This window comes from Miscanthus floridulus, chromosome 4 (genome assembly GCF_019320115.1).
Source record: "Miscanthus floridulus cultivar M001 chromosome 4, ASM1932011v1, whole genome shotgun sequence".
Lineage (NCBI taxonomy): Eukaryota > Viridiplantae > Streptophyta > Magnoliopsida > Poales > Poaceae > Miscanthus > Miscanthus floridulus.
Genome location: NC_089583.1, coordinates 64,409,339 through 64,481,427, shown reverse-complemented (window position 1 = coordinate 64,481,427; position 72,089 = coordinate 64,409,339). Strand labels below are relative to the sequence as shown.

General features: G+C 43.2%; 1 protein-coding gene and 1 pseudogene across 3 annotated transcripts; one reads left to right on the top strand and one right to left on the bottom strand.

Annotated features, from left to right (window-relative positions):
• The first annotated feature begins 28,865 nt into the window (after positions 1-28,865).
• Positions 28,866-56,792, top strand: LOC136549745 (polycomb group protein EMF2B-like). Of its 3 annotated transcripts, XM_066541150.1 has the most exons (21): positions 28,869-29,208; positions 29,851-30,019; positions 30,142-30,197; positions 36,744-36,858; positions 36,954-37,110; positions 37,183-37,251; positions 37,533-37,669; positions 37,785-37,844; positions 38,393-38,517; positions 47,797-47,861; positions 49,403-49,455; positions 49,747-49,800; positions 49,879-49,938; positions 50,348-50,394; positions 50,471-50,607; positions 51,078-51,201; positions 51,311-51,359; positions 52,317-52,400; positions 52,527-52,606; positions 56,271-56,360; positions 56,454-56,792. In XM_066541150.1, exons 1-21 carry the CDS (start codon positions 29,174-29,176, stop codon positions 56,569-56,571), a joined length of 1,884 nt encoding a protein of 627 aa, XP_066397247.1. In that variant the 5' UTR covers positions 28,869-29,173; the 3' UTR covers positions 56,572-56,792. The 3 variants fall into 3 exon arrangements, 2 of the variants coding, with proteins under 2 accessions (XP_066397246.1, XP_066397247.1); XM_066541149.1 differs by having other exon boundaries at positions 28,868-29,208; positions 36,954-37,251; XR_010782033.1 differs by lacking the exons at positions 52,527-52,606; positions 56,271-56,360; positions 56,454-56,792 and having other exon boundaries at positions 28,866-29,208; positions 36,954-37,251; positions 51,078-51,211; positions 52,317-52,396.
• LOC136550651 (uncharacterized) lies at positions 44,380-46,479 on the bottom strand (annotated as a pseudogene).
• Positions 56,793-72,089: the final 15,297 nt, after the last annotated feature.

Sequence of the window (72,089 nt, the reverse complement as noted above, 5' to 3'; positions counted from 1 at the left end):
TACCTGGCGCGCCAGCTGTCGATGTTTTACCACCGGCAACCCGCCATGGGATACCCGGGGCGGTGATTTGTTCGGAGGGGTATCGGCGTTTGCAGGAACTCGATGGTAAACGCAGGGAGACAACGATTTATACTGGTTCGGCACGTCGGAAAGTCACGGCGCCCTACGTCCAGTTTGGTGTGGATAGTATATTGCGCCCTGCGCTATTTGTTGTGTTGCGAGGTATGTTGTGGTTGTGTGTGTTGATGTCCTCTGATCTAGGGACCCCTTCCCTCCTTTATATAGTCTAGGAGAGGCAGGAGTCCTAGTTGGTTATAAAGTAGAGATCCTAGTAGAATTACGTGCAACTAGTCCTAGTAGGATTACATGTAGGGAATCCTAGTTAGACTAGGTCTTCTTCTCCCTTGCGGGGTATCCTGTGGGTCCCGCATCGACAGTTATCCTTTCCTTAAGGATCTTGTCTATAGTCAAGGTAGAATGATTGATAGTATAAATAAGAAACTCCATGCTAATGACAAGATGTTGGAAAACATAAATGCTAAATTGGATGATTTTTCTTCCGCTATAAAGAATCAACTTAGCTTTAATAAGATCCTAGAAACCCAATTAGCATAATTAACAGCACCTATCCCATCTTTTGAGAAAGAAAGAATTCCTGATAAGCCTGAAGAATTCTTGGAGACTGCCAACCTCGTCACATCAAGGTATGATTTTGGTTTAGATGGTTGGGGTGTTCCTATTAAGAAAGATGATCCTAGAAGTTCTGTTATTACTTGCTCTATTGGTCCTCATACTTTTGAAAATGCAATTTGTGATCTTGGATCTAGTGTGAACATAATGTCTAAGGAAACTTATGAAAACTTGTTTTACACTGAATTAGCTCCAACTTCTGTCTATTTACAATTAGCTGACCAGTAAGTGTGCTATGTAGAAGGAATAGCTCTAAACCTTTTGGTCAGGGTTAGAGATGCTTACGTTCCCACTGATTTTGTAGTATTAAATATGGGAATTAGCAAGGATGCACCCCTCATCCTTGGCCGTCCTTTCCTCAATACCTCTAATGCTTGTATATATGTGGCATCTGGATGAATTCAATTCCACTTAGATGAAAGGAAAGAAACATTTGCTTTTGCTTCTGAAAAACCTATCTTTTATGAGAAACAGGAACGGAAGAAGCAACCAAAGAAGAGAAGAACTAGAAAGCCAAAGTCAATTGAGGAGAAGGAAGAGCCTAGCAAGAATAAGCCAAAGCCAAGAGGGACATGGCACAAGAAGAAGGAAGCATCATCTACATCATCGTCGCCTGATCCTATGAACATCCCTAAGGAGAGTAAGGAGGAAGAATTCCCGTACAAGGAAGAAGAACCACCATGCAAGGAAGAACAGCCGTGAGCCGATACTAGAAAGTACGCTTTGCATTTAGTATAGGTTACATTTGCATTTTTCCCTTTTCAACTTTGCATTACATGTTAGGTTATTAGTTGCACTGCATGGTTGCATTTACAATAAAGATACTTATGAAGTACTAGCATTTAGAATAAATTCATAATAATAAAAATATAATAAAATAAATTTCATAATAAATAGGTTTAGTAGTAAATTATCATAGTAGTAGTAATAAATAAAGAAAGATTCAAGAAGAGCCACCCGAGAAGAAGATTCCAACCTTCGCAAAAGGCAAGCTTGGGGGAGAACCTCTCCCGCTCAGGTATGAAGTTATTTACACCTTCGCTTTTAACTGCATTAATTCTTTGTATTGAAAAAAATGCATGATATATACAATAACAATAGTATCATAACAATGAGAATAGAATATGGATACAACTATGCTATTATAACCATTGTAGAGGAGAATCATTAAAGCTGCCTTAACACTCTTGCTCTAAAAATTGATGTTCAAATACCTTTTGGAAATGATGAATAATTGCTCTGTGATACTTTGCAAAAGCTTGTTATACAACCCTTTACTTCTCAAGTTTTGAACATGCAAAATTAGAGTTCATCCTATGTTGATTGCTTTTGTGGGTTGCGAATGCTAGAACCAAGTATAGGCTTTTGTGAGATATGTGTGGCAAAGATTAGAGTAAATCTTTTAACTTGTCTAAGGAATAGTTGAGACAACCTGGAGTTTTGTTCTTACAAAAAAGATAAAAAAACCTTGCTAGAAGTTCCTCAATGGTGAAAAAATTTCTACCAGAGCCAAATATATGCTTTCTAATATGATAAGCCTACACAAAAAGCTGCTTGTTTGTTTTGAGCTTTGTCAAGCCTTGTTGATCTGAGTAGAGAAGCTTGTCATACCTTTTGATCAAGACCACATACACTCCACATATATATATATGCTACTTCTACACTGGAAGTATGCAACCAGCATTCCATATTTATGCACCCCTTGCTCCATAAGAGACATATGTTGATACCCCTCTAGCTATCTATCATTATAAAGAGAGGCATGGGTTACTAAAAAAAGAGAGAAGAGCAAAAGGCTCTATAGTTCAAAGAAAGAGAGAAGGAGAGAACGAATAAGTTAGCCATGCTCTCTAAAACGAAGCTAGAGGAAGGGAAGTTCTCAAAAGGAGTAGCACTTCCACCAAATACCACACACTTGCACATCTTGATCATTTTGTATGACTTGTCGCTCCTTGTGATCCAAGTGTTTGACTTAGTGTAACAACCCAGGTTTTCCAATACCTAAAAATCTGAACTTAAAAATTTTCTAACAAAACCCATGCATGATGAGTGTGCATACTAGGAAACCACCCATGTAGTTGCACAAGTAGAACCAAGTTAGCGTGGTTGAGCATTTTGCATTTAATTCAACTTGTGAGTTGCTTCTTCATAATTTTATGTGATGTAACAAAATCAATCCAACATTTAAAAATAAATTATGTGTGTGAGTTGCCAACCCTTGGCTTGGACCCTAGGACCCTAGATGGCCTCTGGTGGACCCCACTAGGATGTATATATGTTGGCAACACATATATACATGCATAGGAGTAGTGTGGAAATAGAAATAAAAATAGAAAAGGAATTGGAAAAGGAAGAAAATAGAAAAGGGGAAAGAAGTCTAGCTGCAAAAGCCAGCCTAGACCCGCCGCCCACGATGCCCGCGTGGCATAGCTCTCGCGCGCTCGTGCCCACGCCCACGCACACCGTCGCCGGTCTGCTTCGCCCGCGTGGCCCTGCACCATGTCCGCGCCCGCGCTAGCACCCACACGAGGCTGAGCTGGCCCAGCCAGCACCCCACGTCGCGCCGTCCACGACGCGATGAGTCACGCCCACCTTCACCCGCTGTCACCGCTAGGTGGACCCCGCCTGTCATCCCCTACCCTGCTCTCCTCTTTGCTTTAGGCAAAGCAGAGTAGAGCACCATGCCCGCCGCTCGCCATGCCAGCCATCCGTGCCCCTACCCCTCGCCCGTACACGCGTGGATGCATACCACGTTGCCAATTCATGCCACATCGCCTATCCCAGCTCACACCGAGACAAGGTGACATTGTCGCCATGGTCCGCACCTCTACCATGCCCTACCACCACCGTACCTACGCCCTTGACCGGCCGCCGCTCCAAATTGGAGGTGCCAACCACCCCCGCACTCCCGTTGAACCCCAAAACCCTAGCCAGGAGGTCCCAATCACCCTACATGTGTCCCATCTGCCTTCCTTGCCATCCATCGCCCACCATGGGTGAGCTCGGGGTATAAAACCCCCTCTCTGGTGCGCTAGCCCCTCTCCCATTCACCCTGCCGCCACTAGCAGTTTCAACAGCCATGCCGAGCTAGAGAAGGGAGGAGGAGGAAGGGGGGGCAGCAGCGCCAGCCGGAGTGGATCGCCACCACGGAGATGCTGCTGGAGCTGGAGACGCCGCCAAATCAGCCACGTCGGCATAGCGGCTCGACATGGCACTGCACCGCCTCATCATGGCTTCGCCTCACCACCGCACCACCATCCTACCTGCCCTAAGCCCACAGTAAGCCCCCGTCGAACCCCTCTACATGCCCTCGCGTCGTACCATGGCCGCCAATGTCATCTTCCAACCTGGGAGACCCAAAGGCCTCGCCTTTGGCCATCACGCACACCCATAGTATGCACGCACGTACATAGGCTAAGAGCCAGCCTAGCCGAGCCATTAGAGCTTGGAAACACCACTGCCTTGCACAAGCACCGCAGGCATTCGCCATGGCCAGAGCATGACCATGGCGGACCTGTTCCACCCACACCCTGATGAGCTTTGCCTCACCAAGGGACACATCATGTGCTAGATGGGAGGAGAAGAGAAGCCCTAGAGCTGCTAGCTGCCTTGCGACACCGATGCGGCCGCGCACTCGTGCCGCTGCCATGATGTGGCCATCCTGACCGACTTCGGCCGCCTCGCGAGGCAAAACCAGGCCATCAAGCTTCGCATTGACCCCGCGCACCTCGCCGTGTAGATGGATGAGCGCAAAGACCGCGCCTTGCCCTAGTTTGCCATGGCCGCAAGCTCGTCGGAGCTCCACCGTGTGCCTTGCCACGGTGTGGACTCCACCATGGCTTATGGTCCCCACTGACCAGTTTCATTGCCTTCCCACAACCCCAATTGGAGCAAAGAAGCCGCCTTTGGGATCAATTGAGCGCATGGCTGCCTTGCTGCAGCCCGCCGCCGCCACAATGACACCGCCACCATGGTTGGCCTCGCCCGAGCCCTTTCGCCTCGCCTTGATGCCCTTGTCGTGTTTGTTGGAGCACCCGGAAGCTGTAGAAGCCCCACTCGGGCTGTGCCAACGCCTTCGGCACCCTTGCCGTCGAACCATGCCACTGCCGCCTGCCACGACACCGACATTGGGTGTCGGAGCCTCCAAGTCACCGTCCTTGGCCCACCATGAAAGTTCTCTATGACCTCACGATGCCGTGGACCCCCTTAGCTACCCCTTTGAGCAGCCACAGCGCAAGAACGGCTGAGCTCGCCACTGGTAAGAGAGCTACCGTGAGAGAGAGGGAGGCAGCCGCGCCCTTCGCGTGGACCTACCTACATCTAGCTCACCGTGGGCTAGAGAAAGGAGAGGGAGAGGTGGATGCGGTCCACCGTGGACCGTGCCTGTGGTCCATGGACCCGCACGGCGCCGTCCACCATGGACCAGCCTCCGTGGACTAAGCCTAGTAGCAGCTCGCTTACGCCACATGGCCACCTACGCACATGACACGTGTCTAGGCCTGGCCCGGCCTAGACTAGCCCATTGGGCCAAGGCAATCCCAGTCAACGATGATCATTGACTGGTCAATGCTGACCGTTGACCTAACCCTACCTGTCAGTCCCTGTTGACCATGGGTCCCACCTGTTAGTGACCGTATTTCCCACATCCAATCACGTGCTAACACGTGTCCTTCACTGTTCAAAATTCTTATTTTTCTTTTTAGAAAATAATTTAAACTTAGAAAATTCATATGACCTCAGAAAAATATGAAACCAGTGCCCAATTTTTTCTAAAAATGAGCTCTAAGTCGTAGGCTTGTGTTTGAATGCATTTGGATCTTTTGGGTTTCTATTGCTTCTTTGTGATCATCTATAGGAGTCGTTTATCGTGACTATGTCTCGTTTGATAGACCCAAAGGAACCACAGACTGAGGAGCATGACCCCAACTACACAGAGGAGCTTGGAGATGACCTGCCAGGTGCCACGTCCCACCCAACTTCGTAGAATCCTATTAGACATGCTATAATGTAGATGCTAGTGCTTTACTTTTATGCAAATGATATGTGATAGGTTGCATGGTAGAGTTGCTTGTGAGCCATTACCTTGTCGCAACCTATACCCCTACACACCCGCTATTAAGTTAGACACTCGCTTACTTGCTACTACTTCTACTACGCATTATATCTGTGATGTGATGCTTGGTGGAGGATTGTATGTGAGTGGTTAAGGCACTGGGTGCCGGTAATGTGGTAACAACTGATGAGATCTTGGTGTGCATTTTGGGTGTGTGGTGAGGGTTGAGTCGATCGGGCAGAATCTTACGACGAGTCTTGCTAGGGGGTGCGACCTGGGCATCCCCTATGAGTGGTACCTGTGGCAGGTGCATGTGAGATGAGATCCTAAGGTGGAGTGTCTTTGTGGGATGAAGCCCCAGGATAGAGGTGCCATTGAGGCATGGGGTGTTGGTTATCCCCTTAGAGAAGATATCATGTCTGGTCCCCCTAAGGATTGGTATGTCGAGAGAACTGGATCATAGGACCCTATGTACACACCATTCGCTCCTGAATGGACGGGGGATGGTTACCTGACTAGCTAGGATGGTGCCACTACTGCTAGGTTGGAAGTGGATAGTGTAGGGAGATATAGGCATATGGCCCACACCCTCCTAATACAGCGTAGTGACCTTTAGGGGCCTGGTACTACGTCTCACAGTCTCAACGTGCCGGTGGACTCCGAGGTGGCCCAAGCCTATGGTAGGGTGGCACCATACCAGTTGGGAGGCAGTCAGTATTAGCCTAGGCAGGGCACCGCCGATGATGGTGATCTTGTGGTTCTAGGTGTACACGCTCTGCAGAGTTGATCGATCTATACGTATAGCTGTGTCATCGGATATGGACATTCCTATGACCTACGCTTCCCTTGATTAGTGGGTGGAGTCCTTTCTTCTCTTCCCCTAGGTTCTTGTGTTGGTTTTTGGCTTTGGCCGATGAGGCAAGGTACGAGCGGGAGTCATCCTTGTCGCCTAGAGAGTGTGAGAGTGGTGAGATGTGTGTGATGGGATGGGAGAATGTTTCACTTAGCAATAAATCCAATTCAAGTTAGCCTTGCTTTTTACCCCCTACCTATGAACTTCACATAAGCTTTAGAGTACGAGAAAGGCTAAGATCTTTTGGCCTTGGGGAGGATTCAAACACCATTGAGAGATTGAGCGTACCATTTGAGGGACTAGGCAAGTTTTTCTTTCAAAAATCTTGAAAAACCTCTAGGAAATCTTGACTAAACCAAAGTAGGGAAGAAAGTTTTCAAGATTATTTCAAAACCAAACTTAGGTGTCTCAATTACTTATAAACATGTTTTCAACTTGAGGACCTTTCAATCAAAGTGACTCTAGATCAATCCAACATTTGTCACTTTTTTGGCAGATTTTGTAGTCTTCAAAGAAAAATACATATCTCCCAAAGTACAAATCTAAATACCACAAAATTTGGTGGAGGTGTGCATAACTAAGTTATCTAGCAGCTGTAAAATTTTGAGCTTCATTTGACTTCTATATTGCTACCAGATTTCAATTCTTCCACCACTGCTACATGTTGAAAGCTGCTGCACTATAACTGACAAGATCCACTCCAAAACCAAAGCATCTATTCTCCAATTCTCATGAAATTTGTACAGGATTTTATAACAAAAGTATAGAGCATGTACACCAATTTTTATGTCAATCCAATAAGTTTTGATCACTCAAATATGGCTAAGATCACAGCTAGCTCAAATTTTGCAATATAGGACAGATTTTAACAATTGAGCTATACTTCATCAAATATGAATCAAACTTGAAACTAACTTGTTTGAATACTTCCATAAGACATATATCCATTCAAACCACTTACTAAAGGTCATCTCATGAATTTATCCAACACAAATCAATCCAAACTTGATTACTAATCAATTATCCATTCAATCAACTTATAGCAAGCAACTTTGCATATTTGTCCAATTCAATCAACTCATATGCACCCAAATAAAATGATCAACAAAAGATATACCTTGGTTAGCTCATGATCATCTAACTTGCAAGCTTCAACTCAATTATTTACAAACCATCAAATATATCCAATGAATCACCAACAACTTGAATTATAGCACTTGTATAATGTAGCATATTTGGACTTTACTCAATTATCATGGCATTGGGTTTGGATGTGCACTAAACTTCATATCTTGACTCAACATATGATGATCAATATGAAATCAATTGAATCAAGTCTCCAATGCCGATGGTACCTACAATCAATCAATCCACTTTTTGATGGTACCCAAATAATTTTGGGTCCTCTTAAGTTAGGAGCAACATACTTAGGCATAGCCTTAGTATGAATAGCAAGATATTTTGTAATTGTAACCAATGAGGTACCATTGCCATCCTTCCTAAGCATAGAATCATCATCAATTGAAATAGGCTTAGGAGTGTTACCTAGGGAACATGAATATGCCATGTGTCCTCTTTTCCAGCATGAGTAGCACTTTCTCTTTGCTTGAGCCTTTTCTTTCTTGCTTATGCTATGCTTCTCATTGCTTTGCTTCTCCTTATTTACTTGAGCCTTCTTCTCAAGTTTGTTTGGACAACCTGAAGCTAGGTGGCCCAATGTGTCACAATTATAGCATCTCATGTGAGCAATTTTATCCATTTTCTCTTCTTTGTTCTTGCTCATTTGCTTTGCATCTTGATTCATTCTTGGACGTATTGCTCTTTCTCTTGCTTTTCCACCCCTTCTAGTTTTCTTCTTCTTTATCATCAAATCACCACCATCTTCATGGTTGATCTTGATTTGCTCTCGGGGTGTCTTCTCTTGCTCAACTTGTGGCTTTGGTTGAGGCTCTTCTAGTTGCTTCACTAATTGCTTGGTTGGGCACATTGAGGTAAGGTGACCCCAAGTGCAGCACTTGAAGCACTTCACATGCTTAAGCCTATCTTCTTCTATTATCTTCTTGAGCTTCTCAATGTTAGGGCAACCATTTGCAAGGTGTCTCACTTTCATGATACCGGTAGCACATGGCATGAGAGAGCTTTCTTTGTTGTAGCTTCTTCATCTTTCTTTCTCTCTTTATTTCAGTCCTTTGTCATATTCTTCTTGAAGCCAAGGCCATACTTATCACCATAGTTTCTTTGAGTCTTCAACATGCGCTTAAAGGTGACTTTTGAGTTGTAGCACCTCTCTAACTTGTTGCTCAATTTCTTCACTTCATTTTTGAGCTCATTGTTCTCCTTCAAAAGGTTAGTCTCACAAGACATAGAAGTAGAACAGGCATCTATTTGTGAAGAACTATGGCATTTCTAATAAATCATCACAAGAGGTGGATACATGCTTCTTCCCTACATGACAAGGGTTAGCAACAATATATGATTGATCAATTGACCTATGTGATGAGGTCTACACTAGTTTTAGTTTTTCCATTAGAAATCTCCTTAGTGAGAAAAGCATGGTCTTGTACCAAGTTATCATGAGCAATACTAAGTTCCTCATGAGCCAATTTTAGCTCCTCATGTGAACAAGTAGTAACATAAAGTAGATGCTTTTGTTGTTCACATGTGTTCTTTAGAAAAAAAGTTTTCATTTTTCAATTTCTTCGGTTTTAGCCATCTCTTTTTCTAAAACTTTGATCATGCAACCATATCTATCTAAAAGCTTCTCATAAGAATCAAGATTAATCACATTTGCATTAGATACCTTAGTGTCACCTTGTGACATGAAGCAATGTGATGTAGTTGGAGAGCTTGAAGAAACATCACTCTCATACCACGAGCATGATCCATCATTATCACCATCAAGTGTGCATGGAGTAGCATCATCATTGGAATTACTTATGGCATCATCATCAATCTTGTCAAGTGATCTTGTGATATGATCATTATCATCATCACTTGACCATGAGGTGGAGCAATCTTTCTCAATCACCACATTGTGATCATGCTCGACACACTCATGCGACTCCTTCTTGGGCTTATCATCATCATTCAGAGACCGTCCCATACTTCTCATTGAGATAATTCCAAATCTCATGGGCAGTCTTCATGTCAATGATCTCTCAAAAAGATGTTATCATGCAAGGATCTATACATGATGTTAGTAGCTTGGATATCGAGATCTAGGCATTTCTCTTATGCTTGAGTTAGATTATCTTTATCCAACACATAAGAAAAGTCTACATCTACCATCCACCACATTTGAGGGCAAATAAACTTAAAATTGCATATCATCCAATTTTTCCATCGTGTAAAGTGTGTGCCATCAAAAATATGTGGACAATCAACATCTAGCCCATAAGCCGCCATCCTCTTGGGTCGGTGAAGACCACAAATGAGAGACCTAGCTCTGATACTACTTGTAAGGTCGAGATGGTGGACTAGAGGGGGGTGAATAGTCCTTTCTAAAATTAATCATGTTGGCTTATCGAAATAAATGCAGAATTAAAACTATCGGTCTAGCCAAGACTACACCCCTCTATCTATGTTCTCTAGCATCTTGCAAAGATCCTAATTAAGCAATTAAGGTGCTGGGCTAGCTAGAGCTCACCTAATCAATTCTAGAAGCAAGGTCATACAAACCTAGGCCACTAGTACTTCAAGTAACAGTGGAGCTCCTACACATGCTAGTAAGCAAAAGCACAAAGCCACCTAAGCTCACTAGCAATGCTCAATAACAAGGCTACACAAGCTAAATTATGGAGCAGCAAGTTACTTAGTTACACAAACTAAGCAATGTGACTAACAAGGTTACACACACCAAATTAGCCACGCAAGGGAGCTACTTCTATGCTACACAAGCTAAATGGTAACTAGTAAGCTACACAAGCTAACTAATTACTAAGAGCAACTACACAAGCATAATGTATATGAAAGTATACAAGCTTATGTTGCGCAAAAAGCAAACCACCGAGAAGATGATGAAGACAATGTTGACACGATGATTTTCTCTCGAGGTTCACATGCTTACCAACATGCTATGTCCCCATTGAGATAAGCTCCAAGGTTGCCGCCTGGTCCTCTTGCTAGTGGTGACCCACAAGTCACACTCTCCCACTGTGGAGTGCTTACCATAAGCTCTAGCACTTGAACCGGCCAGACCACTTGTCGCCATTCACGTCTCACTCTACTAGAGTTGCTCTTCGTGGCTCCCGTGGGGCTGAGCACAATGCCCCTCACAAAGCTCTTCTTTCGGAGCACCGCACAAGCTTCTTACGGGCTTCGACGGAGACCACCACCAAGCCATCTAGGAGGTGACAACCTCCAAGAGTAACAAACACCACCGGCTTGCAACTCGATCATCTAGTGCCACTCGATGCGAACCTCACAATGTAATCGCACTAGAATCTCTCTCTACACATAATCGAATGATCACTATCAAGTATATGTGAGATGGAGGGCTCTCAAGCACTCACAAGCATGGACACAAAGTCCTCTGAGGTGCTCAGCCCTAGCTATGGCCGAGACACCCTTCTATTTATAGCCCCACGAGCTAAACTAGCCGTTACCCCTTCACTGGGCAAAACTCGGGGTGACCGAACGCGTCGGTCAAAACAACCGGACACAGGACCTCAGTGTTCGGTCAACACATGCTTACCATGTGTCACCTCCATTCATCCTCAGTCGCTTGATCTCAATGGTCAAGTGATGACCGGACGCAGCTGCACAAAGTGACCGAACGTAGGACCCCAGTGTCTGATCATTTCCAGCAAGGTTCCAGTCACGACCCGGACGTGTCCGGTCAGTCACGATCAGACACAGCATCAGCGTCCGGTCCTTCTCCAACTTTTCTACGTCGCCTATATCACCGTACATTAGCCTGACTAGATGCACCCTGCTAGCATCTGGTCACTTTCAACGTCAGCGTCCAATCGAAGACCGATGCCTGCTCGCTCTCTACCGCCACTGACCGGACACAGGATCTCAGCATCCGGTCACCACGTGACTAGCGTCCGGTCCACTCTGTGAGACCCTGTCTTTTCTATATAGGGCGCCGGTGGAGTTTCTAACCTTTCTCACCTTCGTTTTATCGCCGAGTTGATCCACATCAACTCCAACTTCATCTTCTTTGTAAATGCACCAACACCACCAAGTGTACACCACCATGTGTATGTGTGTTAGTATTTTCACAAATATTTTCCAAAGGATTAGCCACTCAACTTGCCACGCCACTCAATCCTAGCGACAATGCAAAGTTAGATCACTCGAGTGGCACTAGATGACCGATATGCAAACAAGTTTGTCCCTCTTGATAGTATGGCCATCTATCCTAAACCCGGTCATCAACTTCTCTACACACCTATGACCGGTGAAATAAAATGCCCTAGGTTATACCTTTGCCTTGCGCATTCTATTCCATCTCCTCTAATATCGATGCAACACATGCACCAACACGATCAACAATGATATGATCCACTTCATATCATCACGTGATCTTGTTGGTTCATCGATCTTGACCTCACTTGCTTTTCATCCGTTGCCTTCGTCCATCGGCGCCAAGTCTTGCTCAAGCTTCACCGCCATACGGTCCATCACTCCAAAGCCTCCAACTTGCCCTTTACGCTTGCAACTAGTCAATCAAGCCAAGTCATGTCTTGATCTTCTCCACCTTGATCACATGACTCAATGTCATGACTCATTTGCAATGAGCTCCTTCATCATCATATGTGTGAGCTTTGCAACATCTCCAAGCCATTTTTACCTTCATGGCATATGTTGCTCACACATATGTACCTATGGACTAATCACCTGTGTATCTCACATAAACACAATTAGTCCACCTAGATTGTCACTCAATTACTAAAACCACATAAGGACCTTTCAGCATCGAGGTCAGGAAGGAGAAGAATCAAGAAGGGGAATTGTGTAGAAGTAGAAGCCAAAGCTGGGTATATATTTGGTCTTGTGGATTCGAATGAGAAGCCGGAGAAGCTAAAGGAAAGAAAAGAGGAAGCCAGAGAAAGTCACGAGAAGTGGTAGAAGTTGTTTCCGAAGAGAATCCACTTCAAGCAATAAGGGCCACGGGATGGAGGATCAGACGATTGGGGTCATTCGGGTCGACATGGATGCTGTTCCTAGCGGCCAAAGTAAATTGCTTTGATAAGAGTAGATTAGTTTACTATTATTGTCACTCAATAACTATAACCAGACCGGATCTTTCGATCTCTCTCCCACGTAGAAAGAAATGATGACGTGGATTTCTTCTTTTTATATGAGCACCTCCAGTGTTCAGCAAAATGGAATTGTGGCACGCATAAATCAAGCCGTATACATGGGAGCAGTCAAATTTTAGGGGGTGTTTGGTTTCACCTATTAGTCTCTGTCACATCGAATGTTTGACACATGCATGGAGTATTAAAAGTAGATTAATTATAAAACTAATTGCATAGATTAGGGACTAATTTACGAGACAGATTTATTAAGTCTAATTAGACTTATGTTTAGCCTTTCTAATAAGTATCTAAATACCTGATGTGACATCTACTAAACTTTAGTCCTAGATCAAACACGTCTCAGATGTTAAAAGAAAAATTGGTTGTTGTAGACGGCGCGAATCAAAGATGAATTGAAAAATAATATTTGCTACAGATGTAGAGGGAAGCCCGTAGAAGAATGTCCCTATTCGCTTCTCTTATAATCCATATTTTTTAAGCTTGTTTTTTCAGTCGAAACAGTGTTTTTCTCTCACAACAAATCAGCCAGAAACAATATTTCGGCTTGTTTTTTTAGCGAAGCGAACAGGGCTAATAGGAAAAGCACATCGACAGCAGCGCAGTAGGAGAGAGAGCATTTGTTTTTCTTATATTTCTCTCTCCATGGGGCCATCAGACGATTTAGCACTACAGCCCTCAAACCATCAGCCATGTGGCAGACTTCGGTTCCATTGCACACTGCGTGTGCCCTAAGATAACGAAGCTACTCCATCCATTCTCCTTTATAAAGCATAGCTTAATATGACATGTTTTTCCAAATTACACTTTTAACCATCTATTTATTTCATTTTATTTTATATTATTTATATTTATAAACTTATGATATTTGGATAGTATATTTAATTACAAATCTAACTATATCAAATTTATGTTATAATAATTAAATCTATTACTTTAAATTCTTGATCAAAGATTTTGAAGGTTAAGTTTTAAAATGCGATAAAAAAGAATGGAGTTAGTAATATTATTGGAGGTATCTTTACATGCAGTCGTGTAAACCCAACTATAGAATGGACTCGTGTAAACCCAACTACACACACAAAAAGGTAAAACCCAAGAACCGAGCGTAGCTCGGGTGGCAAGGCCCGGTGGTTGGGACCTTGCCAGACCAGAGTTTGAGCCCCCAGTGGCTATGAATTTCTAGTCTCTCACTGGGGTTCGCCCCCAAAATAACTCTGTTGCCTCTCACATGTGGAGCCACAAAGGAAATGCGACGCGCCTGTCGTCTACGGATCCATGGATGGACCCGGTGATCTCACAAAGGACGCGATCTAGTGATCTGAGTATAGTTGTAGGTTTATTTGTGTACGCGTGGTGTGAGTGTGTGGTGTGCGTGTGTAAGGTTGGTGTGAGTCTGTACATGAGTAGATACTAAAGCTGTACCTAGATGAGAGGCATAAAAAAGGTAAAACCCGCTTTCATTACAACATGGAGGATGGAGCCCTCTGCTACAGAAGGAAAATTATTAAAAGTGAATGAAAATGAACAATGATTTTGGGGAACAAATGTCACTGTTTTCATTGATCTCATGGGATTATATACAGGTGAAGGGTTGTGTCGTACAGACGCAACCTTTGCCCAAAGGACATGTCCCTTTGGTGATGGTGTTAACTGCTAATCTACTACTAATCCTAATTGTCCGTAAGAACATCGTACGGTCGGATGAGATCACTAGTGGAGAGGAGTCTGTTGGTGTGCAGGTGCCTGCTCGCCTGGAGACACCGTTTCACAACACTCCCCCTTGATCGAATCTTTCTTTGAGATCAATGCAGTTGTATGCTTGGATTCCTCGAAAAACCCTATGGGAAAAATATGAGGAATATATATGTATAGATATGCTATAAAACTCCTTTAAACCTTATAGAAAAATAAGGAGAAAATATCATATATGAGTGTGATTTAAATAAATCATTATGTCATTGGTATCCCTATTAAAAACCCCAGTGGGGAAAAATATATGAGATACGACATATAGATTACTCCCTCAAAAAATCATTTCAGGAAAAATATGAGGAGCAATATATAAAGTGATGTGTCGCTAAAACTCCTGTAAAAACCCAGTAAGAAAATTAGGAGAAAATATGATGACATATTATTGGTATTGCCTCTTGGATAACTCACATGAAAAACCTTTTTCGAGAAAACCATGGATGAGTTGTGAGGGCAATATGTGTCTTTGATATTTCCCACAAAAACCCCGGTGGGGAAAATTAGAAATATGACACATGCTTATGTTAATATTACCTCATTAAAAACTTTAACAAGAAACCTTGTAAGTAAAACTTGTGAAATAAAAAAGTATAATATGATGCTGGTACATGTTAACATTTAGGAGATGTCTCCCCCTGATTCTGGGAAATCTCAAAGTCACCGCATACCAACTCCATGTACCAATTTTTGAAACATAGAAGTTGGTAAGGACTTAGTAAATAGGTCAACGAGACTATCACATGACTTGATTTGCAAGATGTTTATTTCCCCGTTTTCTTGTAATTCATGGGGATAAAATAGTTTAGGAACAATATGCTTAGTGATATTGCTCTTTATGTAACCTGATTGCATCTGTGTAACACAAGCGAAATTATCTTCATAGATAATTGTAGGTGATTCAATTGAACCAATACCACATGACTGTTGTATGTGGTTAATCATTCTGCGAAGCCATACACATTCTCGTAATGCCTCGTATAGAGCAATAATTTTAGAATGATTAGTAGAAGTCGCTGTCAGAGTCTGCTTAGAAGACTTCTATGAAATAGTTGTACCTCCATGTAGGAATATAAATCCTGTTTAGGATTTTCCGTTATAAAGATCAGATAAGTAACCTACATCAGTATAACCAATCATACTGGGATCATGATTTTTCTTAAGAATAAACCAAGATCCTTTGTGCCATTAAGGTATCTAAGGATACACTTCACTCCCGTCCAATGACGACGAGTTGGGTCCGCACTATGCCTAGCTAGTAAGTTCACTACAAATACGATATCAGGCCTGGTGCAATTTGCAAGATACATAAGTGCACCAATGACACTGATATATGAGATCTCTGGTCCCAACATCTTTTCTCTAATATCCCGTGGTCTAAATGGATCTTTCCCAATTTCTAAGGAACGAACAACCATCAGAGTTTTATTAGGGTATGATTTATCCATATTGAATTTCTCTAATATTTTCTGGATATAGACTGATTGATGCACTAAAATCCCTGAAGGACGGTGCTCAAGTTGTAAGCCTAGGCAATACTTGGTCTTACCAAAATCCTTCATTTCGAATTCCATCTTTAGATATTTGTGTGCTTCTTCTATATCCTTTGGGCTGCCAATGATATTTAAATCATCTACATACACGGATATAATACAAAATCCCGTTAGAGATTTCGTAATGAAAACACATGGGCAATCATCATTGTTAGTGTATCCTTTCTTTATAAGGAATTCACTTAGTCGGTTGTACCACATTCGTCCCGACTGCTTCAAGCCATATAATGGCTTTTATAGTTTTACACAACACATGTTGCGATTTGCGTTTGGATTTGGAATTTGGATTCCATCGGGAACCTTCATGTATATGTCCAAATCAAATGACCTGTACAGATATGCTGTCACCACATCCATCAACTGCATAGATAGATGATTTTGAACTGTCAATGATATTAAGTATCAGAAAGTAATTCCACTCATTGCTGGAGAATATGTTTCATTGTAATCAATGTCGGGTCTCTGCGTGAACCCTTGTGCTACTAGCCTCGCTTTATATCTCACCACCTTATTTTTCTCATTCCGTTTCCAGACGAAAACCCATTTAAAGCCACTACACCACAACACCAAGATTAGCGATGGACGGTCTGACGCTAAAAGCGGCTACAAGGACAGACAATCTGACGCTAAAAACTTATAGCGTCAGACTTTTACAGATGCTGTAAGTCCTGTCGCTAAAAATCTTTAGCATCAGATAGTACTTTTAGCGTCAGACAGTCTGCTGCCCTAAATATTTATAGCGACAGATAGTCCATTGCTACTTTTTAGCGACAGATAGTCCATTGCTACTTTTTAGCGATAGACTGTGCGATGGTACATATGGTTTTAGCGACAGATAGTCCAACGAGACAATTTTAAATGGTTAAAAAAAATAAAAATTAATCCATCAACAATTGTCCACAATAATACAAATGTCACTACACAACTAAGAACAAACATACACTAGTGAATGGCGCGCGCCTACACATATATATGTATATTACACATGCTGATGTTTCCAAAGAGCTTATGCATATTTATATTACACATGGTACTGATGGTACTACTTGTTTTACTTGTAGCTAAAGTAATACAGTTTAGAGTACTGATGCTGCGGATATTGTCCTTGGAGGTTTAGGGAGGAGAGGTGACCTGTTCTCAAGTGGCAAATTGTGTATATAACCTCTTTTCCTGGCAGCAGCACAGAAGTACTTCGAGTCCACAAACTCCGGCTGAATATCATACAAGAATCTTGATATGATAGTCCAGACACCTTTTAGAGCAAGAGCAACATTCTCGTAGTAGAAGTATGGTGGACCCATAGCTTGTGAAGGTAGATCTCTGTTCACTGGTCTTGGCCACTGATCTGGCAAGCTAAATCCAACCATTGGATTTGGGAGCGGCATGGGTTCATCAGCGCTACCATCTAATGGGCCTCTACTTCCCTGTGCTTGACCTCCATATCTCTCTCTTTTTTTTGTTCCCATCCATGAACCTTCCCTTGTTTATCCCTCCATAGGAATTATCCTGCAGTATTGCAAACACAATTCCATTATCAAACCATTAAATTAGAACTAAATCTTATTGCAGACTTGTATGGACAGTTCACCTAAGACGAACCTCATAGTCAGACAAATTGCCACAGTAACCATCTCCTGTGGTCTGTGAAGCATATATTGAATCCACCAGAACAGAAATAGATGCATCTAGCCCTGAGTAATTTTAAACCACAGACGACAGTGCATGATCAGTGAACAGGGGCATTTGGAGCATACTTTGACAAGTTCAAATAATAAAACTCTGAAGATAAGTTAAAATAAAACAGGGACAAGGACAAAATCTGAGTGGTACAAGTTGCATGAAAATGCAAAAACAGTTTTATTTGACAGCAAGAATCAACCATTCCAAGTTATTTGAACTAAGTCACTATTTGAATTAAGTCAACATTTAGTCAGTCTTAGTCTTCCCGATGGCAAATCCTGTGAAGAAAGCACAGAAAAGCACTAAGAATACAGTTGACAAGCTACATAAACTAGCATTGCAATTACCTTCTCCAAAGGACAAAAACAACAATTCTTGTAATGTGTTAAAAAAAGGGAAGTATCATAACTATGGACTGCATATGCAAAAGAACATACTGCTACCAACAAAGAAGCCAATTCAATGCAAAACCGAGACAAGCAACATTAGCATAAACTCAACATTAGAATAAACTGAAAACCATGTAAGGATAGCTCAAACAACATATAGGAAGAGAAAAGTCTCAGCAATGAAGGACAAAGTAACAAAACTCAAAGCGGCAGTTATAGCTTATCATGACAGTGGGGTTGTATAACTTCACCTCATGTTTGGCTAGCTAGTGAGACGTTACGAGGAGGAGGAGGAGGAGGAAAGGAAACAGCAGTAGGCCATCGTCTCACAATTGTGCAGGTGCAGGTGTGGCATCAAGTCTAACAAAAATGCAAGAAATCTATGGTCAGCCATGTGTTAGACCTGATGGCCAAAGTTTCTGATTGCCAAAGTTTGCAATCCATCAGGTTTCATTCAAGTGTAAGAAAAATTAACATACAGATTCATAGATCGGCATTCTGGATCTTAAATGCACAGAATATACTTGAATATAAGAAACCACTTTGTCAGATATATCAGTGAAAGGTCTAAGGAAAACATCGATTCATCAATTGAGGGCAATAAGTTGCAGGGCAGATAACAAGGTAGAAACAATAAGTTGCAGGGCAGATAAACAACAACAAAGCTTCTTAGACCCAAGCTTGTTTGGTTATCTTGCCTAACTACCTCGAAGTTTGTGTAGGCAAGGTTTGCCTTGCCATCTAAGAGAGTCAAACTGGTGACCAAACAGATAGTGATCATATTGCAAGCAACAACCATTACTCAGCATTATGTAATAGCATTAAGTAATAACCAAACAGAGAGTAAATTGTATCATAAATTGCCTTGATTTAGGTTTGGATCATAAATTGTATCGAACCTCTATTGAAAATGAGCAAAACATGAAATGGGAGGTACACAGAGAAGAAAAAAAGCAATTTACATGCAGATGTAATCCTACCATAACTAACAATCTCTAGGAGATGGGGTGGTACAATAGTTACCAGATCAAAAAATTGGTTTTGTTCTAGGATCATACAAAGAGTGTAGAATATGAAAACAGAGAGTGTTTTAGAATACACATATACAGAGTTTATACTCATATAAGGAGATGGGGTGGTACAATAGTTACCGGTTTGAATAGGTGTTGGCTTTCACCAGCATGGCTTTGGATGAGCTTCATCACAAAAATTCTACTGTCACAACTTGTGGACCATCTTCCTAATTTAGAAAAAAAGAATGAAATTAGGAAAGGGATGTTTATAGAAAACGGAGCATTAAAAGCACAACAGTACATAACCAGAAACCAAAAAGAAGCATGGAACGCATGGCTTCCTATTCAGTATTAGCTACTATAGTAACTAGCTAACTATTGGGTGGTATTGGATCCAAGCAGTCTTAGGTGGTTGTTTTAGCTAGTAGATCCAAACCACACCAAAAGCTAAAAAGTAGATAACTAAAAAATATTAGCTAGTGAACTATTCTATTAATCAGCTATCTATTGGATGCTATTAGTTCGTCTTAGCGAGAGACATGGTGGTTGTTATTTGATAGATGCAACCTTAATCCTCACACAAAAAGTGGTTAGAACATGACTGGTATTGTAAAAAATGCAACATTGATCCTCAAGCACAAGGATTAATCTGGGATAATGATCTCCTTCCTCAGTATACTAGTTGGTGTGGAATTGATTGGTTGAGTGAGTTGTCTCATCTTCAACCAGAACGACCAAGAAGAAAACTAAACTACAACATGGAAAATTGTTTTACATACTCATGACAAAATATTTTGATATATGCTATAAATTGTTCACAGGTAGCTGTAAAAATTATGGCAAAACAATCTTATCCGCACAAAAAGCACCAGATCACAAAAAGTGTATGCCCTCAAGTCCCAGCTACAAGATGTATCTCTTCATATTTCAGATAACTATACAACTTTAAGATTTTTTTGAGAGTAAGATAACTTTGTGCAAACTGTGATGATTTCGATGAATACAAACTTAGTTGACTCGATCTTTCCTAGCAAGCTTCATTTCGATGAATAACATAGGAATATTAAAATTGCTACGCTTTCTGAACTGAATCAGAAAAATATCTTAGAAAGAAAAAATAGTCAATTTGTAACCAGAGGTACAAAGTTAGCAAAAATTGTAGGAAGAGTACCAGACTATACCTCGATAGTAAAAACAGGGAGGAAATAACCAAAATCACTCTTGTCCAGAAACGTTCTTTTCTTCAAATGCTCCCACAAACCATGACCTGAAAAAAATGGAGGTAAGTCAATAATTATATTTGTTAGTTTCTAGTTTAAGAAATGCATTGTATTAGCACAGCTCACTTGTTTATTTTTTATTTTCTGACATGCCCAAGAAGACAAACTTTCAAGATCCATAGCTTCATGCAAAGTAGAAGCAAGCACTGTCAGTGCATGGATCAGCTTTTTGAAAAGAAACATGAAAATTGCAGTCCTTGTTTGAAGAACTAAGGGAAAAGCAGGCCAAGAAAGTAGGCTCTCTCCCTAAACCCCTGAACTAAGGGAAAAGAAACATGAAAATTGCAGTCATTGTGACAACTACACTACCCCCTATGGCACCAAACAAAAAATCCATGTCACAAGTACTCAAACCAGACCACGTCAATCTATCAAGAGCACACTTGGTCAACACAACACTCCATAAGCTCTACAGATTTTTAAAGAAAAAACAGAGCACTCCAAGAGCAAACAGATAATGCACACAATCTGTGAGAAAGCAGACTAAAAGAACAAATGCTAACTTTATCCTTTTCAACAACTCAACATTCCGGAATCCTACAAGCCTACTAATTAATCATTTGCTTAGCCTTTTCCTCCCCCATCTGCTGCCTTTACCTTTGGCCACCTAAAGCGAACGAAAACAACCGCCACTTGCTAAGATTCCTTAGCCATGTTGTTCTCAAGTTAACGACAAAATATTGAAGTTCAGTTTGACCTACCACTTACCAATCACTAGTATATTGCCCGTGCTAATGCTACGGTGGTGTTTAGAAAAAATAAATCAATTGTTGAAAGAAACACAAAACTCACAAACAAATGACATTGTGGTATCTATAGCGGAATAAGTATTTTGTTTTCAACTAATGTGATCTACTCACAATAATATGCCCAAATTATCTCTGTCCAAATTTGTTTAGATACTTCCTTGTTGAGTGTACCGACATCAATTTCATTGGCTGTTGTCCCCTCCCATTCTCAGTGGCCAACCACACAAAGCACTTGATTTCAGCTAACAACTTGAGCAGTCTAGAAATCTGACATAACTAAATTCAAGAGATGTCTACATATAGCTAAATATCACCCATAAGACCATATATAATCTGTAAAAAAGTGAATATAACCACAATATAAAAAGTCATACCTGACAGAGGAAAAACAAAGGCAAGCATAACAGAATCCTCATCAATATGATTTTTTGACTACTGACCATAGAAAACACAAATGTGCTGTTAATTATTAATTATTCTAGTTACCATACATTAGTAGCAACAAAGCTAGGAGCTATCATATTAACAAATCAAGACAAGTGAAATTTGCTAAATCTGTACTTGAATGGTTAATTGTTAATAACTAGCCATGCCATGCTACCATCAGTTCAACTGCTCACCTCAAACTGATGAGGTCCTGCACTCCCTACAGCCCCAGTTGAAGTTCATACAGATAGATGCGACAATGAGTTAGTTACCTGCTCCTTCATGCTCCCAAAATCAAGCAGCCAGAAGAATGGGAGAAATCCAGATCAGAACTCAGATCTGAGGTAAGAAAGAAACACTAGATGCACCTTGTCGCGGTCGTGTTCCTCCGTGGGACAAGCCTCGGCCAGAGGCCCGCTCCTCCATGAGCTGCCATTGACCAGAGGCGCAGTCCTGTCCGCGGCACCACATCCCGGAGGCCTCCCGTTGACCTCTGCCCTGGCGACACGAAGGCTAGACGTCCTATTGTTCAATCGAGGGCTGAGGACCTCCCGAGTTGCAAGCTTCGTTGTCGCCACCTTGGGCTTGGTCGAAGCAGCGGCGGTGGCCTCCGGCGGGTGCCTGCTCGCGAGTGCCTGCCGCCGGTTGCCGCGCTGTGCCGTGTTAGTCGCTGTGCCATGGCAGATTTTTGTGTTTGGTTGGGGGAAGAAGCAGGCGACGCGGGGAGGGACGATGGAATGGGACGGGAGAGGACAGAGCTAGGGCGTGGGATTTGGTGGTGCTCGAGGCGCTATCGGGGCGGAGGGTTGGGCGGTGCTATGAGGGTGGCGCGGGGAGCAGTGAGGGCGAGCGGCGTAGGGAGTGAAAAGATTGGGTGGTGGCCCGCCAGAGAGGGTAAAGAACAGGCAGTGGCGCTCTTGGATCTAGGATTTGGGGAAGAGTCTAGGGTTTATCACTGTGGACTAGTTATGGAGACAGGGCGCGTGAGCTGGGCGTGGGGCCTATTTTTTTAGCATCAGACAGATCAACGCTATATCTAGTTTTAGCGACAGATGGGCTAACGCTAAACATGAACATCTATAGAGACAGACAATAAATCGCTAAATGAGAATTTAGCGTCAGATAGTCTCTGAGTTATCTTTAGCGTCAGATCATCCATCGCTGAATATATTTTTTAGCGTCAGATGTCTGACAGTGAAGCGGTGTTGTGGTGTAGTGAGCCTACAGGAAAGACTTTGGAAGGTGTAGGTATTGCATATGTGAATACCCCTCTTCTAGTGAGCGAAGCTATCTCAGCTTGAATTGCTTCTTTCCATTGAGCCCAGTCCGAGCACTTTTTGCACTCTGCCATGGTCTTGGGATCTGGATCATTGAGAAATATTTCTACAATTGCTGCGGAGAAGTACATATCGACAACAGTAGTCTTACGATCGTATGATTCTCTAGAATCTATGTAATTGATGGAAATTTCTTTCACCCCATTATTTGACTCAACATTTCCCAAAACTATGGAGTCAGGGTGTTCCGATATCCTAGGATAAGAATTTGGATGCACCATTGATCTGGGTTATGGATTTGGTCCTGATGTTGGATTTTTATCCACTAATGGGTGTCTACCAACTTGAGGTTGGCTTGGATTTACTGATTTGGAGGATTTAACCCTCGATATCCTCAAACGCTTACTTGTAGCATTATCCTTAGGAGCGGCCGTACTTCTCCCCCTCTTCTTTAGAAGTGGGAGTTGAATGGTTTTTATTGGTACCTCCACTCTTTCGAGCACATTGTGAGCAGGATAAGAGGATTTAGTGACACCCTTATAATCAGTAAATGCTTCTGGCATGTTATTTGCAATATGTTGCAAGTTTATGATTTTCTGAACTTGTTGTTCAGTCTCTAGAGTATGTGTATCTGAGGAGGGAATGCCTTGGGCATTCCAGATGATTTTCTAGCATTCATTTTGGTACTTGAAGTCTCCCCCTAATGCCGAGAAATGGTCCTCATTAAATATGCAGTCAATGTATCAGGCCATGAATAAGTCCCATGTAAGAGGCTCGAGGTATTTGATAATTGATGGAGATTAATATCCTACATAGATACCAAGTTTCCTATGTGGGACCATAGAAGTACGCTTAGGCAGTGAGATCGGTACATATACAGCGCAACCGAATTTTCACAAATGAGAAATATTTGGCATATTCCTACATACTAATTGTAATGGAGAGACTACGTGATATGCAGTTGGTCGCAATTGAATTAAGTCAGCAGCGTGTAAGACTACATGACCCCAACATGAAGTTGGTATGTTGCAATTTTATAATAACGGTCTTGCAATGAGTTTAATTCTCTTAATAAGAGATTCTGCTAAACCATTTTATGTATGAACATATGGGACAGAGTACTGAACTTGAATTCTCAAAGCCATACAATAATCGTTGAAAGCCTTTGAGAAAAATTCAGCAGCATTGTCCATTCGAATTGATTGGATTTGATGTTCAGGATTATGTGCTCTAAGTCTAATAACTTGAGCAATTATTTTTGCAAATGCATGGTTACGTGTGGACAAAAGACACACATGAGACCATCTAGTAGATGCATCTATTAGAACCATGAAGTACCTGAACGGTCCAGACGGTGGTTGTATGGGGCAACAAATATCTTCTTGAATGTGTTCAAGAAATTTTAGTGGCTCATTTTGGATCTTAACGGGCAATGATCGTACGATCAATTTCCCTGTAGCGCATGAAGTGCACATAAAATCTGATGATTTTGGGAATTTATCAGTATTTAACTCATGACCTTTAGAATTCCTGATAATTTTTCACATCATCCCTATACCAGGATGGCTAAGGCGTTCATGCCAAATTTTGAATGCGTTAACATTATGAAAATTTACCTTGTACGCAACATGCGGTACGGGTTTGATATATGTGTAGTACAATCTAGATGGAAAAGAGGAAATTTTCTCAACAATTCGTTTGCCATATCCACTATTTTTAGTAACGAGGAGTATTTTCTCATTATTGTCATCACGGGTTTCAATATGAAAACCATTTTGACAGATATCTTTATAACTTAATAAGGTATGCTTTTAAATCGGGATACAATAATGCATCATCAATTGTAATTTGGGTACCCATGGGGAGTACAATAGTGGCACGACCAGAGCCTACTATTATAGCATCACGCCCGACGATTGTCAAAACATTTTCTTGTCTTTTTGTAAGAGTTTGGAAATATTTTGTTTCTCTAAGTATAGAATTAGTGGTATCACTGTCCACTAGGCATAATTCCTCCATCAGATTGATCCTCGTAGAAACTATATATAAATAAAGAATTTGATATGAAACTCTTTGATGATATATAGAATACATACTTTATTTATTGAATGCTAAATGTGTACAATACATCAAAAGTGTACAATATATTTATTGGGTATTCAAACTAAATAGTGATGACATTATTAGATATTTACAACATATAGGACATAAATTATTTTAACTATTATAATCACTAGGACATAAAGACATGAGAATCTAAGGGATTGGGAGCCTATTCAAAGTCTCTAAATATATAATTGGATGCATATTCCATGATCATATTCCCCGTTTCAGCCAGATCCTCGCCTCCTCGTATGTTATTGTTGCTTGGTTCCATTTGAACTTGTTGTGAACAACCAGCCTCATTTCTGGTGGTGTCAGGTCAAATGTTGAAGTGGGCTTCATACTTCTGTCCTGTTGCAGCACGTCCGTGACCCACAGACTTTAAGTAGAGATCAACAAGATGACTTGGGGTACAACATTTCTTTGTAATATGGTTATAACAACCACACTTTTAACACACATGTTTGTCATTCCTGTGTTTGGAAATGTTCTTACTCTTGTTGGAAACACGAGTTTGGGATTTTGTATTACGTCTGCGTTGTTTTTATCTTTCTTAGAATTTCCCTGAGAATGGGTCTTAGAAAGTCCACCATCAAATTTGGGTTTATTCTGAGTGTAGGCATGTACTTTAGGCAATGGAGCAGACCCTATGGGGCGCTGCTGATTATTCCAAACTATAAGTTCAGAATGTTTTTCGGCCTCAAGTAAAGTTTGTATAAGCTTAGAATAAACCTGGAAATGCCTTTCACGGTATTGTTGTTGAAGAATCCTTTCAGAGGGAAGCATAGTAGACAGAGTCTTTTCTATTTTATCCGCATCTGTAGGTTCTTTCTCATAGAATTGCAACTTTGAGCAAATCCTATGAACAGCATGGTTGTAATCACTCACAGTTTTGAAATCCTGTAAGCGAAGTTGCGTCCACTCATAGTTGGCCACAGGTAGGACAAGTGTCTTTTGTTGTTCATAGCGTTGCTTAAGAGAATTCCATATATTTCGTGGGTTCCCTTCCAATAAGTATTCAATCTTAAGGTCAGGATGAATATGGCTCCTAATGAGATATAGGGTCATGTATACATGTTGATCTTCAAGTGGTGCAACACCCTCTTTAGGTGGTAACACAGCTCGATAAAGTCTACGGGACGCAAGACTAACCTTTACGTCCATGGCCCATGTGTGATAATTGTGGCCGTCTAGAGCAAGCAAATTAAACTCTTTGACGGATATTGATCCTACACGAGGCAAACCATCAAAACATTTTAAGTTATTAAAATGTTATGGTGTGTTGTAATTATGGGATGCAAAATAGAGACAAGATAAATCTTGTATTATTGATGTTGTAAAGATCTCATGTGCATAATGAAATAATGGAGGTAGTCACCATAAAAGTGAAGACCTCAAATTGGGCATAGTCTGTATTAACAGTAGATGCCAAGTAATTATGCAAGTTATATAAACACGTCTTAAGGTAGTCATCAAGAATGATGTAGACCTTAGTCAATTCACAAATGAATTGGGTACACACGTTGAGGATAATCACTAAGTTGTGGACTTAGCATAGATCCCACAGTAGCAACTATGGTGCTACCTTGTGTATGGTCAATAGGAATACGAATTAATGGTAGTCATCTTTGTGAAAAGATGTAGACCAAATATTCTCATTTATGATGTTGGGTACGCACGTTGAGGATAGTCACTAAGTGTTTATTTAGTGTAGACCCCGTAGTAGCAACAATGGTGCTACCTTGTGTATGGCCAACAAACAAATAGAGAACATGCGCGTTATACAATTGATGAGAAAATATACATAAAATGTCGCTTCCATTATTTAAGTGCGTAGTGCTTTAAAGTCAAAAAGCATAAAAGGGGCTTAAATAAAATGATCGATTGCAAAAATGATTAATGAATAAATAATTTGCAAAATCATGGTCGTAATAACAAGGATATTATTTTATTGGATTTGCCATACATACAGGGGCAAATACTTTGAATAATATCATAAATGGATATTTTACAATGATAAAATATCACAAGTACAACTATAGTTAAAGTCAACGACTAAACACAAGAGTACTTAATTTTACAGCACATAATTATAAGAGACTAACATAGCCATTGACGAATTAATGCTGAAAAATAAATAAAATAGAAGGAGTCAGTTGGGCCAAAAGAAACAGGAACAAGCCATTTTCGTTTGGGCCCAGCCTGGCCCAGTTGGGTGCACAGTAGACAGCAGGGAGGGAGGGCAGGGCGCAGGCCATAGGGCCGGCCCATTTACGAGCGCGGGCCTTTAGAAGGCAAGGAGCAAGCGACAGTTAGGGTTGCACGCCGCCGCCTGCAGGCCACCACCACCTCCAAGTGTCACTGCGCCGCCGCTGGCGCCTTGAATCAGGTCGAGGAAGACTCCCCCTCGTCAGGGAAGTAGAAGCCGCTGTCGCCGCTAGCCATGTTGAGCACCTCCGCCGATGGGAGGCCGAGCACAGCCGGGTTCCAAGTCCCCCGACAGATCCCCGGGCGCTTGTCCACGGCGGCCACCCTACGGCCGCGGAGGTGGTGAATCATGTGGGGCATGGTGGCGCTGCCCTCAGCAGAAGTTGGAGGAGCCGCCGGGAAAGCCTTCTCCTTCATGTGGGCCGCAGCCTCCGCGCGTGTCACGGGCGGAGGAGGAGCCGTTGGCGGGGTCGTCGTCGGAGGCGGAGTCAAGGGTCCGGCCCTATCGAGGAAGAAGTACGGCGAGACGCCAGACCTCGCCGCGTTGTTGAAGATGTCGCCGATGCCGAGGCCGGTCACCACATCCTCCTCTTCCTCAATCTTCACGGCGTTAAGCGTGGGAGCAGCCCGTGTGTTCAGAAACCACGGATCGAGCGGGGGGATGCCATTGCCTATCGCCACTGGAGTCGGAGAGGCTGGTGTGGGCGTCGGCAACGACTATGAGTACTCAAGCGTGTGCGGGATCGAGGTGAACTCCTTGCAGAAGTCGCACCAGAAACGAGGCGGTGACGGTGCCGGCGACATCGGCTCCATGGGGACGTACGCGGGTATAGCGATGGGCTCGACAACCACTTCATCAACGGGCGGCGTCGGGGCTTCCACGACTGGTGGTGCGCGGGGCTTCAACCGCTGGAGGCGCAGCGCTGCTGGGGCCGGCACCGTCCAAGCCAAGGCGAGGAGATGGTGGCTGGCTCTGCAGACGAAGATCACGCGGAGGAGAAGCATGGCGGCCACGAACTAGGGTCCATCAACGACGAGGAACTGCATTGGAACGGAAAATCACGAACAGCGGAGTCAAAAGGCGGCCGAAAGGACCATGGCCATGACCATGGGCAATGTTGCGGTGAACACGAGGCCCAAGGCACTCGAAGGCGCTGTGGCGTTGTCCATGGTGGCCGTGGTGACGGATCGGGCCACGACGAACTCTACCGACACGACGAAGGGCGAAGAACAGTTGACGAACAACATGTGACGGTAACTCGATCTTCGTCATGCTTACCTGTGATGGTTCAGAGGCATTTGTTGCCTCTGCGTTCTCTCTGTCCAGTAGAGCGAAAGTGCTGATAACATGTTAAAAGTGAATGAAAATGAACAATGATTTCGGGGAAAAACTATCACTGTTTTCATTGATCTCCTGGAATTATATACAAGTAAAGAGTTGTGTCATACGGATGCCACCTTTGCTCAAAGAACATGTCCCGCTAATCTACTGTTAATCCTAGCTGTCCGTAGGAACATTGTACGGTCGAATGAGATCACTAGCGGAGAGGAGTGTGTTGGTGTGCTGGTGCCTGCTCGGAGACACCGTTTCACAACAAAAATAAGGGCACAGTCGGCACTCCCATTTTCCCCCCTCTCACCAATTCCTCCCCGGGGTCCGGGCCGAGCCGCCGTTCCAATCCGGTGGCGTGGCCACCGCTTACGCCGCCTCTCTTGCTTCCGCTCCCGTTCGCGCCCCCGCTCCCACGCTTCGCCGCCTGCTAGCGCTCCAGTTTGATGCTGGTGACCTGATCCCACCGTTGGGTAGGTTCCTGCGCGCGGAAAGAAGAAAGAACTCGTGGTGGGTCCGGGTCCGCAAGACCCTAGGTGTTCGCAGCAGCGAGGATGCCCGGCCTGCCTCTGCCTCAACCGTTAAATCAGTAAGTGGATAAATGGCTCAGGGGAGAGATTACGCGTGGGTCCGCCGCCCGCCGGAAAGAAACTCTGTTTGGGCAGGCAGCGAGAGGTTGTGGCTCAGTGCCTTAGTGAAGTGCATAGCGATGCGTCTTAGTTCGTGTATAACGACCGGTCAGGTAGTGAGAAAGAAACTCTTGTTTGTAGATGGCTAATGTAGGTATAACGACCCGTCACTTTGTTGGTTCTGGATCTTGCCACGCCCGTTTTCTTGACATAGCCACGCTTGTTTTGCACACCGCTCCCTCCATTCCATATAAGACGTTTTGGCTCTTCTAATACATTGCTTTATCTATGTCTAGAGACATAGTGTATATGTATATCTAAGCGCATAGCAAAAACTACGTATCTAGAATAGCCAAAACGTCTTATAATTTGGAATGGAGGGTGTGCTTGAATTACCACCTACAAACTTAAAGAAAATATTTACATAAAGAGGTATACATTGAGCAATTCTCGCCATGCTCGGGTTGCGTTCTGTGTTTTGAAATAGAAATAGGTAGTCCAGCTGCTTTGTGGATGCACAATTATGGACATGTTGTGGTTCTTGTTCTTCAAGTGAGACGGAATGCATTCTGTTGTTATGTGCAAGTTGTGCTTGTATGCAGGAATATTGGACGTGAATATGCTTATCCTGGGTCTACAGGCCAGGCCTTCCGTCAGCAGCTAAGAACTGCATTGTCTCCGGATGAGAAACTTGCTGCTGAAAGAGATTTGGCTCTGTATTGCAAGCCAGTCGAGCTCTACAATATTATTCAACGGCGAGCCGTGAAAAACGTAAATACAATTATGCTCCCTTCTTTCAACACTGTTCACATGACCATGCTTACTCTGCAGTAATTGTAACCATTATGTGCAATTGATTTGAGATACCAATGATGGTTCCCTGAATTTTGCAGCCTCTTTTTATTCAAAGATGCCTTCTTTACAATATACACGCGAGGAGGAAAAAGAGGTTTGAACCTTGAATGGACAGTCGTGCATTTAAATGTTTTCATCCTAAGCATATATTGTTCCATCTTGAGCTTAGCACCTTATTGACAACTAAAGTAAATCTCTATTTTATGTCATATCACGGTTGGTGGGCCCAGCCATGCATGCACAGCAAACAAATTTATGTATTGGGATGATTAGTTTCATTTGCTATTTCCTTGTTGCTATGAGTAAGATTTCCCCTGATGTTTTAGACCAAGGCCATAGCACCCCCTGCATTTATATGCTTAGGTTGCTCTATTTTATAGTCTGTCTCGTAGCCCCCTGAGTCACTCTGCTTAAAGCCATGCAGTTTGGGTTTTTTCCGCATTCTATTTATCAATACAAACTAAGGTTCATGAAATTCATGTATTTTTCTTTAAATTTCATTTGGTACCTGACATAGATTTATGGATTGGGAAAGTTGCAAATTTGCCACTCACTTGACATCCTATTTGGGATTTTCCATTATAAAAACATGAATTACAAAACTGCCACTAAGGCCCATCAAAATCAGTTCAGTTTGCCACTATATCGCGGTCATCCTTTGTGTGTGTGAAAAATAATATAGTGAAATTGTTAAAAACACAGGCATTGGAAATAACAGAAGTGGCCTCATGTTCTCCCTCTGTCGTTGCTTAATGTATCTCCTCCCTCTCAGTCTCTTCAACACCATCGCCCAGATTGAAGCTACTTCTCTGGTGAACCCTGGGAGAGTCCAATGAGCACTAACCAGTCACTCTGCTCTTTTGTGGTCGTGCGTTCTGGCTTTATGCTGCTACCACTTGCCTGCTTCTTCTACTCAATTGGTTACTGCTCGACGCCTCAGCCAGCCGCTGCAGCTACTGGTCTCACTGCTTCATTGTTCACTCGCTGCTGCACCTTATCCCTCATGGTGCACTCATTTTGCAGCGGTAGGCGCATATGCATTGCTGCCAGTGAGCGAACGTGAGGTGACGCATAGGAGACAGCAAGCCAGGGGCCTTGCAGCAGCAAAAAGAGGGGCATTTTGGTCTTATGAACAGTGTTAGTTTGATATGTGAACCAGATGGCAGGTCATATGCAATACAAAGCATTCTCTTTTTTTTCCCAGAACAGGGTGACCCAAATTTCATTACTGCTAAGCAATGAAATTACAAGAAACGGTACAATGATTAACGCGTTCAAAAGTCTCACCAACCCACATTAGCACCCGAAACCAAAATGATGCTGTAAATGGCCTGACGGAATACAGGGCCCAGAACTGAGCAGCACACCCAAACTACCGCGAACACGAAAGCAAAACAATGCCATTACAATCCAACATCCTGGAAAGATGAGACAACTAACAACTGAACATAATCTAAACTGCCACCATCTAGTCTAAAACAGCAGTGCACAGACATGCACTCCAGCATCTTCCAGTTCCCAAGGTGTTCAGATGGCGATGAGGTTAAGCCACCAAACCCTTTGGCCTGTTAGAGCTTGCTCCATGTGTGACCCCTACATATGCTCAATTGGAGGAACTTTAGGGCAATTTGCTTCAAAGCTTCAGGTCCCTCCTCCAAAGCTTATGGGTTTTCCTGCTTCCGGAGACCTGCCCAGTATGATAGGAACGAACATAATGAACATATAATCTCAGTAGGAGATTTGGTTATTTTCTTCTCAAAGCACACATTGTTTCCAGCTCTCAACAGGGCCCAACATACAGAAGCATTGAGCAACATGGAATTCTTTTCCAGTTGGTAAGCACAGAATCACCCAGGACCAGAATTGTTCAAAAGAGCTTGGCCTACAGTTTAACCAAAAGCGTGTGCAATAGGCTACAGATGAATTTAGCTAGAGGGCATTCAAAGAACAAGTGATTAACACTTTCTTTTTCACAATGAAAAGCACAGGATTCATTTCTTTGCTATTTTCATTTAAGAATCTTTTCTCAGTGTACCATTCTGCAAAAGTTAGCAACAAAAGATTTTTAGGGGGTATTTTAGCTTTTGGAATCCATTTTTTATTTGAGCCTATAGTCAGCCTTTGGTGTCCCAGCATAGCAGGTCCCGAGCCCTGGTAAAGGAGGAGGGTTGTGTTAGGCGTGGCGAGCCAATGTAAAAACCTAGCCACTTAAATGGAGATGAAACCCGAAAGAAAATCGTTGGGGCGTAACCCTCTTAGCGACGCGCCATATCGGAACCCGGGTATGGTGTTAAATGGGCAAGGGCCGGGTCGTCACCCCCGTGACGCGCCGTGTCGTGATCTGGGCATGGTGTCAAGTAACCAAGGATCGGGTCGTCGCTTCCTTAGTGGCGCGCTACATCGGCGCCCGGGTGTAGTGAAAAATGAGCAAGGGTCTTTGCATCAGAGTCGACGGGTGCGAAGGGTAAGGAAGCTAGTCGAACCAACTAGGATCCATTTAGGTAGTTGGAATGTAGGGTCACTTACAGGTAAGTTAAGAGAATTAGTTGATACCGCGACTAGGAGGCGTGTAAATATATTATGCGTTCAAGAGACTAAATGGAAGGGTCAGAAGGCGAAGGAGGTGGACAATACAGGTTTCAAGCTTTGGTACACAGGGACAGTTGCGAATAGAAATGGAGTAGGAGTTTTGATTGATAAGAGCCTCAAGAATGGTGTGGTGGGAGTGAGAAGGCAAGGAGATAGGATTATCTTAGTCAAGCTTGTCGTTGGTGATATGGTCTTGAACGTAATTAGTGCGTATGCCCCCCAAGTAGGCCTCGACGAGAGTGCTAAGAGACAGTTCTGGGAAGACTTAGATGGCCTGGTTAGAGCTATACCTAGTAGTGAGAAGCTTTTTATAGGAGGAGATCTTAATGGGCATGTAGGTACTACAAGCGTAGGTTTCGAGGCAGTTCATGGAGGTTTTGGGTATGGTAGTAGGAATCAGGAGGGGGAGGAAGTTCTGGACTTCGCGGTAGCTTTTGACTTGATGATAGCCAACACTTTCTTTAGAAAGAGAGAATCTCATCTAGTGACCTTCAGTAGCGGACAACACTGTAGCCAAATTGACTTTGTCCTCGCAAGAAGAAAGGACAAACGAGCATGCTTGGATTGCAAGGTGATACCAGGGGAGTGTGTTGTTTCTCAACATAAGCTTTTGGTGGCAGATTTTTGTTTTCAGGTGCGTGCCCGTAGGGATAAACAAGCTAAGATTGAAAGAACAAAGTGGTGGAAACTGAAAGGGGAGACGTCAGAGGTATTTAGGGAAAGGGTTATCAAAGAGGGCTCTTGGAAGGAAGAAGACGACATAAACAATATGTGGGACAAGATGGCAACCAACATTCGGAAGGTAGCCTCAGAGGTGTGTGGAGTAACCAAAGGAAGGGGACGCGAGGCTAAAGATACTTGGTGGTGGAACGAGGAAGTCCAAAGGGCTATTAAGGAGAAGAAAGAATGCTATAGACGCTTGTACCATGACAGGAGTGTGGACAACATAGAGAAGTACAAGGTGGCAAAGAAGACTGCAAAGCGAGCTGTAAGTGTGGCAAAGGGTAGAGCGTACGAGGATCTTTACCAACATTTGAGTACGAAGGAAGGAGAGAAGGACATTTATAGGATGGCTAGGGTTCGTGAGAGAAAGACACAGGACTTCAACCAAGTTAAGTGCATTAAGGATGAAAGGGAGCATCTCTTGGTAAAGGAGGATGAGATCCGACATCGATGGCAAGAGTATTTTGACAAATTGTTCAATGGTGAGAATATGGACACAACCTTTCAGTTGGATGACTTTTTTGATGACACCAATAGGCGCTTTGTGCGGAGAATCCAAGAATCTGAGGTCAGAGAGGCGTTGAAAAGGATGAAAGGAGGTAAGGCGATGGGACCGGATGGTATCCCAATCGAGGTGTGGAGATGCCTCAGGGACATAGCTGTAGTATGGTTAACCAAGCTGTTCAACCATATTTTTCGATCGAACAAGATGCCTGATGAGTGGAGGAGAAGTATATTGGTACCGATCTACAAGAATAAAGGAGATATTCAAAGTTGTACAAATTACCGGGGAATTAAGTTGATGAGCCATACTATGAAGCTATGGGAGAGAATTATCGAGCATCGCTTAAGAGCAATAACGCGGGTCTCTATGAACCAATTTGGTTTCATGCCCGGAAGGTCAACCATGGAAGCCATTTTCTTAATAAGACAAGTTATGGAGCGGTATAGGGAGAAGAAGAAGGACCTACATATGGTTTTTATTGACTTGGAGAAGGCTTATGATAAAATACCAAGGAATGTTATGTGGTGGGCTTTGGACAAACATAAAGTCCCAACGAAGTACGTCGGGCTCATTAAGGACATGTACAGCAATGTTGTGACTAGAGTTCGAACAAGCGATGGAGACATGGATGACTTCCCGATTAAGATAGGACTACATCAAGGGTCAGCTTTGAGCCCTTATTTGTTTGCTTTAGTGATGGATGAGGTCACAAGGGACATACAAGGGGACATCCCTTGGTGTATGCTTTTCGCGGACGATGTAGTGCTAGTTGATGAAAGCCGGACAGGAGTGAATCAGAAACTGGAGTTATGGCGGGAGACCTTGGAGTCCAAAGGTTTTAGACTTAGTAGAACTAAAACTGAGTATATGAGATGTGACTTCGGCACTACTACTCGGGAGGAGGAAGATGTTAGTTTGGAAGGTCAAGTAGTGCCTAGGAAGGATACCTTTCGATATTTAGGATCAATGCTACAGAGGGACGGGGATATTGATGAAGATGTTAGCCATAGAATCAAAGCAGGGTGGATGAAGTGGCGGCAAGCGTCTGGTGTCCTATGTGACAAAAGGGTACCACAGAAGCTAAAAGGCAAGTTTTATAGGACGACGATTAGACCTGCTATGTTGTATGGTGCAGAATGTTGGCCTACGAAAAGACGACATATTCAACAGCTAAGTGTCGCGGAAATGCGTATGTTGCGTTGGATTTGCGGTCATACAAGAAGGGATCGAGTTCGGAACGATGATATACGTGAGAGATTAGGGGTAGCACCAATTGAAGAAAAGCTTGTCCAACACCGGTTGAGATGGTTTGGACATGTGCAACGGAGACCTCCAGATGCACCGTTGCGTAGTGGAATCCTAAGTCAGGATAGTAACGTGAAGAGAGGCAGAGGAAGACCGAAGTTGACTTGGGTAGAGGCAATAAAAGGAGACTTGAAAGGATGGAATATACCCAAAGACTTAGCCTTAGATAGGAGTGCTTGAAAGACAGCTATTCACGTGCCTGAACCTTGATTGCTTCTGTTGGGTTTCAACTCTAGCCTACCCCAACTTGTTTGGGACTTAAAGGCTTTGTTGTGTTGTTGTGTTGTTGTAGTCAGAGCTGCACAAATAACTGTACATTGATTTGACAGAGAATTTGCCAGATTTTTCTCAAAGCCATTTTGCTTTGTCAGGCGCATCGCAAGAGAACAGAATGTCTATCAACCTTCTTAACTGAGTTTGTAGGTTCTCATCCAACCACCTTCTAAAAGCTTGATCGTTACTGATCTCATAAGAATCAGGAAATTTTGTCTCTGAAGGATATAGCCCCACACCAGATATCATTCCAGAAATAAGTGGTCTTCCCGTTTCCAAATAATATTTCTTCAAGTTTCCACCTTGCCAAAAGAAGTGTTTTCTAGTTTTATCGACACTCTTAGTGAAGTTTAGGGAGAAGTACATGGACAAGCAGTAAGTTGGCATACTGCTAAGACTGGACTGAATTAAGATAGTTCTTCCGCCTTACAGAACCACACCGACATCCTTCTATTCTCTTAATCATCTTCTCATCAAGTGGTAGCCAGTCCATAGTGTGCAGTTTTGCACAATACAAGGCATTCTAGGTGCAATTCTGTGATTAGGTTTTTTGGATGGCAAACATGTTGCAAATCACCCTATAGATTACTGACTGAAGCTTTGCTTATAACCTGCATATGGCGTACGTAGTGGTATATACTACTCTCTTATCCTAAGGATGGATTTAATCTTCTGGAACCATATGGTTGGAGTAGCAGCCATTCTTGTTATGTGGGAAATCTTTACCTTTTGTTGCTCCGGATGCTCCAGTAGCTAAGGCAAGCAATTTTCCCTGATTTATGCAGTTTTGCTATTCAAGAATAGAACTGTTTTTTTCTCAAACTACGCAAGGGAGCTGCGTGTCATTTCATTAAGGTAGAAGAAAACACGAGTCTGGTAAGAATAAACTGTTCACAATGTCAATTTGGTTTTCAAGCACATATGCTGGTGCAGCAATCCAAACACAATCCTTTTGGTTGTTTTGGTTTGGGGACAAGGTGGAACGGGACGGTTCCATCCCAGTTTTCTAGGATGGAACGATTCCATCTCAACTTTTAGTTATGGTATAGCACTATATGTCTGCAATTCTTTGTAAAGTATAAAAGAAATCGGAATAGCGGATCTGCCAAACAAGAGAAAAACATCTAAATTTATGTCAGGTGGAATTTTTATGATAAAATCGTTTGCACTGTTGAATCACAACCCTGTTTGTTCTAAATATTTTCCTTTGTCTGACTGACTGACTGACTGTATGTATCAATGCAGGATTCAGATAACGATATCACTTTCTAGAAGTACAAATACTGAGTTGCAAGCACATTATATCTTTCCTCTATATGTTCTGTTAGCTAGACCTACTAGTAACCTTTCACTTGAAGGGGTAAGTCTAGCCTTCTTCAGTTTGTGAAGCCAGTGGCAAGTTTTCATGCTTGTCTACCAAATGATCTCATTCTTATCTATTATCCTATTTTGCAGCATTCTCCAATTTATCGATTCAGTCGGGCTCGCTTGCTTACTTCTTTTAGTGAACTTGGAAATGAGGACAACAGTGAAGCCACATTCGTCATTCCTGATGTGAAGAGTTTGTCAACCTCCCGTCCTTGCAACCTTGATATTATCTTTATTAGCTGTGGTACAGTGCACATCCCATATGAGTTCTTTTTTTTTTTCATTTCTCCATCATTAAATTATTTTAATCCAAAAGGGCAAGTCGGACAAAGTAATGGTGAAGATAACTGCTCTGGGAACCATGTGGAAAGTTCTTCTCTCCAGAGTAAGTTTATGTTGACATTTTGAGCAGACATTATGTGATTTCTTTTCCAACAGGATTAACATGTTAACAGGCTCATTTGTTGTGAGTAGTTGTATTTATCTTTATTCATGGCAAGAGGATCTCTAATGCCATCGTGGCTACTTTATGAACATATAGTTTAGAACATGTGTATTTAATCAATTTCTTAAGAATATTTGCTGATGCTTAAGCTGAAAAACTAAGCTGAGATTTGTGTTCCTATTGATTGGATTAATGGCCATCCATGTCGTGCATTTTAACAGTGCTTGAAGGGAAATGCTCCTGGGGTAAAATACCGACTAATTTACTTGCTTCGTCTTTGGAGAGTTGTGTCAATTTAAGTTTGGGACATATTGTGGAGTTGGCATCTAAAGTTACAATGAGACCAAGCTTCTTAGAGGTATGTCAAATTGATTCCCCCCTTGTAGTATTTAAGATTCACATTCCTAAAGGCATCGATTATAATGTCAACTTGCTTGGGATTAAAAGGCTTTGTTGTTGTTTTATGCATGCAGCCAAAATTTCTGGAGCAAGACAGTTGCTTGACATTTTGCTCTCATAAGGTTGATGCTGCGGTAAGGTCTCCTCTATTTGTTACATTCGTGTTTAATATGATTTTGTCCAGGGGTCTCCATGTTTCCCTTATTACTAATGCTACTAATATGTTCTTTGAGTCCAAGATTAGTGTGGCTAACAGGTAAATGCATCGCTTGCAACTGCCAGTCCATTGGATGAATACATTCAAAACATGCTTTACTTCTGCCAGACACTTCAATGCATCACAAGTTCAGAAATTCACCTTTGGGCATACACTGCCACTGAATGCGCTATATCCACTTTTCCATGGAATTGCTGGAAAATGGCTTTAGCGTTCAATTTAAAAAAATGCCCCAAGCTTTTGGCAAAATTATTTCAATTTTATGAGGGGTAATAAACTTGTGAAGGGGGGAATTTATAAGCTTTTAGTTGTTGCTATTCTGCATGTGATCAGATCTATTGTGTCCCACTTTAGAAACCTGTGTTGGGCACTTGAGCTGCTTCTTTCTTTTTGTGGTGCTGGTGGTTGGTTGGAGGTGTAAGGGGGGTTGGCACAGTCAAAGTTATTAAGCTTTATTTGTTGCAGGGTTCATATCAGCTACAACTATGCATGTCCGCACAAGAGGCTGGTGCAAGAGACATGTCTTTGTCTCCGTATAGTAGTTACTCATATAATGATGTCCCACCTTCGTCATTATCAGATATCATAAGGTAACCAATAGCTCATTTTCATAGTTTAACAGATTCTATTTTTTTCTTTATTCTTGTTGTGTGTTTCATCATTATAAAAGTTTCTGACCACAGCTCATTTAATCACCGAATCAGTTTTTCTTTCCCATGACGGGTGAGCCCGGATTTTATTGTTTGAAAAGCAACGAAATTACAGTTGCATCCCATTTGTTCTAACGTTCACACCCCTTTGCGCGCTTAGTGCAGATTTGGCGTTGGGTGGGGGGGGGGGGGGGGGGGGGGGGAGGGGGGTTGGCGCCCTCGCTAGCTAAAATACCATGTTGCAATGTTTCAAAAGTCATCACAAATATCATGTATGTGGTACACATAAAGTTAACTATAGCCACAGCAATTCAGTTTTAAAATCATCCTATATGTCAAGAAACAAAATAGACAAGCAGTTAACCTGGCACTGTTCATCATGTGCTGACAGTGACACTTTATTTTGTAATCTCAAGTTCTCAACATCAAAGATGAATTTCGAACTGAATTGTTGCAGCTACACTTAACTTTAGGTGTACTACATACATGTTTTTGTGATGATTTTATTGAAACATTGCAAATGATATTTTAGCTATAGAGGGTGCCAGCCCCCTTGGGCACCATATGATTTTCCTCTTGCGTAATGCCAAATACTAATGAAATACGGATGACTGCTGCAATCGACCTAAAGCACATAAGGCCCAGCCGACACAGCCCACTGCACCACTATGCACACCCACTGACCCACAGGATACTCAGTTATAAAAGTTTTAGATACAATTCACAAAGAGCTATGCAAAATGACAAGATCTGCCGCACTATGCAGAGTCGCCAGGATAGCTATATCTTCCATGCTTGTGACAACTGCCCTCGACCACTTCAGGCCGCCAAACCTTCTTGGTTTGCCAGCATGATCCATGCCTGCTCCTTGAGTTGGCGTCCTGATGGTAGGGCTTGGCCTCCTGTGTTGGAACTGCAATGCCATTTCCTTCAGTGCTTCAGCACCCTGCTCTAGATGCTGCTGATTCTCCAGATTCTGTGAAACCTGCCCTATATGTAAGGAAGGCACATGGTGAACACAAAATCTCAGTAGGAGATTTTATCCTCTTTTTCTCAAAATAAACATTTTTTTCTGGCTCGCATATAGCCTAACAGACAGCTGCGAAGACAACAATGGCAAGCACAAATTGATCCAAGACCAGAATTGCTCAAATGAGTTTGATTATACATAACAAGGAGGGTTATTCCTTTCATATGATCTAGTGTAGTTTCTAGAACTCTGGCATGCTTTATTGTTTACCCATCTTTATATGGTTTTATGACTACTACATCAAGGGTCAGCTTTGAGCTCTTATTTGTTTGCTTTAGTGATGGATGAGGTCACAAGGGACATACAAGGGGACATCCCTTGGTGTATGCTTTTTGCGGACGATGTAGTGCTAGTTGATGAAAGCCGGACAGGAGTGAATCAGAAACTGGAGTTATGGCGGGAGACTAGACTTTGGAGTCCAAAGGTTTTAGACTTAGTAGAACTAAAACTGAGTATATGAGATGTGACTTCGGCACTACTACTCGGGAGGAGGAAGATGTTAGTTTGGAAGGTCAAGTAGTGCCTAGGAAGGATACCTTTCGATATTTAGGATCAATGCTACAGAGGGACGGGGATATTGATGAAGATGTTAGCCATAGAATCAAAGCAGGGTGGATGAAGTGGCGGCAAGCGTCTGGTGTCCTATGTGACAAAAGGGTACCACAGAAGCTAAAAGGCAAGTTTTATAGGACGACGATTAGACCTGCTATGTTGTATGGTGCAGAATGTTGGCCTACGAAAAGACGACATATTCAACAGCTAAGTGTCGCGGAAATGTGTATGTTGCGTTGGATTTGCGGTCATACAAGAAGGGATCGAGTTCGGAACGATGATATACGTGAGAGATTAGGGGTAGCGCCAATTGAAGAAAAGCTTGTCCAACACCGGTTGAGATGGTTTGGACATGTGCAACGGAGACCTTCAGATGCACCGGTGCGTAGTGGAATCCTAAGTCAGGATAGTAACGTGAAGAGAGGCAGAGGAAGACCGAAGTTGACTTGGGTAGAGGCAATAAAAGGAGACTTGAAAGGATGGAGTATACCCAAAGACTTAGCCTTAGATAGGAGTGCTTGGAAGACAGCTATTCACGTGCCTGAACCTTGATTGCTTCTGTTAGGTTTCAACTCTAGCCTACCCCAACTTGTTTGGGACTTAAAGGCTTTGTTGTTGTTGTTGTTGTTGTTGTTGTATATGGTTTTATGACTCATCTTAGGGCATGTTTGTTTGAGCTGCAACTTTTGGGCTGCTGGCTTTTAGCTTCTGGCTGTTGGCTTTTGTAATAAATTTTAGCTTTTCAGCACACCAAAAGGCAGAAAAGCTTCTCAGAACATGCTTTTCAGCTTTTAGTTCATTTCCTCAAGCCAGCTTTCCAGCTTCTGGCTTCTAGCTGGTAGAAGCTAGCAAAAAGCTGAAACAAACAGCCAAACAGGCCCCCAGTAATGTTTGTGTGCTTCGTCCGTTAAATGTGACTACTGCTAAAGCAAGGCATTTGCTATCCAATGAATATTCACTATCACTAGTGAACTAAATAGTGATTAACTTCCTCTTCTAGTATCATTGAATTGAAAGTTGTGAATTTTGAGTTGAGAGTTATAAATTTGTTCATATTTCAATATTTTTTCTCGAACAATGCAGGAGATTTGCGTGCCATTTAATTAATATAGAAAAAATACAAGGTGAGCTAGATTTAGAAAGAAACCCAGGTCGCTGAAAAAACAACACCACACACACCCACCCTAACCGAAAAGGAGAGGGTGGGGTGGTTCACTGGTTCTATACATGACCAGGATCTGAACAAAAAACTACTCTAGACATTAGGCAATCTGGACCCCAATGATCTTGCAAGCAATTCACTAAGCTTTGATGCTCCAGCCATGCACCACAAACTGCACTCATCTCCTATGGTCTGTGTCAGGGTCCGTTCCCGGGGGGCCGGTTGATGTGGCTGGCTGGGGGCGGCCGGCGGCCGGTGGCCGGCTGGGGCAGGCGGCGGCTAGGGCGGCGGAGTGCGTGAGGGAGAGAGGAGAAGGGCGGCAGCGGCTGGCGAGAGGGAGAGGCGGAGATTAGAGAGCAAAGCTCTATTCCTTGATTAATTGAAATAGTTACATTACCCCTATATTTATTGTCCCTAGCGGACTTGTATTCCAAGAAACTATAAGAAGAGTCCTTATAGATTTGGACTCCTCTTTCTAAAGCAAAACTCTCCTATTTCCTAAACAATCTCAATCTTTTTCCTAAACAATTCTCTACTTATTTTCCTTATTTTTATTCTAGACTTTCCTTTATTCTGAAATCTCCCGGATATCGGGATATTGCGGAGGCGGTGGTGGCCAACCCCCCTGGCCGCGCGCGGTGTGCCCCTGGCGGCGGCCAGGGCTGGGTTTTGGGCCCCCTCTGGCCCACTAAGCTCGACGTGGGGGGGTCTGGATCAGACGTGTGGCAGTCTGAAGGAGTGTATGGATACTAGGCAAAGCTCCTTCAAGCACACAAGTATTCCAGTGCTTCCAAACTTCCCAGGACACGAGAATGATGAGAGAATTTAATCATTTCCACATCTCCTTTGGAACTCCCCTAACAGCTTTCTCCACCAGTTTGAGAAGAGGACATCTGTTGTAGTGGGAACCCACAGCAGATAAAGTGATGATGTGAAGCTTGGTTTGAAAATAACCATTTTGGTATGGATTAAGTGATTCATCTTGTTAAAGGTGATGATGTGAAGCTTCATAATAGCTTTCATGCAGTAGCAATCACTAGATAGGTTTGTAGGTACGTTGCAATGATTTTGTAACCTCACGTAGTGATGCTTCATTAGAAGATAATTTGAAACTAGATAGGTTTGTAGGTACGTTGCTTCATTAGAAGATCTTTCGGGAACCTGCCTGTCGGTGCGGCAACGGATGGAGTTCCTCCTCTGACCTCGCCCAGCTCGCCTGTGCAATCACCCCCCCCCCCCCCCCCCCCCCCCCCTCCTCTGCTATCCCGGAGTTCCATCTTCTGGTAACCCCACCTCCACGACAAAGCACATCTGCAAGACCTCTCCAAGTGTACTCGCGTCGACGTTTCCGTCGGCGCCTGCACAAGTGCTCGAAGCTAGTGGGCGCTTCTTCTCCCCTATTGGCGGGATTGCAGATGACGCCCCCGCCGATGGATGGCCCGGATGCTGAGGAGAATCGGCCCTCGTACCCTCCTTTGGCGCAGGAAGTCCCCCCCTCGGCTGCCGGCGTGGTAGTCCCGTCAGTGACTCCGTCGGCGGCTGGGGGGCCCTCTGCTCTTCCTCTGGCCACGGGCATGGACGGCGTCATGGGCTCGCCGGTGACCCCGGCGGCAGTTGGGGCTGCCCCCATGCTTTCTGCCCAGGCAGACTTCATCAACAAGCTGGCCCGGCGTGCTGTCGGTCTGCTTCCTGTCCCCCGAACTAATAAGAGGAAGGGCAGGTCACGCCCGCCTGGGGAAGCTTTGCGGCAGAGCCGGCGGCTTGCTGGGAAAAAGGTGGAATTTGGCCCTGAAGACTTGGAGAGAAGAATGAAGAAGAAGGCAATGCAAGCTGTGGATATTCTTACCGAGCAGGAAGGCATTGATCAGCAGGCTCTGGACGACTACGCAAGGCTGTTCGGTCAGGCCCTTTCTGATTCACATATTCGTGCCTTAACTGCTTTATTCAACTGGTCTCTTCCTGCTGATTTTGGCCCTGGTAATGAGGGGATTGAGCTTCTAGCTGATTAGTGAGAGGTCTCTAGAGATTTGTGGTCGTATTTTTGTTTGTCATTAATGGATCCAACTAAAATTCTTATCTGGAACGTGAGGAGCCTTAATTCTTCAGCCAGGCAAGACTCGGTTCGTACCATTGTCGATTCAGCTCGTCCAGACATTGTCTGCATTCAGGAGACTAAAATGGTGGAAGTAACGAGGACGCTTCTGTCGGCATTTGGCTCTGATTTCTCTGAGTTCATTGAGGTCCCTTCGGCTGGTGCTAGTGGAGGTATTTTGGTAACTTGGCGACGACATATTGGAGTTTCTGGAGGTCAACGTGTCGATAATCACAGCGTGACCATACAATTCTCTTCAGCTGAGGGGCAACCTTGGTGGCTTACTTGCGTTTATGGACCACAAGGAAATGAGGAGAAGATACAATTTCTGCAGGAACTTCGTAATATCAGAGCTGACTGCCCAGGGCCATGGGTTGTAGCTGGGGATTTCAATCTGATATATAAGGATGAGGACAAAAACAATGCCAATTATAACAGGGCCTCGATGGGTCGTTTCAGACGCTTTATAAATGATCTTGCTCTTAAGGAAACCCCGCATGGTCACAAATTTATGTGGTCAAACCAACAGCTCTCTCCTACTCTAGTCAGGCTGGATAGGGTCCTTTGTTCAGTAGATTGGGAGGAAAAATTCCCTAATTGTTTATTGCAGAGTATGGCTTCCAATGACTCAGATCACTGCCCTCTCTTGCTTGAGGGGTTCCAGGAGGCAACATGGTTGGTCGCCGAAGATTTCATTTTGAAGCCTTTTGGCCGAAGCTTGAGGGGTTCCAGGAGGCAGTTTCAGTAGCATGGAATTCTGTTCCAGCTGGGCCATGCCCATTCATTTCTCTGGACCGCAAATTTAAGGAAGTCTCTAAAGGGTTGCAAAGCTGGAATGACAAGAAAATCGGGCATATAAATTCCCAACTTATCCTTTTTTTTTCGAAAACGCAGGAGAGCTGCACATCATTATATTAAGAAAGAAAGGGACTAGAGCCCTACAAGGCTACAACACACACCACACACAACCCCACACAAATAACATTCGCGCCTGACAAGGACAAAAGGCGACCAAACACTATCACTAAGCTAACTACCAAAGAGAGGGGTTGTCAAGGAGGACAGACCCTTGGCTTCTGCTACACTCCACAACCGGCGCTCTTCTCTAGCAAGGGAGAGAGCTCGTCCAAGGTTGGGGGTAATTCCATAAAAAACGCAACGATTCCGGTGATTCCAAAGAGTCCAAGCACCAAGCACAATAAGAGAGTTGAGACCTTTTTTGCATTAATCCACTTGTTGCTCGAATAGCCTTTTCCCACCATATATCAAAGGAAGAATCAGAAGGCTGTGGTGACAAGGAGTGTAGGCCGACCTGTCTCAAAAGGAGATACCAAAATTGTCTAGCAAAGACACAGGAGACTAGGAGGTGGTTGATAGTCTCATCCTCCTGATCACAGAGAGGGCACTGCACAGGATGAGGCAGCCCACGACACGCAAGGCGATCTGCTGTCCAGCACCGATTGTGGGCCACCAACCAAAGAAAAAAACGACATTTGGGCGGTGCCCAGGTTCTCCAAATCCTCTCGTATGGACCAAACTCAGTAGATCCCTGGAAGAAACCCTCATAGGCAGACTTGGCTGAGTATTTCCCACTAGCAGAGAAACGCCATATGTGGACATCTTCAACATCAGGCTCTAACTCAAAATTGTACAGCAATTCCCAGAGATGGAGGAAGTCGACAATAACACCTACAGTGCGGGCTCCCTTAATATCCAAAACCCAGCTGCGACCAGTAAGAGCTTCCTGTACCGTACGTTGCTTCACCCTTCTCTTCGGGATGGCTTCGAGTAGTCTCGGTGCAAGGTCAGTGATACCCTTTATGATTGGGTTCTGGATAGTAAATAAATGCAGAGTTGAAGAAGCTCTTACTAATCGTGCTTGGGTTCTGGATATCCGAGGTATCATGACAGTGGAAGTAACGGTGGAGTTCCTCAATCTCTGGGATCTCCTTTATGATTTTCAGTTACAGCTGGAGGTTGAAGACGCTCACATTTGGCGTCTTTCTTCTAGTGGTCAGTATTCGACCAAGTCAGCATATGAGGGTTTTTTCATAGGATCCACTCTTTTTGGCCCATATGAGAGAATGTGGAAATCTTGGGCTCCACCCAAGTGTCATTTCTTCATGTGGCTGGTCGCACATGACAGGTGTTGGACGGTTGATCGGCTTGCAAGGCGGGGGCTGCCACATCCGGCAAAGTGCCCCCTCTGTGATTTTTTTTGAAACAAAAGGCAGGAGCTTTGCCGCTCAATTAAGCTGAAAGAATATTATGTACAAGAAGGTGAGCCGGACGAGATGCCAGAAAGGCACCCGAAGGGCTAACCACCCCACGCGACGCAGCTGAGCACAAACACGACACACTGCCATGGGTCATCATTGCCGAGCATGGAAGCCAAGCTGCCAGCAGCTCTGACTTCCCATGGCAGGCCACCCACTAGTCATCCCCTGACAGGTCTGAAGCTAATGGCCGCCACCGGTCATCGTTGCCAAGCTCAAACACCGAAGAACAGCTCCGACTTCCAAACGCAAACCATCGCCCCGCATCGAAACCGCGACAATAATCCAAATGCGACGTCTTCAGGAAGGGAGTGACGCCAATGGCGTCATCGTCGCACGTCCAAAGTGCACTGAGTTTTCACCCTTGGAAGACATGCTAGTGGGGAAATATGACACCCCCAACAGGGAAGCGGTGCCCAACGGCGTCGCCGTCGCCAAGGCTTTCGCCCAAGAACCCTCTAGCACACTCGCCGGGTTGCGAAGCCGGACCTGTGCCAGCCTTCACCGCCATCGCCGTTGTCCCGGCGACCCACGGAAGCCCCTTAAGAGGGGCATCGACGCGCCTACTGCACATAGCAGCCGCACAGCTGCGTCGGCCACCACCCCCGCACGCCGAGGCCGCATTTGACCAACGTCGTCGGCTCTGGCACCTGCCGATGTCGCTGCCGTCATCACCACCAGTGTGTCCCACCATGTCGGGCTCCGCCCCATGTCCTGGGGCCGCCGAATCCGGACGCCAGGCCCCAAATCCGGCACCCCCTGCCGACGCCGACGCCTCTGTCTTGACCATAGCTACAGACACCGTTCGCCTTGGCCGCTAGACCGGCCGCCGCGGGCAGGCTGGCCGGCAGAGGCCGCTGCCCCGGGCACAGCCAGCCCCTGAGCCGCAGCAGCCAAGGCCATGAGGGGAGGGACGGTAGAGAAGAAAGCACCGCCCCCCAGCGCATGCATGGGCCCCGACCACTGCAACCGCTGTCGGCCGCCAAGACAGATCCGGCAGCCTGGGGTCCGGATCTGGCCCCCCGGGCACCGGATCTGGCCGACTGGGCCCCGGACCGGCGGCCTCAGCCAGCGCCGCCGCCGCCATCAAGAGAGGAGAAGGGGAACGCGCGGAGAAGAAGACCTCGCCGCCGTCCCCTGCGCCTGCACGGACACCAACCGGCGCTGCAGCAGCCGCGGCAGCCAGCTCGTCAACCTCCACTCCGGTCGCGCGGGGCCGGACCGCCGGCCTGCTGCAGGTGCGCCGCCAATACGAGGAGGGAGAGCCTCGCCGCCACCATCACAGCCGGCCGGGTGGCCATGCCGGTAGCCAGCTCCGGCGGCGGCGCGGCAGGCGAGTAGGAGAGGGGTGAGAGGGAGGTGGCGCGGCAGGGGCCGCCCGAGTCGCCCCGCGTGGGGGAGCGACGCGGGCGTCAGTGGGGGGGTCTGTTCTCTCTTGCGTTTCTGAGTGGGTCTGTTTGCCCCCTCTGTGATGAAGAGGAGGAAACCGTAAACCATCTTCTGGTTTCTTGTGTCTTTGCTCGGCAATTTTGGTTCTATTTGCTCCAGCACTTTGGGATCCAACAATTCTGTCCACAGCCTTCAGATTTGTCTTTTGATGTGTGGTGGGAAAATTCAAGCAATGCTACTGTTGGGTTAACAAGGAAGGGGTTCAACTCTCTTGTGATCTTAGGAGCTTGGACCTTGTGGAACCACTGAAATAGGTGTGTTTTTGACGGAGCTACTCCTAGCTTGGGTGGTGTTTTGGGTTTTGCTCTAGAAGAGAGTCGGCTTTGGGCTGTGGCGGGGCTTGGGGGCTATCTTTCTTGGCTTCCCAGCCTGCCTCTCTCCCTATAGCCCTGTAGTCTGGAGGACGTCTAGTCTTGGTCGCCTCTTTGTTTCCACATGCGCGTTTTTACTTTTATTTTGGAGTGGTGTGGTGTGTGTTGTAATTGGGGTCCCCCCCCCCCCCCCCCCTTTTCTTCTTAATATAATGAAGCGCAGTTCTCCTGCGTTTTCGATTATAATTTGATTAGTATTTTGTTCATCCCTTACCCTTTTGCTTCAGGAAATTCTTTGCTATTTCTATGCGATTGAAGTTAACATCAATATATTTTGTTTTGCACAGGTTAAGATCTGGGAATGTACTTTTTAATTACAAGTACTACAACAATATGATGCAAGAGACTGAAGGTTGTCTCTCCTGTTTCTAGGTTCTGCACATTTTCTTTATTGCATTTTCTTGTGTAAATGTTTTTAAGTGAAGCAGTAAACATCAATAAGATGGTAAAGCACTTTTCTGTGTTATCATTTGTTTGTTAGAACAAAAGCTATCAACTTCTGGTTGATGATGATTGTTTTGTTGTTTTGTCGAATCACTTATATTGTGGCTACATGCTAAGAACTACAGAGAGATATTTTACTTTGGTATTGGTATGTATTAATGCAGAAGACAACAAACTAGTTTAAATTCTTGAGAGTATAACACAGATCTCTAATTAACTAACAACAACAACAACAACAGCAAAGCCTTTAAGTCCCAAACAAGTTGGGGGAGGCTAGAGTTGAAACCCAGCAGAAGCAATCAAGGTTTAGGCACATGAATAGCTATTTTTCAAGCACTCCTATCTAAGGCTAAGTCTTTGGGTATATTCCATCCTTTCAAGTCTCCCTTTATTGCCTCTACTCAAGTCAATTTCGGTCGTCCTCTGTCTCTCTTCACGTTACTATCCTGGCTTAGGATTCCACTACGCACCGGTGTCTCTGGAGGTCTCTGTTGGATATGTCCAAACCATCTCAACCGGTGTTGGACAAGATTTTCTTCAATTGGTGCTACCCATAATCTATCACGTATATCATCGTTCCGAACTCGATCCCTTCTTGTATGACCGCAAATCCAACGCAACATACGCATTTCCGTGACATTTATCTGTTGAACATGTCGTCTTTTCGTAGGCTAACATTCTGCACCATACAACATAGCAGGTCTAATCGGCGTCCTATAAAACTTGCCTTTTAGCTTCTGTGGTACCCTTTTGTCATCTTTTCGTAGGCATACGCATTTCCGCGACACTTATCTGTTGAACATGTCGTCTTTTCGTAGGCTAACATTCTACACTATACAACATAGCAGGTCTAATCGCCGTCCTATAAAACTTGTCTTTTAGCTTCTGTGGCACCATACAACATAGCAGGTCTAATTAACTAACTTATTATGTTTTTTTCAAAATTAAGTCATTTATTATCACTTCTATAAACTTAAAAATCAAATGGTTTTATTATCTTCTTAGAAACAATCATTGCACAAGTAATGCAGGCATGTCAGATTAAAAAAATGCAAAAGTATGACTTTGATCACAAAAATAGAATATGTAGCTTTAAGTGGAATTGAATTGGGAGCGGGGAAGTCATTCATTTATAAGAAGAAATATTATGAATGGCAGACATCAACTGTTTCTTTAGTTCTTTGTGCCAGATAGGAAAATCAAGCATTTGCTAGAATGGGTGATAGTAAATATGAGTGGTTCCTTTGATGATAATGTCTAACGTGTGACTTAGCCCTTCATGGCTAAACATATGCATTTTTCAACTTTTTGTTAAATGCTGATCATGGCCAAGATTCAGAAGTAGATACTTTACAGTCGCCTATTGCTGAGATAATTTCCTATTGCTTCTCATTCGTTACTCTTATTTTTAGCTGTTCCTTATTTGATTCATTTATGTATTCTTACCAGTCACTGAAGATTTCTCTTGCCCATTTTGCTATGTACGATGTGGAAGCTTCAAGGTTTGAAAGCAAAGTTTCTTTTATACAATATTTGCACATATGTCATTGCTTGCTGCAATGTGCTGGTCATAAGGATTATGCACATTCTTGCTTGCTATGTTTATGACAAAAGCACACAATCTTTTTTTTTCTTGAACACACAGGAGAAAGCACACATCCTTTTATTACTTCACACTGCACAATTGGTTTATCCCATATCGTAGTGAGCCCGTTAGATTTTTTATTCTTTTTTCTTTCTTAATTCACTTGACTCTTAAGTCACATCTAATATAATTGTTTTGGTCATACTAGGGTCTGGGATGCCATTTAAACTCATCGCATGACCTATTCCACTATGAGTTTTGGGTTGGTAAACCGAAATCTCCATTACAAAGTCGTCTTCAATCCTCATAGTTTGATAAGTATTATAATTTTATGTTACAGATATCTGAAGAGTACCAGGTTGTTAATGTTAGTCTGAGGGCCGATGCTTGGAGAACCGAGGTAAATTTACGACAGTTATAAAGTTTAAGCTGTTTTTCAGATTCAATTTCTGTGTGGTATATGGAGTTGTAGTTGATGAATTTAGTACTTCACATGTGTTTAACTTAATATGCCCCTCAGTGTTCTTCTAAAGGTTTGTTTAAATGGGGCTCCAACTTAGTTAGGCAAATGAAGGGCATTGCATGTTTCCTTATTCGAGCATGACTCCCTGCTTTGTGATTTCCTTTCTTTGTTGAGTACAGAAGCCAAGGATGAAAGAGCATTGGCTATTCTATATCTCCCATAACATTGTGTACCTCAATTGTTTTTCTGTGGATAATGTTTTACATGCTTAGCAATGCATGGTGACTATTGCTTTAAATGGAAGCACTCTTAACTGTATTTAATAACTAATGATCCTAATTGGCAGCTTATTGCTGAGGGCGTTGATCCGAGGCATCAAACGTTTTCTTACCGGTATGCTCATTCTGCATTGCTTTCTGAACATCACCACTCTTTGTTTTGGTTACCTAACCTAATTCTGTTACATCAGCTCAAGGTTTAAAAAGCGTAGACGATCAAAGACCACAACTGAGAAAATCAGGCATGTACATTCACATATTATGGAATCAGGGTCACCTGAAGATGCCCAGGGAGGATCTGAGGACAACTGTGTGCAAGGGGAGAATGGTACATTGTCATCACACGGTCACTTTAATTGGTACATGTATTCTTATCATTATAAAAAAAGGGACCACATAAAAACACTTCTTTCTGTTACAAGTTTTTTTTTTGTTTAAAAAAATAACTCTGTTCTTTCTCCTGTATATTGGTTGAATATGTCCACTCTCATGGAAAGGATGCAAATTATTAACCATTTGTGTTGTCTCCTTTCTTAATTCAGTTTGATAGTTCTTTGTTGTACAATATCACATTGTGCTTAGAGCCTTTTTGAATATTTGTTGCACCTCGTTCAGCCTTCTTGGTGCTGTAAAAGTTGAACGTCTACTGTATGAACTGGCTGTTTCTGATTTGCAGTTATCATCGATTTGCATGCTGAGAAAATCTGCATTGTTGGCCTGCTGTAACATTTGTCTGGGACTCTGGGCCCTATTCCCTTTGTTGCCTACTTTTCCTGACCCAGATGGTAATTTTTTCAGGGACTTCTGTAGCAAATGCTTCGATTGATCCTGCTCAATCTTTACATGGCAGCAATCTTTCACCACCAACAGTACTACAGTTTGGGAAGACGAGGAAGCTATCTGAGCGAGCTGACCCTAGAAAGTAGTCCTTTGTACATTCTTGATACCATGTTACTCGTCATGATATTGTTCCTTATGATACTACAATTGGAATGTGGTTAATTTATTGTTTGCTTTGTGTTATCTTGCAGTCGGCAACTCCTGCAAAAACGGCAGTTCTTCCATTCTCACAGAGCACAGGTGAATGAAAATTATTACTCTTTTCATCTATCTTTGTTTGCGCACTTGTGGCAGAACCAGGGCACGTTTATGTGCTCAGTTAGGTTAATTGATTAAACTATTTTTCTACGAAACAAAAATGATAATGCATTTTTATGTTTGTGGTAGTTTCATTAGTCCTTAACACCCATCATGTAAAAAAAAAACTCGAGCTGCGGGGGGTAACGCAACCCCCGGGCATCATCAAGAAGAAGACCTCACACAGGTCGAGAAAACCCCCGAACCCCTACCCCACCCATACACAGCGGCACTGTAGCCCATGTGAGAACAACCACGACCAAGGCTGGACCTTAGACCTGTGCTTTGGTGTGGGACAGATGAGAAGATTTTTTTAACCCTAGCCTGAAAATTCACTCCCACGGGGAGTCGAACCAGGATCTGAGGAGTGCTACTCAAGTCATCCTAACCAACCCAGCTAGAGGCTCTTTCACTTAACACCCATCATGTAATTCCTATGCATAGTATATAACATACTGAGTCTGTCATGAAAAATATTAGCTAAGGACTAATTAAATTTGGAATTTGGTCTTCCATGAAACTTCAAACTGCATGGAAATAAAGTGACAGTGATCTAGCTGGGAGGCATGCAGAAATATTTGGACAGTGTGATCCTCCGTTCCAGTCCTCTGTTTCTCACATGTTATTTGTTTTGATGGTGCTCTAATGTCTCATTTTTCCGAAATGCATTGTTAATTAAATCATGCAAAGTTATAGTTAAGTGATCTGTTTGTCATGTGATGTTATTTTATTATGATGGCTAATAACATGGGAAACAAGCTACACAAATTTATTTAGTAGTAGATTTTCCAAAATGAAAGCTGCCAAACACTTTTTCGTTAGATTCTTCTCACTGTTGTACACATATGGTATGCCTTCATTGGAAGTCTTGCCTGATTGTATCATTATAATTTATTGTAGCCAATGGCACTAGAACAAGTGTTCTCAGACCGTGATAGTGAAGATGAAGTTGATGATGATATTGCTGACTTTGAGGATAGAAGAGTAAGATATGACATTGTTATCGCTGAAACATTGAATCTATGCATGTTTTTACATCCACTTGAGCTCGAGTCATTTCTGCCTATCTGTTCAATTATTGTGAATTTTAACTTTGCCGACTACATGCAGATGCTTGATGATTTTGTTGATGTTACAAAAGATGAAAAACTTATTATGCATATGTGGAATTCATTTGTTCGAAAACAAAGGTTAGTCCTATCGACAAATTCCCATTATTTTGACTATCATAATAGGCAGGTGTGATTGATTCTGCTGTTACTATTTATAGTTAGTTCGTGCAGATAAGCATCTTGGTGAACAAACTACAATTTTCTCACTTATGTTCAGTTTTAGCCATTTCCGTATGGAGCAGCAGTTACTGAAAGCAATGGAATTGCATGGTAAAAACTAGATTGATTATGGAGACATGGAGTACGTGTACATATATTGGCAAGGATGATCTAGGGTTGGTTTATAGAAGTATCACCACCGTTGGATATCCTTGCCTATCAAGATTAGAAACCAATCTATAGAAAACCATAATGGGCTCAAGGCCCAGGCGCAGCCACTAGACACGACCAATAAGGCCTGACCGACTATGTGTCTAAACCCCCCGGGAGTCGATACTGCAGACAGGCTGGATCAGAACTCTTTGAAGACCGTCGATGGCAACCCTTTGGTGAAGATGTCAGCAAACTAGGATCGGGACATGTAGAACACAGACAACACCAATAGAACGTGTTCCTGAACAAAGTGAAGATCAATCTCAATATGTTTGGTGCGTTGATGTTGAACTGGGTTGGAGGACATGTAGATGTAGACGACGCTAATGTTGTCACAATACACCAGGGTGGCACGGTGAGGCGGGGAGTGGAGCTCACACAAAAGCTGGCGTTTGGAGGACCGGGAGATGAGACTATCCTTGATAAAAACTGCACAGCCTGAGGTGGACTTGCGAGTGTCAGGACAACCAGCCCAGTCGATGTCGGAGTAAACTACCAGATCAATCTATGCTGAAGGCCGCAAGAGAAGCCTGTGATGGAGAGTATCGTAGATGTACCTCAGAATGCGCTTGAAAGTTGCAAGATGAGGGTCCCTTGGATCGTGCATACGCATGCAGACTTGTTGAACAGCGTAGGAGATGCCCGGTTTGGTGAAGGTGAGATACTGTAGAGCACATGCCAAACTCCGTAAGTCTGTAGTGTCACTGACTGGAGCACTGTCTGTAGCCGACATCTTGGCACAGGTGTCAACGGGCATAGAACACAGCTTGTAATCAACCATGATGGTCAAGTATCCAAGCATGTACTGACGCTACGAGAGAAACAAACGGTTAGCACGGCGATGAACCTGCATCCCGAGAAAGCGATGGAGTTCACCCATGTCCTTCATAGGGAACTCTTGCTGCAAGGCAGTGATGGTGTGGTGCAACAAAGCAGCTGATGATGCAGTGAGGACAATGTCGTCAACATAGAGCAGCAGGTATATGATGTCATCTCCTCGGCGAAACATGAAGAGCGACGTGCCTGACTTGGCCTCCACAAACCCAGGGGAGATAAGGTAGGCGACAAACCATCTATAACACGCACAGGGAGCCGGTTTCAGATCATATAGCGAGCGGTTGAGGTTGTCTGGATGCACTGCATCCTCGAACCTAGAAGGCTGAACACAGTAGACCGTCCGGCCGTGCTGGAAGCATTCTTGACGTGTAGCTGGTGGATGGGCCAATTGTGAGAGTGCTAGAGAGAGCACCATCCGCACGGATGGCCGGCTTCACGACGAGGCTGAAGGTCTTGGTGAAGTCCACACATGGGCATTGAGTGAACTCGCGAAGTGCCCAGCGAGTTTTTTAGTGCTCGAGGGAGCCGTCAACACGGAACTTGTTGAAGATCCACTTGTCGGAGACCATGTTAGCATGCGAAGGATGCGGCACGAGATCCCAAGTGTCGTTTTGCAGGAGGGCAGCGTGTTTGTCCTTCATGGTGGCGCGCTAATTGGGATCGGCAAGCGCAACACGATAGGTCTTCGACGTCCAGGAGAGGGGCGTTGTATGGTACAAGGTTGGCACCAGGAAACCATGCTTCGCCCTAGTGGCCATGGGGTGTTGGTTCTTCGCTGGCGGAATGGCCATCGCGCCCTTGGGCAGGGTCGCCGATGGTGCAGACATAGGGGAGGCCAGTGATGGTGCAGCCACTGTAGGCACAACCAGGCGCCGAGAGTACACCTTGTGTAAGGTACGGACCGGTGAGGGGAGAGCCGGTGCCGGGGTAGCTGCCGTGGCCGTGGGTGCTGGTGAAGGACAACTAGCCGCATTTGGCTGGAGTGGCGAGGAGGGGCCGCACATGGCAATGCAATCGGGTCTATAGAGACAACTGCCGCATGGCAGTGCCGACGTCAAAGGGACAGATGTGTCCCCTATAGGTGTTGGCATGGGAGCTGCCAATGGACGTGACGGTGGGAACGAACTTGCAAGCAACAAATAGTGTGATAGGCATATGGGCACCGACATAGGGTTAGAGAATCCTCCAAAAACTTGAATTTCATGGGGGAAGGTTTGTTGGGCTGCTCGGCAAAAGGAAAAGAGGTCTCGTCAAAGATCACATGGCATGATATGATCTTATTGGAGACGGTGTCAAGACAGTGGTATCCCTTGTGATGAGCGGAATAGCCAAGGAAGACAGACAAGGAGGAGCAAGGAGTGAGTTTGTGGGTAGCTGTGGCAGACAGGTTGGGATAACATTTGCAACCGAAAACGCGTAGATGATCAGGGCTGCCATAGAGCGCCTGATTGGGGGTGGAGGATCGTAGCGTTTTGGTGGGCAATATGTTGACAAGTAGTAGTGGTGAGCGCCTCTACCCTGTAAGTTGGGGGCATGCTAGCTTCGAAAAGGAGAGAGCGGGTGACATTGTTGAGAGAGCAAATGGCACACTCAGCCTTCCCATTCTGAGCCAAGATGTAGGGACACGGCATGCGAATGTGGATTCCATGGGTGAGGAAGAAGGTGCGGGCGCTGGAGTTAGCAAACTCACGACCATTGTTGCATTGAAAAATTTTGATCGTGGCGCCGAACTGTGTGGAAATGAAGGCAAAGAAATTAGACAAAGTATCAAAAGTGTTAGATCTCAGGGACAAAGGAAATGTCTAGAGGTAGTGAGGCATATCATCGAGAGTCACCGAGTAGTGTTTATAAGCAAACACTATGAACCGGGGAAGTCCAGAGGGCATAATGCACTAAATCAAATACATGGGAAGCATGGGCGCCCACGCTGACAAGCATGACACAATGAATCTCTAAAGGTCTTATTTCAAGCCACTAAATTTAGGTTGGGTCTCGAGACCAAGGTGTCCGAGACAATGATTCCACAATGTCGAGGAATCGGTGAAATAGGGAGCAGCCGCAATAGGATGATCAGATTTTCGATTCAAATTTGTCAAATTCTGAGCACCAAAACATTAAGGGCATGTATGTTTTCATAGGAATATTGGAAAATGTGTTTTAGAAGGGCGGGCCTGGTGCAAGCGGTAGAGTCTTACCGCCTGTGACCGGAAGGTCCCGGGTTCGAGTCGCGGTCTCCTCGCATTGCACAGGCGAGGGTAAGGCTTGCCACTGACACCTTTCCCCAGACCCCGCACAGAGCGGGAGCTCTCTGCACTGGGTACGCCCTTTATTGGAAAATGTGTTTTAGTTTGAGATGTTTTAGATATAGCGTTGTAGATATAAGATTAGACATTTCTTTCATACCTTTATAATTAGTTATGTTTCTGTGTTAAGCATGCTTTTTTTGTCATGCTTTGTTGTTTTCAGTCCTATCTAGACAAACTAGCCATGTTATTTGATCGTTGTACTAATTGTTTAGAAAATCAAATTGCAGAGTGCTAGCGGATGGTCATATACCTTGGGCCTGTGAGGCATTCTCTCAGTTGCATGGACGACAGCTTGTACAGAATCCTGCTCAATTGTGGTAAATGGATGATTTGGAAGTCCATTAGTCAAAAAAAATTTACTACCGTGTATTGTTATTTATTTGATTACAATTTGTTTTCTTAATGAATAGGGGTTGGCGTTTCTTCATGATGAAACTTTGGAATCACAACATTTTAGATGCCCGCACCATGAACACGTGCAACACAATCCTTCAAAGTTTCCAAGAAGAACGCACAGGCCTAAAGTAATTTTGATGCTTCGAACGAAAGATTTAAGGGAAGAAGATTTTATAGTTTCCAAGAAGAAAGCATAGAATTGAAATAACTTTTTAACGATCATTTCATTTAAAACTGTTGTCAATTGTATTAATTGTTGTTGAAAAGAGACGTAGCAGGTTTAATTTCCAAACGGTAATATTCTGGATAATACTTGAATTTGATGAATATTCAATGTTATTTCATTTAGAGTTCTTGTATCGAGATCCATAAAGTATTATCTTATTTTCAGTTCTCGGACTATAAGATTGTGGATTTAAATTCTTAAACTATTCAAGTGTCCTAATTCTGACCATCAATCTACTCACTCCATCCTAAAATATAAGTTATTCAAGAGTCTAGGAAAAAGCTAACTTGCTAGGTTAGTTGTTAACTTGTTTAATTTCTTAGTAGTGCATAATTTAAAAGGTATATATTGGTTCTAAGCATAGAACATAAGAGAGGAAAGTGAGAAGAACAAATGAGGGTATAGCAAAAGGTCCTCTTTGCTTTCCCCTCCCTCTTTTAAGGAGGTGGAGGTTTTCATTCCCTCTCATGGTGGAGATTGCAATTATAAATGAATCCCTGAAGTTATAAATGGGCCTTAAGCACTCACAAGTAATCCTCTAAGCTTAGTAAATTAAGCCTTTCTATACTAATGGGCTTCGTAGCATATGATACCCCCTCAAAAATTCCTAAATTGAGCCTTTCTATACTAATGGGGTTCGTAGCATATGATACCCCCTCAAAAATATCCTTGCAACTATTTTGTTTTAGATGGAAGTATAAGACCCAATAGCTAAATACAACTAAATGTGACCCAATTATAACTTAGACTCAGCTGCAAGCTTGTGAGGATCTCCCTTTGCAACCTACACGTGTGCCGCCTTGCTAAAAACTCCATTATGAAAACCCCATGGAAAAAATGGTATAAAGAAAAGAGCACGCACGCGACATTAAAACATGCAAGAATCGTCATAAGGTGCTTTGTCCTTCTACGTCTCCTTAGTAGCGAACTTCACTCGAACCTCCACGACTTCTCCTTTGCTAGTTTGCTTCTTTGCATGGCCTTGAGCCCTCGACAACTTCATAACTAAGCCTTCGTTGAAACGGTTGATGTACTCTAAGTAGGCGAAGTAGTTGATGTACTTGTAGACAATCAAGACATTTCTTCAAACTTTCACTCTTAGACGCCATGCAAATCTTCGGGAGGTTTGCTTGTCCAATGCACTCCTCACCAATACCTCTTGGCTGGTTCTTGTGATAGATTCTTTGTGTAGTTGGAGTAGATGACGTGGGTGTGGTTGTTGTCAGATATGTTGTAGACAATGCCCTCCCCCCCTTCAGATTGATGGCAATGACGAACTCAAAGGAGCCGATGTTGGTGGCGACTCCCTTTAGCCAAAAATGTTGGCATAGGCATAGTCAACGATGATGAAGATGATGGAAAAGCCCCTCGCTGAAATATTGATGTATGTGATCGTGATGTCAATTATGCCAAAGCTGATGGTAAAGCCCCTCATCGAAATGGTAGCGTAGGTGGTGTTGATGACGCCAAAGTCAATGGCGAAAACCCACGCCGAAATGTTTGTAAAGTCTTTGTCAATGACGATAGAGTCGATGGCAAACCTTCACCGTAATGTTGGAGAAGGTGGTGTTGATGATGCCGAAGTCGATGGCGAAGCTTCTCGCTAAAATGTTGGTGAAAGAGGTGTCGATAACGAATCCTCTCACTGAAATGTTGATGAAGGCAGTGTCGATGACACCGAAGTCAATGGCAAAGCCCCTCACCAAAATATTAGTGAAGGTGGTGCGATGATTGTAACACCCTAGGTGTTAGACTTGCATAGCATGAGCATGAACATCAAGCATTCATATATAAGCATTTACACTTGAAACATTTGATTGAAACATATGCAACATTGCTTGTTATTTCATGTTTCCTTGTATATATGCATATGATCATGAGTGTATACATGTAATTAGTTGATATGAGGCACAAAAACATATTAGCAACACTTAGGTTAGCAAATGGAACATTGTTCATGAAGGTCACCTTTCATGATCAAGCACTCAAGTGATGTTGTGTTGACCGAGATAGCCCTATGTGTGACCAATGCATGAAATGATTGTGTGACCTTGCAAATAACTTAAACATGTTTAGAGTATCATTATGAACAACTATGGTATTCATGGTTAGGGGCAAATTGGTCACCAAGCCATAGTTTGAATGTATACCATCATTTGAATGTAGCATGTTTGACCAAGTTTGAACTATGTGCTAGAGACCTTACATGGAGGTGGTCACTAAAGCAAAGTTGTAGTATTTGGCAAGAGGAACAACTTTTATTTTTAGGTCATCGATTGGTTTAGCTCCTAACATGCTTGAATTAGGCTCACAAAAATCAGCAAATCAACATTTTCAACACTTAGCAAATAAAGTCCTAAGAACTGACAGTGCTGACAAGCTCACTTTTGAGATGATTTTACTCACTATCCGTTGAGAATTAGCACTTGATTCTTTAAGAAGAATTCTAGCTGGTACATTGAACTACAAGTTTGGTTTAGATCGTTGGCGCTAATTACTCATGGTTTACGAGATCGAGCGCTGTCAAAACCCGCTATCAGGCCAAAAGCGTGATCATTGAACCGACTGAATCGATCGATTCAGTGGCCGACCGGCGCAGAACAGGGCTGCCGCGTGGAGGAGACAAACACCGAGCGTCGCCGGCGCCCTGCCCCATGCGGCCAAGCCAGGCCAGAGCGTGCCTTATCACCCTCTGCCCTCGCCCACTCAAGCCTCGCGCACCCATTTCGTTTTTCTGTCCCTCCGTCGCCATAGCGCTCACCCGCAGCAGCAGCCGCAGCACCGAGTGCTCGCCGTCGGCGCCATTGTCGGCGCCAGCTCGCCCTCGCCGCTTCTCCACCACCACAACCACTCCACTTCCATCCCCAAGCCTCAACGCATTCGCCCGTGCTCACTGACCACGCTTGGTAAGCCTCCGTGCCGCGCTTGACCTCACCGGAGCATCACCGCCGCGCCCGTCACCGTGACTGGAGCGCCACCATCCATCTTTCCATGCGTTAGCTTGTGCGTTGAGTTCGTCTTGGGTAGTAGATGCTCGTCTGAGCTTGAACTTGCGTCGCTGTGGCCACCGCCGGTGTAGCGCCGTTGTCCCGCTCTGTTGTGCCGCCATGAATGCCGCCACCATGCTTAGCTCCGACGATAGGCTCGGTCAAGTAGGTTAATAGGTCCAGGAGGTCGTGGGGGTCATGATGTGTAGATGCCATCGCCGGTGAAGCTCGTTGTCGATGAGCCGTGGCCGGGCAGTATCAAGCAGCGTCGCTGCCCTGTTCTGTGTCACTGACGCATGGGGTCCCCTGTCAGGTGGGTCCCGCCTGTCATAGACTAAAGAGTATTAGGATAGCTCATTTAATCCCTAATTTCATGCGGTTTTGTCAATTTTATATCTCTAGTTGTGTAGATCCAAATTTGGTGATTCAAATTTTGTTAGGATCTTGGTGAAGTGTAGTCTTTAGGAAAAATATGATATCAGCATATGCAGTAGAGTTTTTGGAGGATTTAAATTAAAACTTGAAATGTGTTTTTGAATGTACGTAAACTTGTTTATTTTATATCTAGAGTTTCTGTGCTCCAAAAATTATGAAATTTTTGTGGTAAGCTATTCTTGGCAATTATAAGCTCTGATAAACATTTGAGGGTCAGTGCATGAGTAGATTTTTGGTTATAGATTTTCCTATTATGATTAGGTAATCCTTGTATGAATTTTTAAAAATTATTTATGAATCCAATATTCATGAAATTTGTTGGAGGTTGTCCAAGTAGCATATGAATGATAAGAAAAATATAAAATCAATTGCTTGACACTTTTCACTAGGGTTTTGTATTTTTGCTATTTTAAGCATTTCTGCCTTGTCATTTTTACATAGGATATTTTACTTGGTAGAATGGCTTGAAACTTTTACAGTAGTCTTTTGGTGGCATTAGTAAGGCACTGTAAATTTTTGAGAATTTATGATACACATTTAGTATATGTTTATTATTTAACCTAAGTATCTAAATAAAATAATAAAGGCATTTAAATAAATAGTTTGGTCTTTACCATTATGTTTTCTAGAGTGTATTTGGTATGCTTGAACTGTTGGTAGACTTTGTGTTGTAAAAAATTTGAATGCTTACATGAAGTAAAAGTATTGTTGCTTTATAATTTAAGTTGGGAGGGTTTTCAGACAGATTCTATGATTAGGTATGTTGTATAGTAAAAATGGTGTTTGCTATAAAAATGGTTAATAACAAAGTTGTAGATAACTTCTTCATGTATCTTGTGTTAAAATTTCAGGACCATAGGCCATAGGGTTTAGAAGTTATAGCTGTTTAAATTTAGTATTTCTGAATTGCTTGCTCTCTGGAATTTCTGGACAGGACTAGATTAATTATCTGTTTTGGTTAAGATACATTGTGAATTAGCTTTTGGTGATTAAATAAGAGTTGTAGAAAATTTTATAAGATTTTCAGAAAGTCTAAGATCACCACATTTGGATAAGTAGAACTTTAGTTATGAGTAAAACAAGTAGCTATTGTTTTGTAGTGTGGTACATGAACTGCTGAAGTGTTTGATTGAGTAATTAAGAAGAGATATGCACCTACTCAGTAAAACACGATACACTTGTTATTACTTCAGCACCATGATGTTAAGAATACATATAAAAATGCATTCATCACGTATCATCATATTATACTTGTCATGCATACATTCATAATACCTTATGCCATATTCATGCATCTAGGATTGGAGGAAGAAATAATGTTGCTGGAGTTCGACGAAGTAGAGGAAGAGGACCAGCAGGAGAATCTTCAAGCCGCAGCTCCCGAAGGCGAGGAGCAGAACCCAGAAGAGATTCCAGAGTGCCCTGATTACCGCCCCATGTCCTTTCTGAAAGGCAAACCCCAAAGCATTCTAAGTCTCCTAATATTTTACAAAATATTACTTAAGTTCTTATGATTGATGCATTAGGTTATAAGAGTTGAATGGAACCACTTGATGCATATAAATTCCTTGTCCAGATATATACACCGTTAACCCTGTGTAGGTCTAGGATCGAATATATGCTTAGCCATGCTTAGACCGGTAGAAGTCAGGTGATTTCCTATCACCTATGAGATATAGGTGGATACCGGAGCATGGTTAGCTATATTTGCTATCGTGGAACAGAACCATGGGGTAAAAGAAAATCAAGGTCGGGCGGAGTCTATGTGTAGGTTGACTCATGTGATTCCATCTGTGCCGATTAAGGACCGTACCGTTGTTGGCGCTTCTGTACGAGATTGAACGCATGCTTATTACTTAGCTGGCTGGATAACTCCTTCCGACCGTGAAGCCGAGTAGCTCAACTCAGGCTGGGTCCCGTTCTATTGTGTGCTCCTTGCAGGGAGCCAGACTGAGCCCAAGGACAAGCTAGGTCTAAACATCCTGGCATTTGGTGTCCCCGACTGTGCGGCGCGGTATGAACCCATGAAATGTGGACCTGAGTTGTACTAAAGGTGACCTAAGGCGACTAATGATCTGGTCTGCCTAGGTTTGTGTTAGAAATAAATTCCTAGCTGGTTGAAATCGATTCGAATCGCCGTCTCTCCCGAATAGTGAGAAACTTGGCTAGTCCCAACATTATAGTAACTGTGTTATGAAACATGACGGTTTGAATTAATATGAAATCACAATACCTGCTATGGTTACTATTGTATACTTTTGAAATGATATACCACATGTTTGACACAGGTTAGTTGCTAATTTAGAGATGGATGTTATAATTAACTTGATAACAGAATCATAATTGTATAACTAAGTTAATCGCTTTATGCAAAACATTGTCAAGCTGTCTCCACTTATACAGCCTTGTATGATCCTTGGAGTCAGTTTATTTTTGGTTTATGACGGGTAAGTCTAGCTGAGTACCTTCTCGCACTCAGGGTTTATTTTCCATTGTTGCAGATGGCACTGTTTATCATGGTTATTGCAAGAGTTGATTCTATCCCGCTGTGGATGAGGAGTAAGCCTTGGGCAGGCTTCTTATTAAATCCTTCTACATGCTTTTGTGGATTGCGATCCTATCCTGGCACTGTATTAAACTATGTTGGCAAATGCTACTTCAAACTTAATTTGCTTCCGCTTTTATCTATCAAACTCGGTTTGTAATAACTTTGTTTCATACTCTAATGATGGAAATGTATCTGTGAACTTTATGTAATATGTGACATGTATGTTGAATCATGTACAATCTTGGTTGTTGTAAATCGTTTATCGTGACCCATCGTGGTACTCGACGGACTACCGGGTTTATATGGGTTCAAGTATGATAGTGCGATCCGCTTGCGGGCTGCCATTGTACTTGTACTCTTATAAATTGGTCGGTTCTGCGACAGCTGGCATCAGAGCAAGATTCAACGTTAATTGTCACATATGTATTTAAAACAAAAGTTTTTGTTTTCCAAAACCTTTTCTAGCAACTAATAGCTGTATAAATAGGTATTTTAAATCTAAAGTGTGCCAATGATCACTTTTCTTATGCCCAAATTAAGGACTATTAGGTGGCTATTTAAGTACTAACATGGGGATTTTTACTTCGTCGTCCATACGGCGTGCTATTGTATGGATGCCATTCACTTGAATGGTAATATATGGATCAAATGCCTCTGCGTCAAGGTAAGATGGTGAGTGGCATGACCTACAAGATGTGAGCGTGCGGTCGGGGAGAGTTAGCTTTGGTACGACTATGTATGCATGCTTGCATGTGTATGTGGTGCGTATTTAATTATGGGTATGAACTGTTATCGGGTAACTTTGATACGGAAGTATATGTATGGGTATACATATATGGAAGTATTTAACTTTACATTCTGCATATTTCATTATGGGTTTGGGCTGAAATGAAATTTTTATGCAGGTACACTAACAATGTAACATGTAGCTCGACTAGTTACACTATATATGAGAGAACGTATGTATGCCACCGTGTCTACCGTTAGAAACAATTTTTCCTAAGTTTGTGAGGACGTACTGGAACGAGCATGCATCATGATATTATCATTCAAAAAATTGCATTGTTCCTCCCCTTATAAATTTCTTACTCGGTTATATAACTCTTATCCATTATGGCCTTATCTCACACAAAGTTGTACATGTTGATGGTACAGATGGCAGCACCAGTTGGATGTGAGAATTTCCTAATGGTTTTCGGAATGCCTACCCTATTGTGGAGAGTTTTGCACTTTGCGGGGTATCATGAACCACCCCTTTATCATTGGATTGAAGAGTACTTAGAGGGACAACCTATGGTACGAGGTGCGGCTAACTATACCAGTCCACACACTAACCGCCCTTCTGGCAGGAGTGGAAGGCAGAATCGGAAGGGAAAACTCCTTGGGAGGCTGCCCAAGTTGTGGCCTTTGAGGTTTTGAGGCAAATCTGCCAGCAGCATGGAGATGCACTTACTGGCAGTGCAGCGAGTATGTTTCCTTGAGTGGATCCGTCCACCACAAATTGGGAACAACGTAACCAAAATGCATTGATCAGAGATTAGGATGAGCGAGCAAATAGCTCTAGTACCTCCATGAGTGCAATGTTTGCGGTGATGAAGATGTTTTGCGCACTGCTAGGACACCAGGGATTTCTGGCAGGAATCATACACCACTTGCATGGACAAACTCATGAGAGCTGAAGTCACGTAGCATAAGCTCAAGAAGTGTAGTGCGCAAACAAAAGAAAGACGCAAGTAAAGCCCGATAGGAATCTGACCAAGCCTATGCAGCTTTTGGCACTCTCCATGCCCAAATGGAACAAGTGGATCAGCAGCGAGCAGTAGCTCAAGAAGCTAGAGCGAATGATCAAGCAGTGCTTGCAGGACTATGAGAGTAGTTGGAGGCCACCCGTGCTGAGGTGTCCATAGCTAGACGTCAGCAGTGATGCAGTAGAAAACCTGTGTCGCTACAATAAGGATAGAGCGAGATAGGCACCTACAACATGAGTAACGCCTAGAACCATGCCGAAAGGGGCTTACGTCAGTAGCTTGCACAGGCTTAATTTCAAGTAATGAACCTTCAGCATGAAGTGCACTATTTGAACAACCAGCTAAACCCAATCCTAGATGGGGAAGAAGATGGTCCAAATATGGAAGGTGATGATGAGGATGAGGAAGAGGAAGAGGAAGAGGTGGAGCCTAAGGAAGGAGATGATCCTATCTCTGACCTCGATAGTGATCATGATGAGGATTAGATCGCTTAGTACTTAGTAGAAGTGCTTAATGTAGCATCATTGGTTATGTAATGGACCTATAGTTTGAATTTGGTGTTGATGAATTGAAACTATCATGTAATATTGTTATTTGCCATGACTATCGCACTGTTTGGTTAAACGCTAATGCAAATTCCAGTTGGTTTATCAGAGATCCTGATTTGAATATTAACGTGCTATGAGTCCGATAAGTGATCAAATTGGTGGTGACATGTTGCAGAGAATGAATTATTATACCTCTATTTTTATTGTATGAATATGAGATTGTCTCCTAGTAATTTTAGTTTGGCATGATTATAAATTCATCTGTAATCTTGTGGCATCAACCAATAATCGCTTATTGTTGCAACTTCGTAGATGACGCGCACCCGTGGAGGAGCTAGTAGCAGCCATGATGGCAATGGTGATGACTAACCACCACCACCACCACCACCGTCCGCTCAAGAATTCTTTGCCCAATTCTTGGGGAGCTAAAGGACAATGGAAGAAGCTTTGCACCTCATCAGCGTAGAACACTTGCTCGTGGCCACCCACAGCAATAAGGGCCCGAGCCAAATCAGCACAGTACATTCAAGGAATTTTTGGATACAAAGCCTCCTATCTTCAAGGTGGCAGAGGAACCACTATAGGCTGACGAGTGGCTCAACTACCTATTGAGCAGAAGTTTCATCTGCTAAGGGCCACCGAGCATCTGAAGGCTGAGTATGCTTCTCACCAGTTGCAAGGACCAGCAGGGATCTGGTGGACACATTTCTTGTCCTCTCTACCTGCTAATGCGCGAGTAATATGGGAGCAGTTCAAGTTGGCTTTTCGAGGGACATCATATTCCCCTAGGCCTAATGCGCATGAAAGCAGCTGAATTTATGAGGCTCACTCAAGGGACAAAGACCCTCATAGAATATATGCACGCATTAAACAACCTATCTAGGTATGCTCTAGGCTTTGTGGATACCGAGGAGAAGAAGATAGAGAGCTTCAAGCAGGGTCTGGGCACCAAATTGATGAAGACAATGGCCAATTCCAAGTGCACCACTTACAACAAGTTTATTAGTGATGCTTTGACCTAGGAAAACCATAATAACATGCATGTGGCCGCTAAGGGTTGCAAGAGGGCATTTGAGGCAGGTGCCTCTGGATCTTCACAGTCTAGAGCTCCTATCACAGCTAGGCCACAATTCCGTCCACCTGCACCCAAGTTTAGGCCTCCACCACCTAAAGCTCAGAACAACAGGCCTTAGAAAGCATTCTGTAAGGCATTCACTATTGCCTTACCAAAAGGAAATGGCAGTCAGGGGAGCTCCACAGGACTTAGGAGTAATCAACCCTATTTTAACTACAATCAAGTGGGGCATTGGGCTAAGGAATGCCCCCACCCAAAGAAGAATGGCAACCAGAATCAGAACAATCAGAGGCAGGCGAACTCAAGGGCACGTCTGGGATACGTGCATTATACAGCTATTGAAGAAGTGCCCGCAGGAGAAGTTATCACAGCTAGTATGTTTCTTGTCAATAAGCATCCCACTGTTGTTTTATTTGATTCAGGAGCTTCTCATTCATTTATGAGTCAAGCATTTGCATCTAGACATGATCAGGAAATAATTGAAGTAAGCAAGGGGGGTTATAATATAAGTTCAGCAGGGGCTACTATTTCTACAAATAAGATAGTAAAAAATGTGCTCATCTCTATACAAGGGAGGGAGTATACAATGGATTTGATAATATTGCCTGGGTTATCAATAAGTGTAATCTTAGGCATGAATTGGATGAAGGATTATGGTGTTCTCATTGATACTAGCACTCGTACTGTTATGTTGAGAGAACCCAAGGGAGGGAATGCTTTTCTAGTACCACTCTCCTGAAATTTTGAACTCCTAACATTTAGCTTGTGCTATCCAAACCACTACCCTTTGTGATATCCCCGTGGTTTGTGAGTTTTCGGATGTATTTCTATAGGAATTACCAGGCTTATCCATCTGATAGGGATGTGGAATTTAAGATTGAGTTAGTGCTAGGTACGGCACCTATATCAAGAAGGCCATATAGGATGCCACCAAATGAGTTAGCCAAACTTAAGATTCAGTTATAGGATCTGTTGGACAAGGGTCTTATCCAACCTAGCTCATCTCCTATGGGCTGTCCAGCATTGTTTGTGAAAAAGAAGGATAAGTCACTGAGAATGTGTGTAGATTATAGACCACTCAATGCTGTAACTATCAAGAACAAATACCCGTTGCCTCACATCGACATCTTGTTTGATCAGTTGGCAAACACAAAGGTATTCTCCAAGATTGACTTGAGATCAGGCTATCATCAGATAAAGATTCAGGCCAGAGGACATACCTAAAACTACTTTCTCTACTAGGTACGACTTATATGAGTATTTGGATTATGTCTTTTGGACTAACTAATGCTCCTACCTACTTCATGTACCTGATGAATTTGGTATTCATGCCCGAGCTTGACAAGTTCATGGTCGTGTTTATCGATGATATATTGATTTATTTAGAAAATGAGTCAGATCATGAAGAGCATCTAAGGATTGTTCTATCCAGATTGAGGGAGCACAAGTTATATGCAAAGTTTAGTAAGTGTGAATTTTGGTTGAGCAAAGTACCTTTCTTAGGTCATATCTTATCAAGAGATGGAATCTCTATAGACCCATCAAAAGTACAAGAGGTCATGGATTGGAAGGCCCCGACTTCGGTTCATGAAGTTCGGAGTTTTCTAGGGTTAGTAGGATATTATCATTATTTCATTCCAGATTTCTCAAAGATAGCTAAGCCCATGACCAGATTACTTCAGAAAGATGAAAAGTACAAATAGACACCAGAATGTGAAGCAGCTTTTCACACTCTCAGAACTCTATTAACTACAGCGCCTGTCTTAGCACAACCCAACATTGAGAAGCCTTTCGATGTATTTTGCGATGCATCAGGTATATGTTTGGGGTGTGTGCTTATGCAAGAAGGAAGAGTTATTGCATATGCTTCTCAGCAATTGAGAAAGCATGAAGTCAACTACCCTACACATGATTTAGAACTTACAGCAGTTGTTCATGCATTAAAGATATGAAGACATTATTTGTTGGGCAATGTATGTCATATATATACTAACCACAAAAGTCTCAAGTATATCTTTACCCAACCAGAGCTGAACATGAGGCAAGCGAAGATGGTTAGAATTGATTAAGGACTACAATTTGGAAGTGCATTACCATCCAGGGGAAAGCCAATGTAGTAGCCGATGCACTGAGTCAAAAATCTCATTGTAATACTGTGGAAGCATTGTTAGAAGGATGGCTTCAATTTGTTACATCCTGTTGTACTACATAATGTCACGATCAGTTGTTCACTTGAGAGCAAAATCATAGAGCTGCAAGCAGATAGATGTAGGTATAAGTCACATCAAGAGAAAGATGCTAGAACAAGAAACCAAGCATTTCAGATTGGACGAAAAGAGGTGTGCTATGGTTTGAGGACTGATTCAGTGGTACCAAAAGACCGTGAGCTTAGAAATCAAATTTTAGATGAAGCTCATTCGTCCAAATTGTCTATCCATCCGGGTAGCAGTAAGATGTATCAACATTTGAAAACCTGTTTTTGGTGGACTAAGATGAAGAAAGAAATCAGCAGCCTATGTCGCTAGGTGCGACAACTGCAGCAGAGTAAAAGCTGTTCATATGAAATCTACCGAATTACTCTAGCCATTGTCCTATTCTAGGTTGGAAATGGGAAGAAATCAGTATGGACTTTATCACAGGCCTTCCAATAACACCGCAAGGTCACTGATTCGATATGGGTTATTGTAGATCGTCTCACCAAGTCAGCACATTTTATACCTATGAACACAAGGTATATAGTTGGGAAATACGCTGAGCTGTATGTTTGTCAGATTGTGAGACTACATAGGAGTACCCAGGACTATAATCTCAGATCAGGGACCACAGTTCATAGCTAGTTTCTGAGAGCACTTACACCAGGCTTTGGGAACCAAGCTAATCAGAAGTTTAGGCATACCATCCGCAAACTTTAGGACAGACAGAGCGAGTGAACCAAATCTTAGAAGATTTGCTGAGAGCTTGTGTTATATCTTCCAAATATTCATGGGAGAAATGGTTACCTTTAGCTAAGTTCTCCTATAACAATCAGTTATCAAGCAAGTATCAAGATAGGCTCCATTTGAAGCTTTGTACGACAGAAAATGTAGAACTCCGTTGAATTGGATTGAGCTCGATGAAAGGAGATACTTTGGTATTGACTTTGTCAATGAAGCTAAAGAGCAAGTGCGTGTTATCCAACAGCATATGAAGGCAGCTCAATCGAGACAAAAGAGTTATGCTGAATAAAAGAATGAAGACCACTGACTTTTGAAGTGGGTGACTATGTATACTTGAAAGTATCACCCATGAAAGGAGTGAAGAGGTTTGGAATGAAAAAGAAGCTTTCGCCTAGATATGTAGGGCCATACAAGATTCTAGGAACGAAAGGGAAATGTTTTTTATAAGTTACAACTCCCACCGGAGATGAGTGCAATATTTGATGTCTTCCATGTTTCTCAGTTGAAGAAATGTCTTCGTGTACCTGAAGAAGCTATTGCACCCACCAATGTACAGCTTCAATCGGATTTGACCTATGAAGAAAAGCCAATCCGAGTGTTAGAAGAGATGGAAAGAGTAACATGGAGTAAGATCAGTTAAGTTCTATAAGGTGGTGTGGAACAATCACAGTGAACAAGATGCTACGTGGAAATGAGAGGATTATTTATGAGAGGTTTATCCCGCCTTTTTCCAAGAATGGTAGGTCTTACAAATCTCAGGACTGAGATTTTTATAAGGGGGAGGGGCTGTAACACCCTAGGTGTTAGCCTTGCATAAATTGACTTGCATAGCATGAGCATGAACATCAAGCATTCATATATAAGCATTTACACTTGAAACATTTGATTGAAACATATGCAACATTGCTTGTTATTTCATGTTTCCTTGTATATATGCATATGATCATGAGTGTATACATGTAATTGGTTGATATGAGGCACAAAAACATATTAGCAACACTTAGGTTAGCAAATGGAACATTGTTCATGAAGGTCACCTTTCAAGATCAAGCACTCAAGTGATGTTATGTGTTGATCGGGATAGCCCTATGTGTGACCAATGTATGAAATGATTGTGTGACCTTGTAAATAACTTAAACATGTTTAGAGTATCATTATGAACAACTATGGTATTCATGGTTAGGGGCAAATTGGTCACCAAGCCATAGTTTGAATGTATACCATCATTTGAATGTAGCATGTTTGACCAAGTTTGAACTATGTGCTAGAGACCTTGCATGGAGGTGGTCACTTAATCAAAGTTGTAGTATTTGGCAAGAGGAACAACTTTTATTTTTGGGTCATTGACTAGGTTTAGCTTCTAACATGCTTGAATTAGGCTCACAAAAATCAGCAAGTCAACATTTTCAACACTTAGCAAATTTTTTTCTAAGTCCTAAGAACTGACAGTGCTAACAAGCTCACTTTTGAGATGATTTTACTCACTAACTGTTGAGAATTAGCACTTGATTCTTTAAGATGAATTCTAGCTGGTACATTGAACTACAAGTTTGGTTTAGATCATTGGCACTAATTACTCATGGTTTACAAGATCGAGCGCTGTCAAAACCTGCTGTAAGGCCGAAAGCGTGATCACTAAACCGACTGAATCAACCGATTCAGTGGTCGACCGGTGTAGAATAGGGCTGCCACGTCGAGGAGGCGAACACCGTGCGTCGTCGGTGCCCTGCCCTATGTGGCCAAGCCAGGCCAAAGCACTCCTTATCACCCCCTACCCTCGCCCGCTCAAGCCCCGCGCACCCATTTTGTTTTTCTGTCCCTCCGTCGCCATAGTGCTCGCCTGCAGCAGCCGCCGCAGGACCGAGCGCTCGCCACCGTCGCCATTGCCGGTGCCAACTCGCCCTCGCCGCTTCTCCACCACCACAACCACTCCACTTCCATCCCCAAGCCTCACCGCATCCAGCCCATGCTCGCTGACCACGCTCGATAAGCCTCCATGCCACGCTTGACCTCGCCGGAGCATCACTGCACCACGCCCGTCACCGTGGCTGGAGCGCCACCGTCCATCTTTCCATGCGTTATCTTGTGCGTTGAGTTCATATTGGGTAGTAGATGCTCGTCCGAGCTTGAACTTACTGTCGTCGTGGCCACTGCCGGTGTAGCGCCGTTGTCCGGCTCCACAGTGCCGCCATGAATGCTGCCACCATGCTTAGCTCCGACAATAGGCTCGGTCAAGTAGGTCAATAGGTCCGGGAGGTCGTGGGGGTCATGATGTGTAGATGCCATCGCCGGTGAAGCTCGCAGTCGACTGAGTCCGTGGCCACGCAGTATCAAGCAGCGCCGCTGCCCTGTTCTGTGTCACTGACGCGTGGGGTCCCCTGTCAGGCGGGTCCCGCCAGTCATCGACTGAAGAGTATTAGGATAGCTCATTTAATCCCTTATTTCATGCAGGTTTGTAAATTTTATATCTCTAGTTGTGTAGATCCAAATTTGGTGATTCAAATTTTGTTAGGATCTTGGTGAAGTGTAGTCTTTAGGAAAAATATGATATCAGCATATGTAGTAGAGTTTTTGGAGGATTTAAATTGAAACTTGAAATGTGTTTTTGAATGTATGTAAACTTGTTTATTTTATATCTAGAGTTCCTGTGCTCCAAAAATTATGAAATTTTTGTGGTAAGCTATTCTTAGCAATTATAAGCTCTGGTAAAAATTTGAGGGTCAGTGCATGAGTAGATTTTTAGTTATAGATTTTCCTTTTATGATTAGGTAATCCTTGTATGAATTTTTAAAAATTATTTATGAATCCAATATTCATGAAATTTGTTGGAGGATTGTCCTAGTACCATATGGATGATAAAAAAATATAAAATTTGTTTCTTGACACTTTTCACTAGGGTTTTCTATTTTTGCTATTTTAAGCCTTTCTGCCTTGTCATTTTTACATAGGATATTTTACTTGGTAGAATGGCATGAAACTTTTACAGTAGTCTTTTGGTAGCATTAGTAAGGCACTGTAAATGTTTGAGCAATTTATGATACACATTTAGTATATGTTTATTATTCAACCTAAGTATCTAAATAAAATAATAAAGGCATTTAAATAAATAGTTTGGGCTTTACCATTATATTTTCTGGAGTGTATTTG

Excerpts from the sequence above, each read along its gene's own strand:
- LOC136549745 (XM_066541149.1), top strand. The coding sequence starts at position 29,174 with ATGCCCGGCCTGCCTCTGCCTCAACCGTTAAATCA. Across the intron at positions 37,252-37,532 it reads GGAAAGTTCTTCTCTCCAGA|TGCTTGAAGGGAAATGCTCC; the intron begins GTAAGTTTATGT and ends GCATTTTAACAG. Across the intron at positions 50,608-51,077 it reads CTGTGTGCAAGGGGAGAATG|GGACTTCTGTAGCAAATGCT; the intron begins GTACATTGTCAT and ends TAATTTTTTCAG.